The 72,089-nt window shown below is 31.9% G+C and overlaps 1 protein-coding gene and 1 non-coding gene across 3 annotated transcripts; one reads left to right on the plus strand and one right to left on the minus strand.

Annotated features, from left to right (window-relative positions):
* Window positions 1–29,544: 29,544 nt before the first annotated feature.
* On the minus strand, window positions 29,545–39,214 carry CPD (Cytochrome P450 superfamily protein). Of its 2 annotated transcripts, XM_088507651.1 has the most exons (9): window positions 39,055–39,214; window positions 38,494–38,972; window positions 36,607–36,756; window positions 35,702–35,950; window positions 30,827–30,913; window positions 30,647–30,725; window positions 30,099–30,205; window positions 29,890–30,020; window positions 29,545–29,803 (listed from the first exon to the last, which is right to left on the minus strand). In XM_088507651.1, the coding sequence occupies exons 2-9, from the start codon at window positions 38,830–38,832 to the stop codon at window positions 29,695–29,697; spliced, it is 1,251 nt and encodes a 416-aa protein (XP_088363777.1). In that variant the 5' UTR covers window positions 38,833–38,972; window positions 39,055–39,214; the 3' UTR covers window positions 29,545–29,694. The 2 variants fall into 2 exon arrangements, with proteins under 2 accessions (XP_088363777.1, XP_016181517.1); XM_016326031.3 differs by having other exon boundaries at window positions 38,494–39,212.
* A 17,894-nt stretch (window positions 39,215–57,108) lies between these two features.
* On the plus strand, window positions 57,109–57,216 carry LOC148579678 (small nucleolar RNA R71). The gene has a single exon (XR_015896318.1). It is a non-coding gene; the product is annotated as a small nucleolar RNA R71 (small nucleolar RNA).
* Window positions 57,217–72,089: the final 14,873 nt, after the last annotated feature.

Raw genomic sequence — 72,089 nt, forward strand, 5'->3', positions numbered from 1 at the left:
TTGGTGATGCTTTGTTTGGTTGGTTTGATTACTTATAGGTGAAGAAATGATGAAGAAAAGAAAGAGCCATGAAAGCGCAGCACTCAAGAAACCAAGCATAGCGCCCACTAATTGAGCAGAGCATTCACAAATTGAACGCTAGTGACAAGGGTTCGAAGAGCAAAGTGCTCAATTAGCAAGGCAAAGCGCTCAAAGAATGGAGCGCTACGTTAAAACATTTTCACTTTTTCGGGCTTGGCACAAAGAAAAGCAAGGCGCAGCACTCAAGAATGGGGCAGCCAAGGTTCGGAAGAGGGAGACCAAGGAAGCAAGAGGCGCTATGTTGCATCACACAACTGAGCGCTGCTACAAGGAAATTGTTAGCCAAAGTGGTAGCCTCAATGGTAGCCTCAAGGATCGAAGAGGGGGCAAAGCGCGCACCATACATCAAGGGAGCGCTAAGTTGGAATTCTCTAACTGAGCGTTATGAATGAGGCTTGGTTCGAAGGGAGACACACGAAAGGGAGCGCTACGTTTTGAATCTTCACTGAGCGCTCCACTGGAGGTGGCCCTTGACCCATTTTCAATGAAATACCATCTTGGATCCACTTCTTCACCAACTTGAAAAGCCCACTCCAAGTTCTGAAAACCAAAAATAGAAAGTGCATAAATAGGAGTTAATTTGATTTGTAAAGGATCTTTGGCTCATTTTAGTTTTACTTTTAGCAAAATTTTAGTTTTCACTCTTGTTATGAATTTGGGATTTGGGAATTGGATCTAGTTTTCTTTCTGCATTTTCTTTCTTCTGCAACTTTTAATTTCTATTCTTAGAATTAGAATTGAGATTGAAGAGCTTCATTGATTCTAAGTTTGAGAATCATCTTTTACCTCTCTTCTCAATTGTTCTAAGAATTGGATCTGAGTTTAGTTTTCTGTTTTCAATTTCTTTCCTCTACAACTTCTACTTTTCTGTTTTGGGTTTTTGGATTGAGATTGAGGAATTCCATTGAAGTTGGATCTAAGTTTCTTTTGCTGTTTTAAATTTCATTTTCTTCTGCAATTTATTTTCTGTTTGATCTAGAGAGTAATTGAGAGTTAGATCTGCTTTCTAACCTCATTGCTCTTCTTCGATCTTCGATCTTTGATTTCTCTTTAGGATTTCATAATCTACTCAAGTTTCCTTGCTGTTTTGTTTCTTGAAGCTATTTTTCATTTATGTTCTTGCTACTGAGATCCAGATATGAAGTCTTGCATCTCAGAGCTTTCTGATTTACTTTACTTTGCAGTTTCTTGTTCAATTTCAAATTCCAGCACTCAAATCCTTTAATCTTCAAGCAATTTAAGTCTTTCAGCAATTTAGATTTAGTAATTTAGTTTTCTTGCACTCTAAGCTTCAGCCATTTACTTTTCTTGCAATTTAAGTTTCAGTTCATTTACTTTCTTCTAAGTTTCATGCTATTTAATCCTTCTACACCTTTAGATTCAGTCTATTTACCTTCTGCACTCTATTTTTCAGCTCAATTTACATTATGCGCTTCTATTCACTTGCAATTTAGCTTCTGTCACTCAAAATCACTAAATTTCTCAACTGTTTGCTTAACTAAATTCATCACCTAGCTAAAATTTCTCAATCCATCAATCCCTGTGGGATCGACCTCACTCTTGTGAGTAATTACTACTTGATGCGACCCGGTACACTTGCCGGTGAGTTTTTGGTGTGGAATTTGATTTCCACCCATCAAATTTTTGGCGTCGTTGCCGGGGATTGATCCAGATTGACAATGATTAAGGTGATAATCTAGATTAAGCATTTTCTTTTTCTTTTCACTAAGCACATTAACTGTTTGAATTTTTGCTTAAGCTAACACTAACTCACTCTAGTAGTAGAGTGTTTCATTCTGGTTTCTGGTTTTGTGTTTATGTTAGGAGGAAGAAGCGATGAATCCATACCTTTTGATCCTGAAATACTTTGGAGGTTGAGAAGAGAAGCAAGAGATGAAAGGGAATCCCTCTAATCCACCAGAGGGAGTGACCAACAATGGCCAACCCCAAAGGAGAATTTCAGCTTCCTACACATTTCCCAATGTCCATGCAAATAACCAATACTTCTATGCTCATCAAAGGCAACGCCGCTCCCAAGAGAGGTGTCTTGGAGCTTGAAGGTGTTGACACTATCTTGGCACAAAACAAGCAGATGCACCAACAATTTCGGCAACAAATGGAGCTGATGGCCAGAAAAATTGATGGACTGCAAATTGCTGCAGTAAATGCACAAAGCCCTACATTCAACTATGAGCAACAAAGCCCTGAGCAGGTGCAATACATGAATAACACCTCAAGTTCGTTCCAATACAATTTGCGTGGTAATGCACACAACCCATCCTGGAGGACTCATTCTAACTTGAGGTGGGGTGAGCACCAAAATCAAGGACAAAGGGGCTTCGACTATAACAGCCTCAGCAACACAAACAACCAAAGCCATTCATCCAATAATACCAACCAATTCAAAAACTCACAAAGCACATATCACCAACCCCATAACCACCAGAATAACTTTTCCACATCCACATTCTACCCACAAAATACCCCAGCAAATAATTCAAACAACTTCCAGCAATAACCATCTCATCTCACACAACTACAACCATCTCAGAGAATCTCTAGACTAGAGATAATGATGGAGAACTTCATGAAAAATCAAGTCCTGGCATTCAAAAACCAAGAGGCCTCAATTAGAAACTTGAAAAACACATGAGGCAAATGGCTGAGCAAATTTCAGAAATGGGTGAGAAGAGAGAAAATACCTTCCCCAGCACCACCGAAGACAACCCAAGAGACAAAGGAAAAACCACAAAATGGGAGGATTGCAAAGTAATCACAGTAGGAAGTGGGGAGACTATGGGAAAAGAAGCCATCATCCAGGAAGAACACAACAGAGAAGCTCCACAAGAAGAGATAGAGGGGAGAAGTGAAGGGGATCAGAAAATCCCCACTAAAGGCTTCTCACTAGGGGATAAAGTGATGTTAAACACCCAATCAATGAAGGTGTCTCCACAATTATCTGAGTACTATACTGTGAGCCGGATCCTTCCACTTGAACACCTAGAGATCATCAAAGATGAGACCGGAAGGAAGTTCACAGTAAGAGGAGAAAAGCTGAGGCAATATGATTTTCAGCCCCCATGAACAAAAAAATGAAGGATGTCAAGCTAGTGACATTAAAAGAGCACTTGTTGGGAGGCAACCCAACCAGAGGTAGTTCTCTTTTCCTAACTATTTCAATAAAAAGGTTAAGTAAATTCATCTGTATTGTAAGAAGCTAAGTTTGGTGTTACACACCAAAATAATTTAAGGGTGAATGAAAGATGCTAAGTTTGGTGTTCCACCAAAAATCTTAACTAAAACACATTTTAACCCTCTGCATAAATGGTTACTAGCTCCAACCAATCAGGAAACTTACTTAACCATTGTCTGTTTTCTGGTTTTTAGTTCTACTCCCTTTAGCAAAGGCAAAAGGTTTCATATATGGTTGGCTTGTTGCATAAGAAACATTGGTAAGAATATAAGTTTGGTGTTCACACACCAAACTAAGTTCAAAAGCCTACACACAATTTCTGCATACTAATCAATTGCCTAAGGGCTTGAGAAACAATCAACTTCTAAGGATTGTGTAGGAAAACATTCAACCTTGAGAAGTAATCTGCATCATCATCCCAAGGAGGTACAACAGAGAGAAATAATCATGACAGAAGAAAAGCTGAGAGACATTCCCAGGTTGTATAGACACTTAATTCTTTTTGCTGTGTTTTAACTTGGAGATTCCTATATGTCTTGCTGAAGTGTTCAATTAGGTGTAAGTGGAGATGTTTGCTAAGAATGCTAGCCTGCATTTTACTTGTTATCAATCACTTGCTTAAATTTTGTTTTATTCCCCTCTGCATGAATAAAAGAAAAATGTTTGATATAAAAAAAAGTGATTGTCCAATGTTGTAGAAATTAGAATGAAATTCAATGGTGGTACTTGTTTGATTTAATGATTAGCTCAATAACAAAAGCTGCATAATAAAATGTCCTTTGTAGTGTGAATTAAGCCGCTGCTGTAAAGCCTTTTATCAATGAATATCCCTTAAGAATGGATTAAAGTAAGAAAGAAAAAGAAAAAAAAAGTCAAGAATTGGCAAAGAAACAAACAATAAGGCTAGACACCAATAGCTTGGACCTTAGGACATATGCCTGTGGTGCTTTTGTACTAGGATATGCTTAGACAATTAGGTTCTGAGGAGTATTTTAAAACTTTTTCCCTTAGATTAACTAATCTGGGATTGCCAACCGAAAGTCCATTATCAAGAGCAACCTAGTTACAAAGCATTTCTTAATCCAAAGAGATGCTGGGCATCAATGTTCCTAGGAAGAAATTGTGGGCCAAGTGTCTGTGGTGAAGAAGTATTGAGCAAAAATTAAGCCAAAAGGCTGCTGCAATACTTGCCACCAAGCTTCCATTAATAAATAAGCTTTCTAAGCAAAAGAAAGAAAGAAAAAGCTAACAGGGATCAATCAAAAAGCAAGGCACTATAATGGCAACTCTAGTGAACCATCAAAGAGACATTTGATATTAGATAGCTAAGAATAATTGAGCTACATTTGTCCGTATAAAACCCCATGAACCAAGTTCAATTATCTGCTAAATAAGGACATGTATGCTTCTCTGTTTCATTTCATTTCTTCTTATGTTTAGTGCTTGCTTGGGGACAAGCAAGATTTAAGTTTGGTGTTGTGATGACAAGTTATCTTATGCTAGCTTTTCAAGCATTTTTCACTTGTTTCATTAGGTTTTATGCACTTTCTTGCACTATAAGTAAGTGAGTTGGAGTAGATTTACATGGTTATGTTAAATCAATCAACCATCATTTAATTGACACAAAATCATAGGATTCATGATGGAATTAGTTGATTTTATGATTAATGCAGAGATCTTGTAAATTTGGTGATGTTTTGTTTGGTTGGTTTGATTACTTGTAGGTGAAGAAATGATGAAGAAAAGAAAGAGCCATGAAAGCGTAGCACTCAAGGAACCAAGCATAGCGCCCACTAATTGAGCGGATTGTTCATAAATTGAACGCTAGTGACAAGGGTTCAAAGAGTAAAGCGCTCAAGCATAGCGCTCAATGCACCAAACGGAGCACTCAATTAGCAAGGCAAAGCGCTCAATTAGCAAGGAAAGGCACTCAAAGAATGGAGCGCTACGTTAAAACATTTTCACTTTTTCGGGATTGGCACAAAGAAAAGTAAGGCGCAGCACTCAAGAATGGGGCAGCCAAGGTTCGGAAAAGGGAGACCAAGGAAGCAAGAGGCGCTACGTTGCATCACACAACTGAGCGCTGCTACAAGGAAATTGTTAGCCAAAGTGGTAGCCTCAGTGGTAGCCTCAAGGATCGAAGAGGGGGGCAAAGCGCGCACCATACATCAAGGGAGCGCTAAGTTGGAATTCTCTAACTGAGCGCTATGAATGAGGCTTGGTTCGAAGGGAGACACACGAAAGGGAGCGCTACGTTTTGAATCTTCACTGAGCACTCCACTGGAGGTGGCCCTTGACCCATTTTCAATGAAATACCATCTTGAATCCACTTCTTCACCAACTTGAAAAGCCCACTCCAAGTTCTGAAAACCAAAAATAGAAAGTGTATAAATAGGAGTTAATTTGATTTGTAAATGACCTTTTTGCTCATTTTTAGTTTTACTTTTAGCTAAATTTTAGTTTTCACTCTTGTTGTGAATTTAGGGATTTGGGAATTGGATCTACTTTTCTTTCTGCATTTTCTTTCTTCTGCAACTTTTAATTTTCTGTTTTGGATCTTGAATTGAGATTGAAGTGGTCCATTGATTCAAATTCTGAGAATCATTTTCTACTCTTCCTCTCAATTGATCTAAGGATTGGGTTTTAATCTTCTCTGCTATTTTTCAATTTCATTTTCTTCTGTAATTACTTTTCTACTTGATCAAGAGAGCAATTGAGATCTAGATCTACTGTCTAATCTCATTTCTCTTCTTCTGATCTTCTTTAACTTGCAATTCCTTGTTCAATTCTAAATCCCAGCACCCAAATCCTTTTCTCTTCAAGCAATTTACATTTCTCAACAATTTAGATTCAGTAAATTTACATTTCTTGCACTTTAAGTTTCTGTAATTTACTTTTCTTGCAATTTAAGTTTCAGCTCTTTTTCTTTCTTATTCTTTAAGTTACTTACAATTTACCTCTTCTGCACTTTATTCTTCTGCTCAATTTACCTTCTGCACCTTTATTTACTTACAATTTAGCTTTTGTCAATCAAAATCATTCAAATCATCAAATATTCGCTTAACTAAATTTATCACCTAACTAAAATTGCTCAATCCATCAATCCCTGTGTGATCGACCTCACTCTTGTGAGTAATTACTACTTGATGCGATCCGGTACACTTGCCGGTGAGTTTTGTGTGGAAATCTGATTTTCACCCATCAATATTGCATGGTATAGTGAATAAGTTTGGTAAAACATCAAAGAATTTTCAAGAAATCTCTTTTTGGGCATTCCACTGATTAGATTTGAAAATTATTTTTGAACTTGCTTGAAGTATCTTTTTCTGGAACATAGAAAAAAGCTTGAACAAATACCAATGAGATTTGAGCTTTGATTGTGTGGTTGGATATTTTCAATCACAAATTTTGTTCTTGTGAGTATACTCCTTTTATGATTGTAATCTTTGATTTGTTTTAGTCTACATGTCCTATATTTGTTGTTTTTAATGCATTTAGTATGATTGAGGCCATTTTTGAATTTAAACTCACTTAACCCATATGGCCAACCCTTACATCTACCATTGTAAACTACTTCTTTTGAGCCTTTTAATTCCCCTTTGTTCTAATTTTAAGCACATCATTTGCCCAAAGTGAAAAACCAATTATGTCCATGATTGTATCTTTGATTAGCTTGGGTTTGAGTGTATGTGTGTGTTAATCAAGTGTGGGGGAAATTTGTGGAAAATATTGGTAGTTAATTAGCTTTGGGTGTTCATTGAAAATATGGCAAAATGGTAACTACTCATGCATCTATTGGTTAAAACATATGCATCTTTTTTTGTTGATAATAAGAAAAGAAAAGAAAAAAAAGAGAAAAAAAAAGAGAAAAATAGAAAAAGAAAAGAAAGAGAAATGATAATAAGAATGTAAATAAGAGATACATATGTAGTTGAATTGGAAAGAGTATGCATGAGTGAATGTGAGAAAGAGAATAAATGGGTAGTTAGGTTATTTTGTTATGTATATGGGAAGATATAGGATTAGGTGGGATACTTAAGCTAATCAAAGATCCAATCTATTAGCCCACTAAACCATATTAATCCTACCCTTACCTAAGCCCCATTACAACCAACAAAAGTCCTCATGATATTTGCATTCATTCATCAAGTATTAGTTGATTGTTAGATGACTTGCAAATCTTTAAGAAACATGATTAAAGGAGAATTGAGTGATTAAACCCTACACACTGAGCAATTAGAGTGTAAACACATCCGGTGAGGGTTTCAATTGCTCAATTCTATGTTTCCATTGCTTATTTTGTATCTTTTTGCAAGTTGTTGAACTTAATTTTGAAAATTTCAAATCAATCTTTGGACATTGATCATATTGCTATATTTTTCTTGTCTTGGCCCTAGGTTCCTACTTTGGATTGATTGAGATTATTTTTATTTGTTTTTGTCAAACTCAATAGGAATCATAGTGTAGATATATATAGATAGCATTTAGTATAGTTTAAATGCATGTAAGTAGTTGCATTAATAATTATCCCTTCATTCATCTCCTTTGGTTGGTTTAGCATGAGGACATGCTTGGTTTAAGTGTGGGAGAATTGATGAATCCATATTTTATGATATATTTTGGTCTGATTTGAGTGGATTTAATTACATAAACCCACATTTATTCACCTAAATAGCATGCTTTTGAGATTTCTTCCTAAATTGTGCTTGAAAGTGAAAACATGCTCTTTTGTCCTTAATTTAGTCAATTTTATTCACGTTAATCCTATTTGGTGCCTTGATGTATTGGTTAAGTGATTTTCAGGTTTCCAAGGCAAGTATGGGTTGAAGAAGTGAGGCAAAGAGCATGCAAAAGGGAAGAATTCAAGAAATGAAGGATTTGGAAAGCTCCCAACCCTGACCTCTATGTACTAAATTGGTCATAACTTGAGCTACAAAGATCCAAATGAAGCGGTTCCAGCGGCATTGGAAAGCTAACGTCCGGGGCTTCAAAATGATATGTAATTTGCTATGGTGGACATAAGTCTACGTGTGCGTACGCACAGGTACTTTTGCATACGCACAAGTCAGGATTCAGCACGTGTGCGGACGCATACATCTGTGCGTCCGCACAGGTCCCTGCACGTGACCTCATTAATTGCAACTCGTTGGCAGCGATTTTTGGGCCCCCAAAACCCAATCCAACTCATTTTTGAAGCTATTTAAGGCCAAATTGAAGAAGGATGAAGGGGGCAATTAAGTTTAATTTTTATTATGTTTTCTCTTAGTTTCTAGAGAGAGAAGCTCCCCCCTCTCTCTAGAATTAGGGTTTTATTAGTTAATTTTCTTTTAATTTCATATTTTAATTCTTATTCTAGTGTAGTTTCATTTATGTTTCCATGTTCTTCTATCTTGTTCTTCTTCATTTCTCTTGTTATTTCCTTTATTTTGTCATTTTTATGCTTATGGATACTCTTTGTTACTTTAGTTTTAATTAATACAAATTTATGTTTCCATGTCATTTATTGCTTTCTTTAATTGTTATTGTCATTTTCTTGCTTTTGGTATTTTGGATTTTATTTTATTGTAATTTAATATTATTTTATTTTCATGCACACCAAGTGTTTGATAAAATGCTTGGCTTAGTTTTCACTTAGTTTTTCTCCACTCTTGGCTTGAAATTAATGACTTTGGTGATCCTTGAGTCATTGATGTCCATTCTTGTTTGATATATTAGAGTAGTTAGTTGATTTGGTCTCCCTTGACTCTATGTGACCCCTTAGTGTTGACATAGGACTTAGGGATTGAAATTAACTATGTCTATTTGACTTATCTTCGATGTAAGGTTGACTAAGTAGGATTAACTCTTCATAATCATCATATGTTTGTGGTCAATAACTAGGATAGGTAACCTTAGCCTTCAATTACTTGCCAAGAGGTTTCTTGCATTTTAAGTTTTCTTTACTTGCATTTAATTGCTTTGACTTTTATTGCGTTGACTTTTATTTGCTTTGATATTTAATTTCTTGCATGTTTAATTTTCACACTCTTAGTTGAGAAATTGGATGTTTGGGTGAAATTGAGTTGTGGATGTCTATTCCGCACTGTGTGAGAATGGTTAATTGATTTGGTTTACATTGACGCTAGTCTTTCACTAAGTAATTAGTGAGTTGACTAGGACTTATGGATTGAGATCAATTACACCTTTTGACTAATTCTCAAGGAGGATTGACTAGTTTGTATTGCTTCCACGCAATTGCCATGTTTGTGGTCCACAACTAGGATAGGAAGCCTAGATTACCTAATTCTTGCCAAGAGTTGCCATTTGCATTCCTTGCATGTTCATTTACTTTCTTGCTATTTGCATTTCTTGCTCTCTTGCTTTCATTCCCAATTTCCCAATGTCTCAAAGCCAATAATTGTACATTTCATTACAACTCCTAGGAAAGATGACCCGGGAGCTAAATACTCTCGGTTTATATTTGTTTTGATTTGAATTTAACATTTGATTTGGGAATTAATTGTTGGTCTAGACTATACGTTCAACGACGGAATTGTATTTTGTGAAAATCTAGATCAACGATAAATTCTCATCATCACCTATACATCATTTACACTCAATTATCAATTTTAATTTCTAAAATCACATCATTTTCATTCAAACCTCACAACTAACAATTTTAATCAATTACCTAACTTTACCTCCTTCTTAATCTCACTTCACCCAAACAAACATCAATCAATCATCACAATCTAATCCCATAATTCATTTATAATAACTCCAATCTCAATAATATGCCACAACTCACCAAACGGTCAATTATTCACCAAACATTTTTTTTCATTCCAAAAATCATATCCTTTGACATTTAAACTCAAAATCAATAATTTTATCATCCAAATCCAATTTCATATATCGTTCACAATAATTCCAGGCTCAACAATTATACCACAACACAATCAATGCATGCTAGTAACTCATATAAATCAATCAATTTTGTCAAACATACCAAGACTTACCCAATCACGGCCATCCGAGGCAAAACTTTATTTACTATGGGTGTAACTCACCCAATCACGGCCTCCAGCCTAATTTTCATTCAATAATCAACAATAACAAATCAAAATCGTGCATTCAAACTAAACCATCAACCACATCAATTCAACATCATCTTAAGGTCAACTAGCCTAGGGTTTCACATAGCATTACATAGTGATTACTTGAAACCGAAACTCGTACATTCGTTGATGGCAATTCCAACCTCTTGAATTTTTTCCTCCGACCAAATCCAAGCCTTCACCAATCCTCACCAATCAAGATAAAAAATTTATCCGCACAAATTCAAGCTTCAAATTCTAAGCTCTATTAAACATCAACCAAGCCCAACACTCTATTCAATCTAACTACATCAAATTTTTAATTGTTTACACTAGGATTTTCGAACAAAATTGAAAAAAAAGAAGGGAATGAGTTTTCTTACCTTGCTTTACATGTTCATGGGTTAAAACCCCGCTAGAAGTTGAGATGGGTCTTCCCCTAAAGTATCAAAATAACAAACTTCAACACCCATAATCCAAAAATCCAAAATTAACATTTAGAAAAATGGAGAAGGGTTCTCGTGATTACTCACCATAAAAAAAAGTATAGAAACGTAGAGGGAGTTGAGAGTGACGCGTAGCAGCGAACGAGTCGTCGATTGGAGCTCCAATTTGAGAAAAAAGTGGATTTGTGTGATGAAGTGAATAGTGAAAAAATGGGGTTTCTCCCCTTCTCTTCATTCTGGAGCCTCACTCTCCAAAATAGGCAAATTATGTGATTTTTAGGGAATGGTTCACGTGTCTAGGGCTTTAAATGAGGGGCATTTTTGCCCTTTGCCCATTGGCCCCATCTAGGACCAAAATTTTAAAGAAAAGTATTATGGTTTGTATTCTAAATATTTTTCTGGTTATTTCTATATTTTTATTTTTTTCATACGTAGTACCGGATAAATTTAAACCTGTACAGTTAACTATAACGTCGGTACGGATTTTTCCACAAACAATTATATTTTTGCGCTCAAAATAATTTTTTTGTTTCAATTTTTATCTGCAAATTTTCAGATTATAAATTTTAAATTTTTAACCCAAACTGGGTGACTTAAACTTTTTTATCTCACCTTTAATTAATTAATTAACTAGTTTATATTTTTTCGAATCTTACATCGGCAGATAGGTCTATCATATCCCACAGATTTATCATTGAGAAACTATCTAATTTCTCTTTACTCATTCTTACATTATTGACGTCTTCTAGTTCTAGTATTTATATAAGCTTCACTTTCTTGGATATAGAGTTAGTTTAGATTAGATTAAAGGTAGAATTCATAAAGATTTCATTTTTAAATTTCATATTTAGAATTTCAGTCTAATATTTTTTATCATTTTATATTATGTAAATTTAGATAATTTAAAAAGCTAAAACAAAAAAATTTTCATAGCGCATAAAAAACTGATTTAAATTTGTTTCTAAAAAATATATTTTTGAATGTTACATATTTAAAATTTTAATTCATTAAATATTATAAGAAGAATTCAAATAATAAATTAGAACTTTCAATAATTATTTAAAATTAAATTTTGTTATAATTTGAAACTCAAAATAACAACATAATGGACATACACTACAACATTTATTGATCTCTAGATGAGGAAGTATATATAGGTATTCCATATTACTTGTAATTTATTTTTTTGGTTAGAAAATTATTTACTTTCTTACATGTTTTTAAATTTTATTACAAAATTTTAATGTTTATTAGAAATAACCACCATCATAAAGGCCGAAACCAAGGGTGAGGCTGAGGCTGATTCTTTAGTTGAGGTGATTGATTACCACACACGTCAATGGCACACTGCTATACTATGTTCATGATATACGAGAAGGGATGGAGCTAAGACTAGGGCTAAGGTGATTGACAACCACCTACATTTACTGTTAATAATTGATCACGTCGGTAAACAAGTCTAAATATCCCATTGATTCATTATTGAGAAAGTATATGATTTCTCTTCGCTTATTCTTCTTCTTCTTATCTTCTTACTTAGTTTCCTATTCATATATACAATATATATGATTTCTCTTCACTTCCTTCAACAAATATTCATCCTATATTCTCGCTAATCCATGAATAGGCAACTGTCATAAGGGAATGCTAAATCTAATTCCTCTTCCTCATGCTTCCCAACTTATAACTCTCCAACAAATCAGAATCAAAATCATAAGCCAAACTATCACCAGTTATTTTTTCTCAACAATTCTATATCAATACTTCATATCCTCACCCGGAACAAGTGAAATCACTTCACTGCATCTACCCAAGGAGCTCAAATTATCTCATTCAATAATCATCATCATTATTCAATTACATCATCAACTCATCTCATCAAGAACAGCCCTCAATGTCAACCAACACTAGCATGAGGGACCTCTCAGTTGTACAAACACAAGCAATACAGGTAAGTAATACACAATAAGGTACAAGTAGAACAAGTAGCACATAATCAGGTAACATAGCATATATGACACAGCAACCCAAAACAAATAGGCAAACCCAAACAATTCAAACATATGCAAATGATGTATGCCTGCCCTATGGCTGATGATATCATCTGTCGATTATATAGCTAACCCGACACGTCCTGGTAGCTAACCATGGACAGAAACACCCATCGCGAAGCAAGTAGGTTTGAGCTACAACCCCTTGCTACTACCCGCTCAACCCAGAGTTAGTGGAATAACCACTACTGTGGCTACTACCTAAGCGGGTGTTTAAAAGCTCAACCTGGAGTGAGTGGAATCACCACTACTGCCGCTACTACCCAGGCGTCACAATCTCTGATCTGGAGCAAGTGGGACGAACCACAACCCTTGCTACTACCCAGGATCTCAAACATACACTGACCTGGAGCAAGTGGGACAAACCACAACCCTTGCTACTGCCCAGGATCTCAAAACATACATTCATTCAGTTTAGAATCAATCATCATTGTTATCAAATCTCAAACATTAACCTGGAGCAAGCGGGATGAACCACCACCCTTGCTACTACCCAGGAATCACAGATACACATTTATTCATAATCACCCATCATTATTATCAATACTCAGACAATGACCCGGAGCAAGCGGGACGAACCACGAACCCTGCTACTACCCAGGTATCACAAATACATTCATTCAAAACTCCATAATTAAACTCACTTATCATAATCCTCCTTCCGCATCTCATACCCGGAGCAAGTGGACAACGCCACTGCCTACTACCCGGGGTCACACGTCACATCCAATATTTTCCATCATTATTCATTTACCACATTCATTCATTAATCATATATGCATCATCGGCATACTCGCCACATGTTCAAGCCTCCTCAATCAATCATAATCATTTAATCATTAATCATATACATATACATACTCAGCCATATTTCAATGCTTGTCACAGCCATCCGGCTAATAACATACACAGCACTCTCACCATCATCCTCAGCAACTCATACAATCATCATTACTCATCATTCATCGTTGATTCTTACTTTACTTCATTCGCAAGTTACCACATGTCCTAACTTCTTTTCATTACTAGGCATGCTATAAAGATTTAAGACTTAAAGGATGAAAATAGAGGCTTAGATGTCTGAAATTTGGCTTTAAAAACTCAAAAATCAACTTTTGCTGAAAACAGGGTCACGCGTGCGCGTCGTCCAGACGCACGCGTGAAAGTCAGAAAAACAGAGCGACACGTGCGCGTCGCCCATGCACACGCGTGGATGGCAGAAAAGTAAGGTGATGCGTGCGCGTCATCCACGCGTACGCGTGGGTGCGTTTTGTGCTCCTCGTACAAAACCAGCACAATTCTAGCGCAATTCTCTGGATTTTCTACTGGGCATTTGCATCAGTGCAGTGACGCGTACGCGTCGGACAGGCGCACGCGTGGATGAGTAAAATCGAGACTGACGCGTGCGCGTCAGCCACGCGTGCGCGTGGAAGCACGATATTCCAAAATTTTTACTAAGTTAAAAAGCTGCAGAATTACATTTTCAAACCCCAAACTTCCAACACACATAACTTCTTCTACAAAATTCCTTTTTCAACAATTTCTAAACCGTTGGAAAGATCGTTGAATAAACTTCCTTAAAAATTCAATTTTGAAGGATTCCAAACTCCATGGACCGAGTTACGGACCGCCAAAATTGGTAAAAAAAATCAGTTTTTACCCAAAAATAGAAATCATCAATTTTTTTTTCCAATATTCACAAGCCAAATTCATTTTTACTCATCCAAATTACCACAACCCAACCACATTCACATAATTACACTCAACCAAAACAAAACCTAACTCATCTACCCAATTTCCCCCAAAACAATCAAATCCCACACCTCAATTCCTCAAACTTCATTATTCAATAATCAAACCAACTATTCACACATTCAATATCTAAAATCCATCCAATCTCTTATTTCATCACACAATACACACCAACTTACCTTCCTTACCTCTATTCGGCCTCCGGCCCAAGATTTACAGCCTCCATCCCAAATTCACAATTTAAATGCATATTCCACAAACCAATATTCATTATCCAATTCATCAAATCCTCAACACACCAAACATACAAATTCACACAATTCTCAACACAATCATTAATTTACATTACATATCAACTATGCATATTAGTACCAACTATTTACACAATCCAAACTTAATCCTAGGGGCATCTAGCCTAGGAATTTTCATCACACCACACGGTACTTAAATGAAACTTAAACCGTACCTCTTGTAGCCAAATTAATTGAGCTTCTTCTTGGAAGTCTCCACCAACCCTTAGCTCCAAGCCTCACCAAAGCTCCACAAGCAACACCAACCTCCCAATTGTGCAACAAAATCACCAAATACACAAACATAACCAATTTCACATATATACATCAACCTAGGATTCATAAAAATGATAAATCACAAGGGTTGGAGAGTTTCTTACCTTAACTCACTGAAGTTTGTGATGAATAACACCCATGACTCATACTAGAGCACTCCTAAACAACCAAAATCACAAGATTACTCAACACCCATAACCAAACTCGAATTTGAAAGGGAAAACGAAAATTGGGCAGAGAACAGTGAATTACTCACCACAAAACTTAGATAGAATTGTAGAGGACAAGAAGAACGATGCGTTGCCACAAACGGCTCGTCAATCGGAGTTTCAGATCAAAAGTTATGGTGATTTGAAGATTAAAATTGAAGTTGGAACCCTCACCTCTCACCTCTCTCCCATTTCAGTGCCCCAAGTCCCTTTCGTTAGGGTTAATGAGCTGAAATGCTCATAACTAATGTTTATATATGTTGGGCTTTGGGCCCACTTGGACCCGGTTCACTTGGATTAGTCCGTTGGCTCAATTTTGGGCCAAAACCTCTAATATTAGATTTTTAAATCGTATTTTAAATATTTCTATATTCCCAAATTATAAATTCTTATTTCTTAAAATTATTCACTTCTAATTAATTTTCTCAGCCACAGTACCGGACAGATCGCAGCCGGTACTGCCGGCCAAATTTCCACTGCGCGTTTTTACGCAGAAAACTATGTTTTCCGACTCGAAAAAATTCACTGAGTCCAAATATCATATTTAAATTGTCAAATTCCGATTGCTAAATTTTCTAACCATATTCGCTCCTATTGAATTTATTATTTAATTAATTATGGTTTGACCGGATTTTACATTAATGACATACGACTCTACTATATTCATGATATACGGGTGGGGATGAGAATGAGACTGGGGTTGCGGCTGCGGCTGAGGTGGTTGATAACTGCCTATATTGGCGGTTGATAACTGCTCATTTTGGCAAACAAGTCCATCATGTCCCAAGAATACATCATTGAAAAAAGTATATGATTCTTCTTCACTTAGTCTTGCATTATTGACATCTTCTTTACTCATTTTTTTTCTTAGTTTCTTCCTTGGTTTCCAATTCTTTGATACAACATTTATATAATCCTTACTTTCTAAGATACGTTGTCAGTTCGGATTAGATTAAGAGTAAAATTCTGAAAGATTTTATTTTCAAATTTTATATTTAGAATTTCATTCTAGGATTTTTTATCTTTTCATATCATGTAAATTTAGATGGTTTTAACAATTATAAGAAAAGATTTTTATAGGGCATAAAAAATTGATTTAAATTTGTTTCTTAAAAAATTTATTTTTAAATGTTATATATTTAAATTTTAATTTATTAAATATTATAAGAATAATTAAAATAATAAACTAGAACTTTCAATAATTATTCAAAATTAAATTTTTATAATCTAAAACTCAAAATAACGACATAGTGGATATACACTACACTGATTTTTCTCAAGATCAGTAAGTATATATAAGTATGTCATATTGATTTAATTTATTTTTTTGATAAGAAAAATGTTTGCTTTCTTACATGTTTTTAAACTTTGTTAGAAATTGTTAATATATATTAGAAATAACTACTGTTGTAGAGGCTGAGAACAAGGTTGAGGCTAAAGATGAGACTATAGTTAAGGTGATTGATCACTACCCATGTCAATTGTAAACTACTCTACCATATTCATGATATACAGGTGATTGATCACCACCCATGTCAATTGCAAACTACTCTACCATATTCATAATATACAGGTGGAACTGTGGCTGGGCTGGGGCTGAGGTGGTTGATAACCACCTACATTGACGGTTGATAAACTGCTTACGTCGGCAGACAGGTTCATTATATCCCACGGATTCATCATTGAGAAAGTATCTGATTTCTCTTTACTCATTTTTGTATTATTGATGCTTTTTTCACACATTTTTCTTCTTCTTCTTGCTTGGATTTCTAATCTTAGATACAGTACTTATATAAACTTCACTTTTTAAGATACGGGATTAGTTTAGATTAGATTAAGAGTAAAATTCAGAATGATTTCATTTCCAAATTTCATATTTATTAGAATTTTATTCTAAAATTTTTTTATTTTTTTGTATTATGTAAATTTAGATTGTTTTAACAACTAAAATAAAGATTTTTATACGGCATAAAAAGTTAATTTAATTTTTTTTTTAAATATATTTTTGAATATTGTATATTTAAATTTTAATTCATTAAATATTATAAGAATAATTAAAATGATGAATTAGGACTTTTAATAATTAGTCAAAATTAAATTGTTATAATTTGAAACTCAAAATAACGACATACTGAACGTACACTATATTTATTGACCTCTAGATGAATAAGTATATATAGGTATGTCATATTGCTTTAATTTATTTTTTTGGTAAGAAAATTTTTTACTTTCTTACATGTATTTAAAACTTATTAGAAATTTTTAATGTATATTAAAAATGACCAACATTAAAAAGGTTAAAAACGACTGAGGTCGAGACTAAGACAGAAGTTAAGGCTGATACTTTAGCTGAAGTGCTTGATTATCATCTACGTCAATGGCACGCTACTATACCATGTTCATGATATACGGGTGGAAATGAGACTAAGGCTGGAGATAAAGTAGTTGATAACTACTTTTATTGGCAGTTGATAATTACTCATGTCGGCAGATAAGTCCATCATAACCTACGGATTTATCATTGAAAATGTATTTAATTCGTCTTCTCTCATTCTTGAATTATTAACCTCTTTTTCACTCATTCTTCTTCTTATCTTCTTGCTTAATTTCCTATTCTTAGATACAACATTCATACAAATTTTACTTTTTAGGATGCAGTATCAATTTAGATTTGATTAAAGGTAAAATGTAAAAAGATTTCATTTTCAAATTTCATATTTAGAATTTTATTCTAGGTTATTTAAATTTTTTTATTATGGAAACTCAGATAGTTTTAACAACTAAAACAAAAAAATTTATAAAGGCATAAAAAATTAATTTAAAATTATATTTTAATAAAAAAATTATTTTAAATGTTATATATTTAAATTTTAAATCATTAAATATTATAAGAATAATTAAAATGATAAATTAAGACTTTCGATAATTATTCAAAATTAAATTTTGTTATAATTTAAAACTCAAAATAAAGACATAATGGACATACACAACACTTAGTAATCTCTATATGAGTAAGTATATATAAGTATGTCATATGCTTTAATTTATTTTCTTGGTAAAAAAAATGTTTATATTTTTACATATTTTTTAAATTTATTAGAAATTTTTTATTTATATTAGAAACAATCATCATTATAAAGGCTGAGAATAAGACTAGGATCGAAGCTAAGGCCAAAGCTGAAACTGAAACTGAGACTATAGTTAAGGTGGTTGATTACCACCTATGTCAATAGCACACTACTCTACAATGCTCAAGATATACGGACACGGATGGGATTGGGGTTGGGACTGGGGTTGGGGCTGGGACTGGAGTGGTTGATAATCACTTACATTGGCAGTTGATAACTGTTCACGTCGACCAACATGTCCAATATATTCCACAATTTTATCATTGAAAAAGTTTCCATTTCTTCTTGACTCATTCTTGCATTATTGATGTCTTCTTCACTCACTTTTCTTTTTTTTTTTAGTTTCTTCTTTGATTTTCTATTCTTAGATACGGCATTTATATAAGCTTCACTTTTTAAGATATGGTGTCAGTTTGGATTAGATTAAGAGTAAAATCAACAAAGATTTTATTTTTCAATTTTATATTTTCAATTTTATTCTAGGATTTTTATCTTTTTGTATAATGTAAATTTAGATGGATTTAACAACTGAAACAAAAGATTTTTATAGGGTATAAAAAATTAATTTAAATTTATTTCTTAAAAAGTATATTTTTGAATATTATATATTTAAATTTTAATTCATTAAATATTATAAGAATAATTAAAATAAAAAGTTAGGACTTTCAATAATTATTCAAAATTAAATTTTGTTATAATTTAAAACTCAAAATAATGACATAGTAAACATACACTACACTTATTGATCTCTAGATGAGTAAGTATATATAAGTATGTTATATTGCTTTAATTTATTTTCTTAGTAAGAAAATTTCTTGCCTTCTTACATATATATAAAATTTATTAAAAATTTTTAATGTATATTAGAAATAATCAACATTAGAAAGGCTAAAAACGAGACTGAGGCCGAAACCGAGATTAAGACTGAGGTTGAGGTTGATACTTTATCTGAAGTGGTTGATTACCATCCACGTCAATGGAACACTGCTATACCATGTTCATGATATACAGGTGGGGATGGGGATGGGGCTGGAGCTGGAGCTAAGGTGATTGATAACCACCTACATTGACGGTTGATAATTGCTAATATCGGCAGACAAGTCCATCATATTCCACGGATTCTTTGTTGAGAATGTATCTGATTCCTCTTCACTCATTCTTGTATTATTGATGTCTTCTTCACTCATTCTTCTTTTTTTTCTTTTTATCTTCTTTCTTAGTTTTCTATTCTTAAATACAATTTTTATATAAATTTCACTTTCTGAAAAGCGGTGTCAATTTAGACTAAATTAAGGGTAAAATTAAGAAAAAATTCATTTTCAAATTTTCATTTTAGAATTTCATTCTAAGATTTTTTTATCTTTTCGTATTATATAAATTTAGATGGTTTTAATAACTAAAATAAAGAATTTTTATAGGGCATAGAAATTGATTAAATTTGTTCCTTAAAAAATATATGTTTGAATGTTATATATTTAAATTTTAATTTATTAAATATTATAACAATAATTAAAATGATAAATTAAGACTTTTAAAAATTATTTAAAATTAAATTTTGTTATAATTTAAAACTCAAAATTAAGACATAGTGGACATACACTATACTTATTAATCTCTATATGAGTAAGTATATGTAAGTATGTCATATTTTTTTAATTTATTTTTTTGTTAAGAAAAATGCTTACATTCTTACATATTTTTAAAATTTATTTGAAATTTTTTAGGTATACTAAAAATAACCACCATTATAAAGGATGAAAACGAGGCTGAGGCCGAAGACAAGACTAAGACCAAAGTCAAGACTAAGGTTGAGATTGGGACTGAGACTATAGTTGAGGTGGTTGATTACCACCCACGTCAATAGCACACTACTCTACCATGTTCAAGATATATAGATGACGATGGAAATGGGGCTGGGGTTGAGGTGATTAATAACCACCTACATTAGTAGTTGATAATTGTTCACATTGGCAAACAGGTCCATCATATTTCACAAATTTATTATTGAAAAAGTATCTGATTTCTCATTACTCATTTTTGCATTATTGATATCTTCTTCACTCATTCTTTTTCTTCGTATTAGCTTTTTTTTTAGATTTCTATTCTTAGATACAATATTTATATAAGCTTCACTTTCTAGGATATAGAGTCAGTTTATATTAGATTAAGGATAAAATTCAGAAAGATTTTATTTTAAAATTTCATATTTGAAATTTTATTTTAGGATTTTTTTTTATCTTTTTGTATTTTGTAAATTTAGATAGTTTTAATAACTAAAACAAAAGATTTACATAAGGCATAAAAAATTGATATAAATTTATTTTTTAAAAAATATATTTTTAAATGTTAAACCAAAACTCAAATACCTCAAAATTCAAATATAGTGTAAATTACTAAAATTGACAGTGAAAGATTATGAACCTAACAATTTTGACCATCAAAGAATTATAACTAACTTGTAACCATAAAAGATGGAGTTTTGTAGACAAAATTTTTCAAACCTCAAAAATCTATCAAAAATCTGTAAATTACCCATCTACTCTAACTTAATCACTCTTAAATCCTAATCTCACCTCATCTCCATTCTCCAATCATGTTATCTCCCAATCCCTCTTTTATTCCCTCTTCACCATCCCAATCTCCCAATCCTCTTCTGCACTGCTTCACGATCTATGCTAAGTGCTGTGACTCGAGCTTTACCACCAAGCTCATCACTGCTATTTCTGTATCTTTGAGCGTAATGTAAAAAAACCCATATTCATTCGCTATCTCCTTCACCGATCCAATGCGCTCCACTTTGACCAAAATATTCAGGATGTAAAATCTGGTCAAATCGTAATTAATTAAATAATAAATTAAATAGGAACGAATATGGTTAGAAAATGTAACAATCAGAATTTGATCATCTAAATATGATATTTGGACTCAGTGAATTTTTCTGAGTCGAAAAATATAGTTTTCTGAATAAAAATGCGCACTGGAAATTTGATCGGCGGTACCGGCTGTGATCTGTCCACTACTGTGGCTAAGAAAAGTAATTAGAAGTGAATAATTTTAAGAAATAAGAATTTATAATTTGGGAAGATAGAAATATTTAAAATACGATTTAAAACTCTAATCTTAGAGGTTTTGGCCCAAAATTAGGCCAACGGACCAAACCAAGTGAATCGGGCCCAAGTGAGCTCAAGACCCAACATATATAAATATTAGTTATGAGTATTTCAACTCATTTATCCTAAAAATGAGACGGAGGGGCAGATAGAGAGAAGAGAGGAAGGAAACCTAGCCTTCCAAACTTCAAATCACCATAACTTTTCTCCGGAACTCCGATTGACGAGCCGTTTACGACCACGTATCGCTCTTCTTATTCTCTTCGATTCTATCTAGTTATTATGGTGAATATTTCATTCATATCTTCACAGTTTTCAAAATTTTCCACTGTTACGTATTTTTTAGTAGTTAGTGTTAAAATCTTGTGATTTTGGTTATTTAAGGATACTCTAACATGGATTCTAAGTGGGTTCTATCCCTATTTCATATGGGCTAAGGTGAGAAGTGTTCAAACCCTTGTGTTTTATTATTTTCATGAACCCTAGGTTGATTGTAAGTGTGAAATTGGTTATGTTAGAGTATTGGTTGATTTTGGTGCACATTTGGGAGGTTGGTGTTGCCTGTGAAGCTTTGGTGAGGCTTTGAGCTAAGGGTTGGTGGAGACTTCCAAGAAAAAGCTCAACTATTTTGGCTACAAGAGGTACGATTTAAGTTTCATTTAAGTACCGTGTAGTGTGATGAGAATTCCTAGGCTAGATGCCCCTATGATTAAGTTTGAATTGTGTAAATAGTTGGTACTAAAATATATAGTTGATATGCAATGTAAATTAATGATTGGGTTGAGAATTGTGTGATTGTATGTTTGGTGTGTTGAGAAATTGATAAATTAGATCATGAATATTAGTTTGTGGAATATGCATTTAAATTGTGAATTTGGGCCAGAGGCCGTGAAACTTGGGCCGAAGGCCAGAAAGAGGTAAGGAAGGTAAGTGATGTGTGTATTGTGTGATGTCATATGAGATTGAAGGGAATTGTGATTGTTGTTATTTAGTTACAAGGGATTATATGGATTATGTGGTTATGGGTTTTGAGGGAGGAATTGATATCTTTGTTGATAATGTACGTGAGTTGTATATGATAACATAGATTTATATGTATTGGGGGTTGATGGAATTGGTATTGTTGGAACTTAAGATGTGGAATGAAACATATGATATGGTATTTTGTTTGAAATTGAGTTATTTGATTGAGATTGGTCAAAATGGTAGATTGGTGGGTTGTGAATTTAATGAGAATGTTGAAAATATGAGTTGAGGAGGCTTGAGGTTGATTTTGTAAGTTTTGGTTGGTTTTGAAAAGGTTTGAAATTGGTTTGTGTTGATAATTTGGTTTTGTTAGTTTTTATGAAAGTTGTGATTTTGGCCTACTTTGTTGGAGCATAACTCGGTCCCCGAATCCTCGATTTGTATCAAACTTGTTTAGAAATAAAATTGGATCTGAGATATTTTTGCTGTTCGAAGAACAGGTGGAAAATGATTTGAAACGAAAAAGTTATGCACATCGAAAGTTTGGGGTTTGAAAATGTGATCCTACAGCTTTTTAAACTTAGTAAAATTTTTGGTAAAACGTACTCCAACGCACACGCATGGTCGACGCACACGCGTCACTCACGATTTTTACTCTCTCACACGTGTGCCTGGCCGACGCGTACGCATCGCTGTATTCATGCAGGTGCGTGGTACAAATTTCAGAGAGTTGTGATAGTAGCGTGCTAGTTTTGTGCGAGGAGCACAAAACGCATCTACGCATACGCGTGGCTGACGTGCACGCGTCACCCTACCTCTCTACTTCCCACGCGTGCGCATGGACGACGCTCACGTGTCACTCTACTTTTCCGCCTTTCACGCGTGCGCGTGGGCGACGTGTACGCGTGACCCCGTTTTCAGCAAAAAATTGATTTTTGAGCTTTTAAATCCGAATTTCAGACTTCTAAACCTCTATTTTAATCCTTTAAGTCTTAAATCTTTATAGCATGCCTAGTAATAAAAAGAAGTTAGGACATGTGGTAACTTGTGGATGAAGTAAAGTAAGAATCAATGATGAATGATGAGTAATGATGATTGTATGAGTTGCTGAGAATGATGGTGAGAGTGCTGTATATGTTATGAGCCGGATGGCTGTGACAAGCATTGAAATATGGCTGAGTATGTACATGTATATGATTAATGATTAAATAATTATGATTGATTGAGGAAGCTTGAACATGTGGCGACTATGCTGGAGATGCATATATGATTAATGAATGTGGTAAATAAACAATGATGAAAAATGTTGAATGTGACGTGTGACCCCGGGTAGTAGGCAGTGGCGTTGTCCACTTGCTCCGGGTATGAGATGGGGAAGGAGGATTTCGATAAATGAGTTTAATTATGGAGTCTTGAATGAATGTATGTTTGAGATGCTTGGGTAGTAGCAAGGGTTGTGGTACGTCCCACTTGCTCCAAGTCAGAGATTGTGATGCCTGGGTAGTAGCGGCAGTAGTGGTGATTCCACTTGCTCCAGGTTAAGCTTTTAAATACCTGCCTGGGTAGATGCAGTGGCATTGATCCACTTGCTCCAGGATGTGGTGAGATATATCTGCCTGGGTTGATGCAGTGACATTGATCCACTTGCTCTGGCAAGTGGTGAGATATACCTGCCTGAGTAGATACAGTGGCATCGATTCCACTTGCTCCGAGTTTGGTTTGCAACTCCTGGGATAGATGCAGTGGTTAGCCCCCACTTGCTCCCAATCGAGGTTGAATTGAGATTTGTAAAATTATCTGAGTTTTGAATTTCCTTGGGTAGATATAGTGGGTCGGCTTCACTTGCTCCAAGTTGAGATCCGAGATTCTGTTGACGCTATGTCGTAAGTGTGGCCGGACACTGTAAAATTTCCTGATGAGCTCGTCCCCGTGGATAAACACCAGTGTGGGTGTTGTGTGATTATGATTATGATTGTGAATAACTCGAGTTGAGGATACACGACAGAGGGACAATCCAATGGTTAGCTACCAGGACTTGTCAGGTTGGCTTTATAACCGACAGATGAGACTCATCAGCCATAGAGCAGTCATACATCATTTGCATATGTTTGAATTGTTTGGGTTTGCCTATTTATTTTGGATTGCTGTATCATATATCCTATGTTACCTGATTATGTGCAACTTGTTCTACTTATACTTTAATTGTGTATTACTTACCTGTATTGCTTGTGTTTGTACAACTGAGAGGTCCCTTATGCTGGTATCGGTAGACGATGAGGGCTGTTCTTGATGAGATGAGTTGATGATGTAATTGAATAATAATGATGATTATTGAATGAGGTAATTGAGCTCCCTGGGTAGACGCAGTAAAGTGATTTCACTTGCTCCAGGTAAAGAATGAGATAATTTGAGTTTTCTGGGTAGACGCAGTGAAGTGATTTCACTTTCTCCAAGTAGAGAATGAGATAATTTGAGCTCCCTGAGTAGACGCAGTGAAGTGATTTCACTTGCTCCAGGTGAGGATATAAGGTAACGATATAGAATTGTTGAAATAGAATGGCTGGGGATGGTTTCGTTTATAATTCTGATTGTGAATCGTCAGAGAGTTAGAAAGTTGGAAAGCATGAGGAATATGAATCAGATTTAGCATTTCCTTATGACAGTTACCTATTTATGCATTAGCGAGAACATAGGATGAATATTTGGTGAAAGAAAGTTTAGGATGCTTAGTGCATTTTTATTACAATGCATTGTATTTATTTGGCACTTTTACCGTACTGGGAACCCATGGGTCGGAGGTTCTCATTCCGTATATATCTCTTATTTTTCAGATACAGGTCCAGGTGCTCAGAAGTGAGCTGTGGTTCATCTGAGAGATGGCAAAGATCTTTATATTTTCTACTTTATATTTGCTTAGAATCTCTCCACCTCTATTTTGAAAAGCTTTATTATGTATTGAACTCTTCTGAACTTGCCTATAGAGGCACTTATGTTTCTTTTGGGAGAGATTAGGAGATACTGTACCCTAGCCGGCCTAAACTTCGCGGGTCGCGACTAGTGGCTATTTACTTATATTATATATCTATATATTGTCCTTCTCTTACTCTCCTTTATTCCTTTAGCTGTATATCGCTTTTGACTTCACGCTTTATCTTTTAGTTGTCGATACTTGAGTGATACGACTTCGCGATTTTATTTTTACTCCTTTTCAAGCTTCTCGTTTAATACTCCTTTTAATTTTACTTATAAACTATGTATTGAAAAAATTCACCTTGAGAGTGGTACCACCTTATTATCATTGACTTATGACACGAGCATAAGGATTTGAATATTAGAGTGTTACACAGGAAGTTGCGCACATGGGATTGGAAGCTTGATGACATGGTGGTTTCATCGACAAACTGCTTCTTTCGTTTGGCGTTCACGGTTGGATTGGTGATGAAGTCGAACACTTGTGGATCAGAGAAGATCTCGCCAATTTTTTCGATGTCGATTGTGGTGTTTCCGAGGGTGTTGTTGTATTTGGTGACGACGGTGGAAACCTTGTGGGTGTCGAGGGCTCTAACGGAGCTGTGGGGGCAAGTGAGTTTGAGGGAGATGGAGGGAAAGGTGGTGGTGGAGACAGAAAGATTTAGAATGGGTTTTAGGTGGGTGAGAAAAGATCTTGGAGTTTGAATTGAAGGGAGTGAGGTTGTGGTGGTGTGAAGTGATGCCATTATCGTTGGAGATGAGGTGGGATTAGAGTTTGAGAGTGATTAGGTTAGAGTAAAGGAGAATTTAGGGATTTTTTTTATAGATTTTTAGGGTTTGGGTAGTTTTGTTTATAAAACCCTATCTTTCATGGTTATAAGTTAGTTTTAATTCTTTAATGGTCAAATTTGTTAACATTATAATCTTTTATGGTCAATTTTAATACATTACTCTTCAAATATAATATTATGGATATGTGATGAGACAGTTAAAAATAGTAGGATGGACCAATATAATGAAGATATTAAAGGTAATATGCATGAGGTTAATATGAATAATGTACTTAAACACAATCTTAAAGTCTAAAACCAAGGTGTGAACTTAGAAGGAGGAGATCTTTTTTGGAATTTTTCCTTAGGATCAAAATTTAAACACAATATCTATAATAACAATAAGAAACAAAAACAGTTTTTCAAAAAAAATAAAAATAAAAATCCACAACCTTCACAAAATTAACCAACCGACTATTATCAAAACCTGCAGTATTGCACTGCAAAGAAACAAGATAATAGCTTATACCTAATTGAAGGTTAACTCCTATGTCCTTTAGACACAAGATAACTAGATTTTTACAAATTTTCATAAAATAAACCAAAATTTGGTCCAAATTTAATATAAATATATTTCAATGATACCACATCAAATTAGACAATAACATCTTAAACAATATACCACCCAATTTCCATAGCTAATCCATCAAACAATACAAAATAATTTCAAGATGTAATTCCTTCTACTTAATCAGTCTTCCATTGACCCATTAAAATAATGGTATAAATACCCAAAATTTTTATACTATCATCAACTCAATATGCAAAACTTTTTCTTAGCACTTAATGGCTGATAAAATCTTAAACATTGATAAGTTTTACATATGTAGTAGTATTTGGATAAGTTGTTTGGATTTTCATATAAAAATTGAATTTCACTTATAATTTTTCATATGCTCACATATACCCTCACCTATACAATAATTGAATAAAAAAATATTGTAGCCTTGAACTTTGAATTTTGATTTTAATTTTGATGTTTGCTTTATGAAATCTAAATGTTCAAAATGATTTAAATATACTCATTTAGATTCAATTAAATATAGTGCCTGAAGAGCTTACTCTTAAGTCAAAAAGTTCAGAGGTTGAACTCAAGTGAACATTACAGCAATTGAAGAAAGTCACATCAATAATTGTAGTTGAGGCTGAAAAGTGTAAATCTGCAAAAGAGGTTATGTAGTCATTAACTATTCAAGTTATATTATATTAATAGTTTTTTTTTTCTATTTTATATTCTATTATAGCAATATTAATTCAAACTAAGATGTCCCTAATATTAAGTAGAGAAAGAAGAACAGAATCATGTAGTAGAATTAACATAAATATGAAATTTTTAAAGTTTCATTTGAAAATCATAATAAAGCTGAAATTTTGCTGGCGGTATCCTATAATTTGTTCCACAATTTTTTTAAATGGATAGTGAAAAAAAAATTAACCCAGTTTTAGAAGGAAAAAGACCCAAAAATTGATAATTAAAACTCACCACCTTGAAGAGTGAAGAACATAATCAAACTTGAGAGAAAGGAGAGAAAGAAGATAATAATAAGTAGAAGAATAATAATAAGCAGAAGAGAAGAACTAATTTAAGCAATTGAACAAAAAAATAATAGAAACATAATAAAGTGAAAACAGACCTCTATAGTAATTGCTACAAGATCATCTTCTACCTTAGTTTGTAAATTATTCTAAAATTACAGAAGTTAGAACATCAAAAAAAAACTCATGCTGTATTACTTAAAAATCTCATTTAGTTTTATTGATGCAAAATTGAAGATAACAGAAAAACATGTTAAGACCTTTTGACGAAGGACAATTAGAATAATGGCAACAATAGTGCGATTTTGGATTTTCTACATCAACGGCTTTATACTAGATAAAGACGCCTCTACATAACAACAACACCAACAACAATTTTACAAACATATACATCAGATTAAATAGTAAGGAACCCATACAACTTATCATTGCAAACCATTACGAATCTGTCATTGGAAAAAAAAAGGAAAAATGAAGGAGAAGTTTTTTAGATGAGAGTGTGTCTCTTGAGAGCGATCTGGGGATGCTATATGTTCCTATGAAGACACAATTTAAATAAACAAAAATAATATTAAAAAATAAAAAATAAAAAAAATATGAACAGAAATATTAAAATCTTATACTTTCATTTTTTCAGAAAATTTGTTGGAAAATCTGTTATAAAATGGCCATAAATTCACATAGTTGTAGCATGCACAACTGCCATCGCATCCTCTACTTTATCCACCATCACTATGTCGATTACCACCACAAATTCTATCACGTCCATTGGGACTACCACTGTTTTAGACTCCTCCACCACTATAACTTCCGTCGCCATTTCATCCATTGTCGTAATTTTTATCACCACTGTTGTCGTCTCTGTGATGATTTTCTGAAAGTTAGAAACATCAGGTACAGTGATATCAACTGTCATGGTACATATATAAATTCTATAATCTTCATTTTCAAGTAGATTAGGAACAGAAAGAATCGAAAAAGAAAAAAAAAGATAGAAAAATAGAATTAGAGAATAGAAAAAATAAATGAAAACGAAATTATATATATATATATATATATATATATTGTTGTTTTACAATTTAATTTTTAAATTTGAGATTTTATGTTTTTGGTACTTGTTAGGTAAAGAGAAAAATAAATATTAAAGCAAAGAATGAATGAAGTAGTAATTGATAATGACGGACAATTAATTGATGAGAAGAATTATCAGAAGTCAAGGAAAATATAAAGCAAAGTTCACTTGAGGAAAATAAATAATTGAATGGAAGACTTTAAATGGTTTAACATAAGGAGCACAATACACAATCTAACTCTCAAGTTTACATTTTAAATTTTGAAGCATACTTTATTATTTTTAGTCATCAATTAGTTATTAATGGTTAAAAATATCATATAAAATATGATATTAAATTAATAATAATTATACTAAAAAACATATACTAAAAAAATTGAGTAAACAACTAATGATGGTAACAAATAATAAATTTTAAAATCTTTTTAATATTTCTCTTAATATTAGATTAGCTTGCTTTGTGCAGTGGACTAACAAGTACATGAAGGATTTTAAATAATGATTTATTGTTGTTATACTTTACTAGATATGAAAGAATCATCTAAGGTTATATCTTAAAAAGCCAACATGCAAGTAGACATAATTATAATAATTTTATTATTGTTCTTATTTATTACATAATAATGAACATTAACAGCTTAAACTGATCTCTACAATCTAAGATTCTTGTTCTTTCTTTCTTCTTCTACATGGTGCTCTTTCATGGGGCTATATACAAGGACTTGACTCCTCCCTACGCTTCACTATGATGGGATACCTCTTCTGCGTCCTAGTCGTAGGGAAGAACACCAACTTATCTTCCTCAGCCGGGACCCAACTGCCATTATAACATAACATCTTATTAATAATGTGAATTACATCTTTAGAGCAGCAAAGAGAGACAAAAATAACTAATTATTATACCTGAAGATGGTGATGAAGCGGTGAAGGAAGACCGAAAGAACAACCCTGGCAAGCTCATAGCCAGGGCACAGCCTTGGCCCTCCTCCAAATGGTGTGTATACATTTACAGGGATCGTTGCCTCTGAGTTATTCTGTCAAATATTTCCGATCAAAATTATTTGAACAAATAAAATATTAGAAATCAAACAACAAAAGGTGTATATATGCACCTGCCATCTCCAAGGATTGAAGCTGCGTGCATCTTTGAAATGGTTTGGGTTAAGATGTACAGCACGAAATGATGCAAATACCTTCCATCCCTTTGGAATTGTGTAACCTATTATTGCAAGCCAAGCATTCAAAGCTATGGTGGAAATTCAACGACGAATGTATGTTATATCTACCACTTTGTATATAATTTTGTTTACCTTTTACTTTTGGTATTAAACGTTTGTATCTTACACTATAAAAAATTGTGTCAAGAAAAAAAAAATGCAAGTATCATTTCTTGAAATGTGAAGTCTAATATAGTTCTTTTCATTTTGGTCTTTATTGACCATTTTTTGGTATATCTGTATTTGAATATGAATTGAAATATACTGATTAAAAAAACAGAGAATTGAAAAAATAAGAGAAAAGTGTTAGTAACTTTAACTCGTAAATTTTTTCAAAAGAATATACCAAAAAATTGACAATATAAGATACAAGAAAGACAGAGGAGGGAACATAATATAACTGGTGAAAGTAGTGCATGAAATTTCTTTTTCAAGTAATTTACCATTTATATTTATGTCTGTGGTTGCTCTCCGGAATATTCCACCAATTATGTTCGCCATCCTTAAGGTCTCATTCACGACCTACATTGCATGAAGCCATGAATCGCATCCACAAAGTTAAAATTCAGATATCAAAAACAACATAAATATATTGATACAAACTCTTTCTGTTAATTACTTACGCATTGAGTAAAGATCATTGACTTGTAATCTGACCATTCAAGTGGTGCACCTGTTTTACTCTTTGATCTGATTTGGTCATGCTCTTCCTGTCAAATTGTACAATTAAGTCTCAGATATCAATAGAGGAACACTCAATTCAATCCTCCATTAGTCTAATTCTTATTCCATGTGTTAGTGCAGTTTAATATATATATATAGTTTGTCGTAGCTTAAAAAGGGTATAGGTACTTATAAAATATTAATAATTTTATATTAACAAAAAACAATTGAGCACAAAAATACTGAAAAAGAAAAAAAAAGTAAAAAGAAGAGAATGTGGTAAAGAAGATGATTAAAAAAAAAAGTTGATGTAATATTTGGATACACAAACAGATTTTCCTTATTTTAATATCAAGATCTAATCATAAGTACCAATATTCTCTATATTTTTAATTAACTGTCTATTTTTAAAATTTTATTTTTTCTCATAAATAATGATTCATTTAACACATCAACGTTAATTTAATTTCTTTTTGTAGTCATTCCTTTTAACAAACACAAAAATATTATGTATACACAAAAACTTAATTATTAAATTAAATATCATATATATTTTGTTGAATATATTTTTAATATATATTTTGTATTGATATATATTTTATATAAATAATTTAATAATTAATTTTTTGTGTGCATTTATAATAATTGAAACAAATATATGAAAAAGAATAACGATATAAAATAATTGGAAAGAATAATTATTAGATTAGGACTACTGAAGAAAAATTATGTTATATACCCATAAAAAAAGTGTACGAAGGAATGATTAATTTAAAGGTTTAGTTAATATGTAATTTTTTTTATTAGTTAATATATGTCTTTGGAACACATAATAAAATTATCATGTATTTATGATGTTTTTATTAAAATAAATTATTTAAAAATAGAGTTTAGCTATGATAAATTTATTATTAATATTATTTAATAATATAAAATAAATATATTAAATATTTAAATTTTTTATATTTTTAATAAAAAATTTAATTTAAATTTTTAGTATATACCTTTAAAACACAACATAGATCTCTTAAAATTATCGATTACTAGTAACTTTAATTCGTGCTATTGGGACACCAATTTAATTCTGTATTAGTAATAGTCATGTATTTATAACATGGTCAAATTTTTAGGACCGTGTGATCATAAATAGTCATTAAAATCAGGGTCACACGATTCCCTAAGGTGAAGCAGAACAAGTTCTCTCTGCCACATACAAAAGTACCTTCTGTGGAGAATTGGAGATTACGCAGAGGATGTGGCAAGGGGTATTTCCGTCATCCAGACACCGAAGAAACGTAGCATTACGGTCAAAAGAATTAAGAGATGAATGCATAATGCATTGCAAGGCAAGCGTGCGTTTCGCATGTAATAATTTTGTCCATTGGTTTGGTTTGACCGCTGTCTCTCCTTTCATTATGTTCTTTTCCCTTCTCTTTTCTTTTCTTTTCTTTGTTTTGCTTTGCACTTTTCTACAATTTTTTTGTATTTCTGTTTTACTAATAATTACTAAAATTTTGAGTTAACTTGCCGTAGTGGTATAAACAAAACAAAATTAATGTAATGAAGATCACTATTATATGTAGTGAAAAAATATTCTATAAGTAATAAAAAGAATAATAACTAAATTAGTCATTACATATTTAATAAATTGATAATATAAAATAATTTATGAATTCAATTACATTTATCTTTTTAGATGACTATTTATGCGATTTATATAGTTATTTTTATCCATATCACAGTTATATAATTAAATAAACATGTAAAATATTATTTTATACTTGAGATAAAATTTAATTTATAACTACAAATTTACAATAATTTTACAATACAATCAAATTTTTATAAAAAAAATTCTCATGTTAGTTACTATTATATTTTATATTTTTATTCTATTCTAATTATTAATATAAATTGATTAAATTATAATATTCATAAAATTTAATTATAATTGATGAACAAAAAATTATATAGGGAAGTCATCAATGGTGAAGTTACCAAGATCACGTAGCCAATGCATGATGAATTTCAGGCTTTCAATCGTATTGACTGAGGCGAAAGTTTTAACGGGATAAGATGTTATTAATCGAATCTAACCATAAATGTTCACAAAACAACAAAGTAGATTTATAGCACTGACAAGGTTTTCTTTTTTTTTTTTTCCCCTTAAAATGTTTCAATATAATTTTTGCCTGATTATATTACAACTTTAAATACCCTCCTTGAAAACTTAAATTATGAGAGTTTTGCTAATTTGTGCGAGATACGTTAAGTATACCAAAAAAATATTTTATAAAAGTTATTATAAAAATTAATTTTTTTAATCATTGAAAATTATTAAAAAAAATATTATTATATTTTTAAAATCTGCAAGTTAGTTAAATATTTAAATTATATAGGATATTAACGATACATATATAAAAAAAGAATGTCGTATGTATTACTTCAAACCTTTCCATTTTCAACTCAATTTTTTATTAGTTTATTATTTTATTTTGTGCAATACATGAAAATTTTATTGGAATTTATCTATTAATTAAACTCAAAAAAATTGAAAGCATCCTAGGTGAGGTAGGGTAGAATGATGGAGAGGATTAGATAACGAAAATGAGGTCCAAAGAGAGCAACGCCACATTGTGATGAAGGAAGGTGGTTATGGAGACGGACATGGTTATATAATGCATAGGGTGGTGGGGTTTCTCACATGTACAACCATATACATGCATGCAGACTCATAAAATAAAATAAAAATTTATATCTATCAAACAATTAAAAATAGGCTTTATATTTCATATTAGATAAACTCTTAGTGTGTGTTTAGATTACAGTTTGCAAACGGGAGTTTGCATAAAATTGATTTTGTAAACTTGATTTTGATCAAAAGTAGGTTTGTGTTAAAGTGATTTATGTTTGGTAATTTTTGTATCAAAATAGATTATAGTAAAATAAATATTGTTTGGCTTATACCATTTAAAATCACTTTTAGATAAAAAATTACTAAAATAGACATCAACTTAAATTTTTTATATTATCCTATTATTTTAATTTAGATATTTAAATAGATTTTATTAGTTAATTTTATAATAAAATTAATATTTACTTACTAAAATAAAAATAACATAAAAATAGACAAAATATATTTTTAAATAAAAATAAAAAATATAAATTTTAGATATATATATATATATAAGAATATTTAATCAAATATGTTACATTTTTTTGTATTAAATGTTACTTTAGTATTTTTTTACATCATACTCTTATTTTAGTACTCTTAATAATCTTATTCTTAATATTAATTTGAAATCCAACGTTTATGATTTTATTATTATATATGATTAATTTTTTATTTAATTTATCTTTTTTTAATAAAATTCTAATCTATATTATAAAAACTTACACTAAAACATAGTATAAGAGAATTACAATTATAAAAGATAGTACTGAAAATAATAAAAAAAATAAATATTTACTTTATATAGTGATTGAAACAAATTTAAAAGTTCTTAATGATCTTTTTATATAATATATTTTTAGTACTTTTTTTTAGTATGTTATAATCTTTTAATATTATTATTATTTACAGTTAATTTTTTTATTTAATTTACTTTACCTAATAGAATTAATAAATCATATTATAAAAAGATAATAACAAACATAATACACAAAAATCACGATTATAAAAGTGTATAATGTCAAACAAACAGTTAAAAAAAATAAAAATAATAAATAATAGAAAAATAGAGCTCATATAAATAGAAATAACAAAAATTTTATAAATAATACAATAACATATACAAAAGGTAAAGTTGGTAGAAGGTAAATAAAAGGTTAGTATCTATGGCTAAAAGCCCGTTAAGAAAACGCAAAAGCTAAAAATAATTACTTCTTGTAAACGCTGGTTTTGGCAGCAGAATCACTTCTGCATTCATGAGAAAAAAATTTGCCAAACCAAAAGTTGAAACTTTCAAAAAATTTAAACGTGCTTCTTCCCTTCTAACGGGTTTCCAAACACACCCTTAGAAGGTTAAGTTAAACAAAGTTTATTAGTTACCAGCATAAAAACAAAAAAACAAGAGTAGTGCAGCGTGTGCTCATCATCATTATTATCAATATATCATTATGTATTAGTTTGTTAGTTTTGACTTTGTGCGATCAATCTTGATTGAACATGAAAAAAGATTTTAATGTAATATATAAAAAAATCATTAATTTAAATAAAAATAAAGTATTATTTTAGTCACCAATGTTTGAAATAAATTGATCTTTAACGTTTTAATGGTTTTATTTTTATTCCAAAACATTTAAAATGGTATTAATATTATCCCAACATCAAATATCTCACAAACAATTAATAAAATTGATATACTCTTAATAATGTTTTGTTAAAACTACATTTGTTCAACTTCTTTTTCCTCTTTTCACCCTTTCAACAAACTTAAATTTCATTTTTTTACTCTTTTTTTCCATTATTAATTCTCTAAGAAGTTTAAAAAGAAAGAAAAAAGTATAGAAAAATAGAATTTAAATTTGTTGAGAAGGTGAGAACTGGAAAAAAGAAGTTGAACAAACGAAGTTTTAATAAAAACATCATTAATAATCTATCAATTTCGTTAAATATTAGTGAAAAATTTGATAAATGAATAATATTGATATCATTTTAAATGTTTTAGAATAAAAATAAAACAATTAAAATGTTAAACACTAAAATAAAATTTATTCTAAATATTAAGGACCAAAATAATATTTTTTTTTCTTTAAATAATTATTCAAAGAAGTGAATAAAAAAATTAATTATCTTTATATCTTCTATAGCAAGTAAATATATTGCATACCTTAAGCTGAGCCAAGGCAAGTGGAGTCTCAGTGAGGAACTTGACAGCAAGAGTCATGATGGTAGAGGTGGTTTCGTAGCCGGCGACGAGCAAAGCCAACATAAAATCGACTATTTCCTCATCGGAAAATTGCTCGCCGGAGGCCAACAGTGCCCCAAGCATGTCCTTCTTTCTGTTCCCATCACTTTCACTCCCTTTTCTTCTCTCCCTCACTACCAACGTTAGTGCCTCCGCCACTTTCGTTCTTGCCTGCCAATTCATTTTCAATATTAGTATTAATATTTCAGTTATATATAACAAGCTTGGGATAATAGTCGAGAATAATTAGATAATTTCAGCTATATATATAACAAGTTCAGTATTTATTATTCTTTCCATATTTAATAAGTAGTTCTAACATTGTTAAATATATCTAATTTAATTTTAATATTTAAATATGTTTGACTAAGAAATCAAAATAACATAACTATAATGAAATGGATGAAGAATTTATTCTAATTAGGAGGACCAGAGTCATATATAATGTTACATATATTTGTCTCTAACAATCATGAAATATATTAAAAAATTTAAATTAAATACTTTTTAACGAATAAAAATATTTTATATTATGTAATAAAATATTAAAAATAAAAAAATTATTACGATAAATATATATTTTATATTATTATTTATTTGAATTAACCAAATAATTATTATTAGTTTATATATAATTATACTATATGTTGATCAGTATTTGGATAACGTGGATTATATACTATCTTATTTGATTAGGTTTAATAATTGCTAATGCATGTTTTCCCCATGGCAAAATAATAAGTAACAATAAGAGTATTAATAATTAGAGAAAAAAATAGAAAAGAAAAGAAGAGGTGATTAGAAAAATGAGTTTAAGGTGCATGCACCTTGATGGCCCTACGGTAGGTAGGGGAGAAGAGAGGGAATGGAAGAGTGAAGAATCCTTCAATCACAAGAACGTACTCTTTCCTTAGATTCTCAGTCCATTCATCTGGATCAAAGCTCATTAGTTGTTTCACTGTCAACTCAAATGTTATCTGCAACCAACACAACATGCTATTAAAGATATAAATATTTATTATCTTTTATTAGTTTAAATTTTTAAAATAAATAATTTTATAATATAATATGAATTTTATGTCTTGAAGATTTAAAATTTGATTTTTAGTGAATCTAAAAGTTAAAAATAAAATAAACAAATAAAAGAGAAAAAATTATACAAAAATTAAATAAATCTAAAAAAAACTCTAGTTTGAAAAAGTGTTAGAAATTTAATTATTTATATTATCTCTTTTTATTAACAAATAGTTTCATAACACATGCAATCATGAATTTTATTATTATTATTATTATTATTATTATTATTATTATTATTATTATTAGTAGTAGTAGTAGTAGTAGTAGTAGTGTTAACTAAATCATTTTTACTAATATAATCATAATTAAATATTTGTATAAATACTTTTTTTATATTAACACTTGTTCCCCATTCAAATTAAATTCATATATACAATATGTCATAGTCAACATCATTACATAATACATATTTGGCTATTTGGGAATATAAAAGATCAGTAGTAGGGTTAGAGAAAGAAAGGAAAAACAAAAGGAAATGGTGAAATGTTTTCACATGCATGTACAAACATATTCATATATGTGCATGCTTACTCTACATGATGACGACCTAATGTTTATATTCAGAATTATTATTATTATTATTATTATTATTATTATTATTATTATTATTATTATTAGCTGAAAGAACCTTTTCGGTTAAGTTAACGTGATGTGGGGATTCATCTTATATGAAATGAAATATTGAAATGGAAGAATTTGGACACATTGCACTGAGCCATGGAATCTGACTCACCATTCCCTATTATTTTCCATCAGGTACATCACAATCACATGCTATCTATAACAAGCTAAGCTTTCAACTAAATACTCATCGATCAACCCAAGCTTGAGAAAAATAAAGTTAAAATTAGATGTGAAAAAAAAAATGTTACTTGGGGGGCTATAGTTGGACACTTTGAGAAAAGGAGGTATTTAACTTTGAACCAAAATAAGCAAATAAACAAACAAGATCCAAACGATAACATTATTATTATGATTATTATGAGGTGGTGCAGAAAGAAGGTGCTGGTCCACCATCTCTACCACATGATATGTGATGATGATGCTCTCAGAAACCTGACTCGTTCGATCTGTCACCGAGTTGACTCAGTAAAATTTTGTTTTAGAGGAATATTTTTTTTTTATAATTTCCACTTTTAATAATAAAAGTGATGAAAAATAATTGATAAGAAATATAAAAAAAATAACACTATAAGATGTAAAAAAAAATAAAAAAAAAAAGATACAAACATCAAATTTATGTATAGTAGTTATACAGAAAAAAATATTTTTTCACATAATAAAAAATCAAAATTTAATAAATATAATATTTAATGTAAGAAAAAACATTTGTTACAAGAATATATATATATAACAAAACACCCAACAACCATCAATCATAATAATAGCACATGAAACTCTTATTTAAGGTAGTCTACCGAATTTAGCACGCGGTTACGTAAAAGAAATTCATACAAATAGTTCTTTGAACCTTTTTTTTTATTTAAAATTCATAGAAAAATAATTCAAATAATATATATTTAACTCGCTTTCAAGTTTCAATACCTAATATAATTATAACAAAAAAAATCAAACATGAACATTAAACTCAAGAGAATCAATGTATGCGATCCCTAACTAATAACTAAGTAACTAACCTTCTTGGCCTCTTCCATGAGAAGAACCCGGTCGGACCAAGAATCCAAGTTGAGCCGTATGAGCCGGTCCACATCAACCAAAAGATGATCCTTTATGATCGAAGAATTCGCGAAACTCATCGTTAGTGAGTGCATCTTCTTGTGAAGATTCCCCTTCATCAGCAACAACGAGTGCTTTCCCAAAAGGTTCGATATCGAACCGGGGTAACTGCACTCAAAGAGCTTCCCTTCGTTCGCAAGAACGAACCGGTTCATTTCCGGTTCCGCCAAAAACACGGTCGGTTCTCCGAACACGTGAGTCGTGAAGACTGGACCGTACCGGTTCATTCTTCGATCCATGAAGGGTTCTGGGTTGTCGCTCTTGTATGCTGATATGAGCTGTAGAGTCTCGCCGATGAAGGGGAGGCCAAGGCTCCCCGGAGGGAGACGGAGACGGCGGTAGCGCCACCGCCGGAGGAGGATGAGGAAGGCGGCGATGGCTGCACAAGAGAAGAGTAGTGATGTGAAAGAAGACATGGAAAAATGTAAAAGGCTAAGGTTATTATTGGTATTAATAATAACTTAGTAGTGTAGATATGTATGTATATGTATGTGTGTGTATATATAGAGAGTTCTAGACAGAAAGAGGGGGAGAGAGAGAGAGGGGCATTAATGGAGGGAGAAGGAGCACACGAGGGGGTTGAGTGGAAAGAGAGCAGGAAAATGATGTGTGTATGTGTGTGGGGAAGAAATTAAAGAAGGGATATTTTACACCCTTTGCACTTCTTTTTTCTTTAATTATTTTTTTTCCCTTTTAATCTATCGGGATAAGAGTAGTTTAGGTGGTGGGGAAGTATATGAAAGTCTTTTCCACTTTTCTTTTTCGGTTTTTAAAATGAGTTTAATTTTAACCGTTTAAATTACTTTATTTACAAAATTTAGTCAATATCTATTTTGAATTAATAATCAAGTTCCTCTCAAAAAATTACTCCTTTAAATTATTCTTTAAAAAATTTTATTAATTAAATTTATTTTTTAATAATTTTAAATTACTCACTCTAGTTTCTTTTTTATTATTTTTAGAATTGACTTCGTTAATAGTTACTATCCCAATCCATTAACCGAGACATTAAAAAATTTATATTATCAAGATATTAAAATTATATTTTTTCATTTTTAAAATTTTAATTGGAATTCAATTGTTATATCTGAACATTAAAGAACATTTAAAGAATATGGGAATTATATTGCCAAAATACACCAAATTTAAGGATATGTATTGAAGATATGCGATTTTTTTTTCGTCACATAGAATTTTGTTTTACTGTCTTCTTAATCAAATGACCAAAGATTCATTGAAAAAAGGGGAAAATATCAAGAAATAAAAATTTGTCCATTATTTTCATTTGCTTTTTAATTAATTATTCAAATGTTTACAAAAAATTAAGAGAGATTAAATGCACAAATTATTTGTCTCTTATAAAGATATATATTTATTAGAAAAGTAAAAAAGAATAGTAAAAAATATTTATATATATTTAAATTGTTTGAGATAATATAATATATAAAAATATTTATAAGTATCAAGAGAATTAAAATCATTAAAATTTAATATTTTATATTATTTTAATAAATTTTAATTGATCCTGATATATTTTAATAATAATATTAGATAGATATAATTTTTAAAAATTTTTAATGTCATTTATTTCTTTTGATAATTATTTTTCATATAACATTTTGATTGAATATGAAATTAAATATAATTTGAAAATAATACTGAATTAATTTATAAATAGTAAAATAATTTTCAATAATTAACATTAGAAAAGAAGGGCGAAAGCTAGTGCACTCTAGGCAAAGTAGGGAGTGCAGCACTCTTTAAAGTTAACCTGCTATCAAAAGTAATTAGGTAAATTATTTTTTTTTTGTCATGGACTGAACAAACAAACCGGCACTAACAAAAAAAACTAATTCGCTCGTTTAACACTATCTTTACACCAGAAGAGTACTCAGAAAAATTTGATCGATTTCCTCCGTTATTATGTTATTGTTGATGTGATGTCTTCAAGCATTTTCACGGTTTTGTTTGCTAGCAGGTCCTTCCACTATTGTTCTGTCTAGCCACATATTTTGACGCTCTTGAATCCACCCCATTCCACATCTACCATAAATGGACCTTCAAAGCCCGAAAAATTGCTGCCATAGAAAAGGAAGACGCTGTCTGTCGCCGCTGCTGGTTGGCTAACTCCAAACGTAAAACTGATTCTGTAGAAGAATCGGTCTCCATGAAGGCGCCATAATTCTCAGATGACAACGCAATCAAAGCACAAAATACATGACAGTTACAATAAGTCCATTATCTTTTATTTCAAATTATCCTCAACGTGTACGTAATAGAATGAAAAATTAAAATACAATTATATTTAAACAATTATTTGTATTATTTTTATTAATTTATTCAAAAAATAATTAAATTTTGAAGCTAATTGGTATAAAATATTACATATATAAAACTAAAAAAAATTTTTATTTGTATAAGAATGAGCCTAATAAATAATTATTTTATTTAATATATAATTAAGAGTATTTCTTTCTTTGCCAACGAGTTATAGTTCAAATGACATAGTCTCTATATTCACCTAAGAGTTGGTAAAAAAAAGAATACTTTTTTTATTAACTTTTTTAAATATTAATTATTTATTTTACATACAATATAGAAATAAATGAATATAATATTTATTGAGTAGACGCAGTTACGTAAAAAAAATTTATTGTCATAGTATTTGAACCAAAGAAAAAAAAATTATTTTAACAAAAACTAATAATATATTTTTAATAATATTCTTAATACAAAATAATAAATTTTAAATATTTTTTTAAATAATATATATTAACTAAAATAATATAATTATCCCAAATAATATATTATAAATATAGTAAAATAACACATTTCAATAAAAAAATTGTTAATAAAAACTTATATGAATTTTTGTTTCGCACAAAATAAAATTATTATATGTTTGTTTGCTTTTTACGTTGTATATATATTTTTTTAATTAAATTAGTATAATACAAAATCTTTTATCATTCTGTTCATATTTAATGTTTTAATTTTGTTTCTTACAAAATAAAATTATATATATATAACACAAAATTTTTTATCATTGTGTTATATATATATATATATATATATATATATATATAACACAAATTTTTTAGCATTGTGTTTATATTTAATATTATAATTTTATTTCACACAAAACAAATTTTATTTAAATTTTAATATTATATACATAATATATATTTAATATTATTTTTTTATGTATTATTTATTTTAATTCTAAAATCCAATAATTTTTTTTACAGGCATGTTGTTTTTAATATTTATATACTATTTTTTTATTTTGAACTTCAGCCCAATACCTGAGACTTATAAAAAAAAATCTAAAACTTATAAAAAATGATTAACCTGATTAACAGGTTACCTTTTTAAATCCAGACCATTCAAATAAAATATAATAAATGAAGAGTTCAGATTTACGAATTCACAAGGTGTGCAGCACTCCATACTTAGCAAGGAGCGTTTAAGGATGAGCCGAAAAGAAGAGAAGGATGGATGGACAGAAAACAAGAAAGACCACCGTAGATAATATCGCTTTGAAATAATTATACTACTATTTACCGATGCGTGATTCTTGAAGGTACGTAGCAACGATTTTGGTTCTTTTAACTTTGATTTTCGAATTTCTGAATTTGAGATCCATTACACAACTAGGATAAAGGATCATAAGATAGGATAGGATTTAAATTTTATGTAACTCTATCTACAGGTGGGTTCAAACTATCACCTTGGATTTTATTTTTATTCTAAACCTTTCCATTCGATACTATTCTATATGGATAATACTACACATTTAAAATTTTTTATTAATTAAATTTAAATAAATTAATTTAACATTAATAAAAATTAATTATAAATAATATTTTAAATTTTATTATTTAATTTAATTAAACTTAATTCATAAAAAAATTTAAATATATAACGTTACTCATTCTATATATGAATTGCCATTCGTAATAATATTTAATTAAAAAAAGTTAAAAAATTAATAAAATTTATTAATTTTTATTAGTAATTAATTATTAAAATTTTAAAAGTGTGAACTAAAATTATACTATTAGCTAGATCACTAAACTAAAAATTGTGTTAATGATTAAAAATAATAATAATAAATAATAAATTTTAATAACTTTGTGTATTAATAAATATTATATACTAACAAAAAATTACTCATTAAATGAATTATTATATTTTTTGTATAAATTAATTACATGTATTATTTCACATATATATATATATATATATATAATTTTTAAAGATGTACATAACATGATACAGTTGATATTTGATACTTTGCGTTTTGCGTATTTTAGATGGATCAAAGAGTGCAATTAAAATCTTCAGTGCCCGTCAAGAAACATTATATTTATGACAACTCCTTCAACATTTGATTGAATTAAACTTTAAAGTGGCATGTGAATTTTCACCCTTATTTTAAATTAATTTTTAAATTTTTAATTGTCTTAATTCGATTTTCAAATTTTACTCTATAAATTATGTTATTTTTTAAAATATTTTTTGTTAATAGTATGTTATTGTGACATATTTATATAGATCATCAGTGTCACATTTTAAAATATAATTCTATTATGTGTAATAAAATAATAATGTGTCAATTAATGACATATGATATGTCAACATTGACATAGTGTCACATATCACTGGCATGTCATCCTTATAAACAATTTAAATTGGTTTCTGAATTTTATAAAACGATTTAATTTAATCTCTAAAATTAAAGATTATGAATCAAATTAGTTATCGGATCAATTTTTCTTTTTTTTTTTCATAAATTCAAAATTTTTAATATCTTAAATAGATTAATCTTTTTTTATTTTCACATATTTCTTAAAAATTTAATTTTAGTGCATTGTTAGTATAAAGTAATTTTATACATGTATTCAATCATATAACGTCATATTATTAAAAATAATTAAGTTTCAAAATTAAACTAGCTCACTGCTTAAACACAAAAGTTTTCATAAATTATTTTAAATTTTAAATTTTGATAAATAGAACTTCAATTCTTTATAATAATTTAATATTAATAAAGTTGACAATATATAAGTATGTTATATATTTCAATAAAAGAATTATATAAGTAACTAAAATACACATTTTTTTAAAATTTTGGTCCAAAATATGTATATTTTATAAAAAAAAATTAAAACTTATTTAAGTTTATTTAACTTATGAAGGTCCATTATCTCTAATTAATTAATAAAGATATCATATTGCCACAAAAATCAAGTCATTCATTTAATATATAAAAAAAATTATTATTTATAAAAAAATAATATTTATTATATTTTTATTGTATTTTTAAATTATTCAAAAATGTAGTTTATGCTTGATTTAATTAGTGATATGTATTATACTGATGATTAAAGTAGTATTACTTTTAAAATAACTAGTCAATAATTTTGACAGAATTTTTTAATATTTTATAATATATAAATAAATTATGTTGTTATTTGAAAGAACCTAATAATTTGAGTGGTGGATTTTTAGAATTTTCTATATTCCAAATTTGAAAAAATGTCTATCACAATTTTACTCAATTTAATCGGTCAGATTCAAATAAAAAGCAGTAAAAGAACACTCAAGGACGAAGTGCTAGCTTATAAGAAAAAATCCACCGGTAAAAGATATATATATATCTAAATTACCAAATTAAATATATTAATTTAAACTATACTAAAATATTTTTAAAATATATTAAATCTAAAATAATAATGTATGTTACCTGTATCATCAACATTGATAAAGATGCAAAGGCAACTGTAAAGGCAAAAATACTGTGTTTGGTTAAATGTTACATCTAATAAATATATTTTTTATTTTCTTGAATTGCATCTTTTTTATTTGGTTTTTTTTTTCATCAACATTCAGCATTTTTCAACATATTTTTTTAAAAATAATATTAGACTTGCTTCAATATTTAATTAAAAATGTCATTGAAATTTTATGATAGACTAATTTATTTTTTACTAACCATATATTTTTCATATTTTTTTCTTTCTTTAAAAAGAGCTCTTTCATAAAATCTCAAATACAAAAAAGATTAGCTTTAAATTATAAGACTAGTTCATTCAACAACAATAATCTATAAGGCTACATTTGTTTACAAAGACGGAACATTGAGAAAGGGACACTGAGACATAAAATTGTATATAACATATGAAATATAGATAGAGATATTGTGATAAGAGATACTGAATTAGTGTATTTTGTGTCCATTATGACAGAAAAGACATAGAGATACTAATAAAGAACACAACTTATTTTTTATTTTTTTTCTTTCATTATTATTGTTAATTTTTTATAATTATATTTTTTATTATTATATTTTTCTTCTCAAATTTTTTTAATAAAAAAAATGAGAATAAATTGAATTTTTATAATTTATTCTTTTTTATCATCAAATAGAATATAAGAACACTAAATTTTGTGTCTTTTTTGTTTATATTTTATTCTCAGTATCTTATCTTATTCTGTTCTCAAAAACAAATGCAGAATAAGTGAACACTTTCTTTATGTATGTATATTTCATATAAGTCATAATTATATCTCTTTAAAATTGATTTTGATATTATTAAAATTATATTTAAAAAAAATGAGTAAGTTTTATCTTAATTTTATTTATATACTTATATTTATACATCATTTTATATACATGTTTGAATTACTATAATACAAAAAAAAAATCTCCTAATCACCTTCTCATCATACATGTCAATTTAGACAACATATAATGTCATATTTTTTTTTATATTTTTTATAATTACATATATTTAAATTTTTTGTTTTTTAAATCATATAATAATATTTATTATTTAAATACATTTTGATTAACATATTATATTTATAGAATAATATTTACATTTTAAAAAAAACTATATTTAATAATATTTATCTTTTGCATAAGCAATATAAAAATAATATAAATTATATTCTTTTTAATAATTTTATATTCTAATGTAATTTTGGTCAATATAATCCAAAATAATTTATTTTTTCGAAAGACAAAAAATATTTAAACACAAATTACATTGACACCAATCCTATTTTAATCAAAATTAATTTTATAAAAACACATTTGTATTGGCATCCGTTTGCAAATATTAATAAAAAACACACTTAAAGTCCATACGTGTCATGTTCATTCTTTTAAGGAAATCTTTTACCATGCTTGATTGCTTACCCTCCTTAAACACACGTAACACGTTCATCTCTTTTTTTCTCACTCATCCTTGCTTAATTATTTTTTAAACTTTCTCTCAAGTTTTACAAAGCTAATTAAGAACACCAAGCACCTTAAACTTCACGTTTGATTTGTAAAGAACTCAAGGCTCCGAGCAAAATTCCGCTATGATTAATTAACTCTTCATCACACCTTCTTTATAACCATTGCAATTTCATCAAGATAAGCTAAATGAATCCTTTCCTTCCTCTCTTCATAAATTCGGCTAAATGGCCGTAGAGGTGCTAATCCATTTGTCTGATTTTCTTAATCTAGGAATTATATTTTAAGTTCATAGATAAGCAAAAATCTCAAATTTTTAAATTCCAAAGTGAGAAAATCTCATTCTTTATCTCTTTTAGGATTTTGGCTACAAGGCCAAACTATGATTAGAATATTTTTTTTATTGGTGGGATTGATGATATTGGATTCTCAAAGTTTATTAGAAAGTTTGAAATTGAAGTAAGGGTTTGATAGAATCAAGTTTCCTAAATATTGTCATAAATCCTAATGTTTTAATGATCGTTGAATTGATTGTCTGAATGTGAAATTGTGAAATTGATAATGCTTGAATGATTCTTGAAATATGTACGTGAATTGTTGATCGATGCTCCTAAACAGGTTCAAAAGTTTTAGGGATTGTGTTTATAGGGAGGTATGCGTGTTTGTTCATAGGATGAAAATTTACTTCATATTTAGTTTAAGTATTTCATCAAAATAAACATAAAATATTATAAATTATATTAATAAAATTTATAACTATTTAATTTAAAAAATTAACAATAACAACTCAAGTAAGTAATTAATATAAAGCATTAAATTCATTAATAAAAAATTAAGAATTTAACATATGAACATAAATTTAAATAAAATAGTAGATTAAAAAATTTGAACAAAAAATAAACTTAAATAAGATCAAAACTTAAAATTAAAAAAAAAATTCATAAGAAAATTTTAAATTTAAAAAAAAATTAGAACTTCTCTCTCTAAAATTCAAGAACTAAAATTCTAAAAAAAAAAAATGAGTGTTTTAAAGTGTGTGTATGATTCCTTTAAATCTTAACTTCATTTATGAGAGTATAAATTGTAATGGGTAAAAAATAAGAGAAAAACTCAAATCAGCCCCTGACAATTACCTCGAAAGACAACGAGGCCCCTGACAAAAAAAAAACTCCAATTCGGCCCCTGACAAAAAAAATAAACCCAACCCGGCCCCTGACAATTACTTCGAAAGGACAACGAGGCCCCTGTGCCACAAAAAAATAAATGTTATTTTTTTTGGCACAGGGGCTAATCTGTCCCAAAAAAAATTTATCAGGGGCCGGATTGGGTGTTTTTTTTTCTTGGGGGCCTCGTTGTCCTTTCGAGATAATTGTTAGGGGCCGGATGGGGTATTCACTCAAAAAATAACCTCAAAGCATAATTGCACGTATCCTTTTTAATAAATCACGTGAATAGAAATGTGCGTACGTAGTAAAATATATATGCAGTTCACAAAGAGTAAAATAGGTTATCTATGTACAGTATAAATGTACACAGTATAGATAGAATTATGTAAATAGTTGATCTATTTTTTTTATTTTTTTATAAAATATTTATTTTTGCAACCATCCTTAACTCCTAAATTTTAAACAACTTACATAAACATATTAAGATAAGACATCAAATAGAATAAAAAGTAAAATTAATATGTCAATTTTAAAGGTCTAAAAAATATATTTTAATCAATTAAACTCAATTTAAAAAATTCACAAAAAATATACATTTATAAAAATAAAATATAAGTTAAATTCATAAATTATATTTTTTTACTTAAAATTTATAATATAACATAGATTTTATCACACTTTGAGTCTTACCTCAAAATTGATCATATAATTCTGGCTGATATTTAATTATATAGTGTAACAAATTTGATTACAAATTAAATATAATAATGTTATAAATATCAATTAAGAAAATAAGTCAATTTAAACCATAAAACTCTTTCACCTAATAAACTAGTTTTTGTTGTAAAATAATTCAAAGATATAATAGATATAAAATAAATATTTATAAATAGAATACACTAGTATTAATATTTACCAATATAATTATCTCACTATAATAGAAGTAATTAATATATTCACTAATATTATAAAGAGTGAAAGAGAAATATTCAGAATAGTTGTAATATAGAGAAGAAGAAGAATTGTTTTTATTGCTTGTGTGTATATTTCATTTGCATCGTTCATGTTTTTATAGGCAAAAAAATTCTACTTTTCAAACTTCATTAATTGTGCTTTGTCATGAGAACTTGCTCTTTTCAGCATAGAAAAATTGAGCGTCCATAAATGGGTATTCATCCTTATCTATCCTTGTTGTAACACTCCCTCTTGGCTGGATGCTCATTTAGGAATATGCCTCATTAAAACTTTACTAAAGAAAAATTCAATGAAAAAAATTTTAGTGAAAAAAAAAGAGTACAAAATCATTTGTGATGGAGACTGCCTCATTAAAAACCTTGTCAAGAAAAACTCAATGGAAAAAAACCTGACCAAGGAAAAAAGAGTACAGCCTCTCCCTCTTGTCGACATCAGTTGATGTCTCGAAATTGGCGCATCCCAATTTTATGTACCAATCTTTCAAAGAAGGATTTTAGGAGTGACTTTATAAACAAATCTGCCAGATTGTCACTTGAGCGGATCTGTTGGATATCAATTGTTCCTTGATTTTGAAGATCATGAGTGAAGAAAAATTTGGGAGAAATATGCTTTGTTCTATCACCTTTGATGTATCCGCCTTTAAGTTGAGCAATGCATGCTGTATTATCTTCAAACAGGACAGTTGGAGCTATCTTATGATCAATCAGTCCACATGATGACAGAATATATTGGATCAAACTCCTGAGCCAAAAACACTCGCGACTTGCTTCATGAATCGCTAGTATTTCAGAATGATTAGAGGATGTTGCTGCAATTGTCTATTTCGTGGACCTCCATGATATAGCTGTACCACCATATGTGAATAGGTATCTGATGCGTGAGCATCTTGTCTATCTTTTCCTAGTGAATTTGCATCTAAATTGTTGAATTTAATTAAGAATTAATTATATTTTAGCCACTATGGATGCTATTTTGAGTTTTGTACAATACTGTTTATTTTAGGTAGCATTTGGCGGAATTTGATGGAGTTTCTGCAGAGAAAGAGAAGAAGCCAAGGAGATGACCAGCGAATACCAACGCGGACGCATGGCTCACGCGACCGCGCGGAATAGAGGAAATCACAATGACGCGATCGCGTGCATGACGCGATCGCGTGGACTGGAATCTGCACAAATGACGCGAACGCGTGGACGACGCGGACGCGTCACATGCGCCACGTGTAGAAAAAGTAGAAAAACGCTGGGGGCGATGTCTGGGCTGTTTTGACACAGTTCTTAGCTCATAAATCACAGATTAGAAGCTACAGAATGGACAAATCAAGTGGTCCCACCCATCAGCTGAAGACTTGTTAATTAATTCGAATTTAAATTCAAATCTTATTTTAGGAAAAGATATTATTTTAATTTTAATTTTAGAAATTTGATTTTTAAATTATTAGGATTAGTTATAAAAGGAATCCCAATAGGGTGGTTCCAGAACAACATTCCACAACATTATTCCATACAAATTTACATTTCATATTCCATGAGCAACTAATCCTCCACTGTTAAGGTTAGGAGCTCTGTCTATTGTATGGATTGATAATATTATTTCTCTATTTTAATTCATGTTTTGATTTATATTTCAATAATTGTTTTCGTTCTTTATTTTATGAATTTGGGTGGAACGGAAGTATGACCCATGTTCTATTTGAGTTCTTGTATAACTTGGAAAAGCTCTTTACTTGAACAATAGCTTGAAAACATATTATCCTGAATTTCTAATTGTTTGTATTTAACGGGATACGTGACATATAATCCCCTTATTTTTGGATAATTAGGATTCTTGTGGCATATAAACTAGAATTTGATCATCACCCTCTAATTGGAATTAATTGACCAAGGAATTGGCTGTTGATAAATTTTAGAGGAGACTAGGAAGGTTTAAGGAATTAGGGTCTAGTCAAAATTAGTTTGCCATGAATTAAATCTTGCACGATTAAAATAGTTAATAAGAAAAGTCAATCCAAAAAATAGATAACTCTGAACCCTTAACTATCTTCTCCATATTTTTCCAAAGTATTTACTTGCCTTTCTTCAATATTTTTGATATTGTTTAATGTCTTTTATATTGCATCTCAACACTATTTTCTGTTTGTCTAACTAATCCTATCAAACGCTATTGTTGTTTAATCCATCAATCCTCGTGGGATCGACCCTTACTCACGTAAGGTATTACTTGGTACGACCCGGTGCACTTGCCGGTTAGTAAGTGTGGTTGTAAAATACCGCACTAGTATCCTGTTTGAGATCTCCCTTTATGTGGATCAGACAAGTAGCCAGCATCTGCATAGCCAACTAGTTGTGACTTGGATCCATAAGGATAAAACAATCCCATATCGACCGTTCCATGAAGATATCGACAGATTTGCTTGATTCCACTCCAATGTCTTCTGGTTAGAGAGGAACTATACCTTGCTAGTAAATTCATAGCAGATGATATATCGGATTGTGTATTATTAGCAAGATACATTAGCAGATTGGTGGACGAAATTGTGATTACACTTTGATTATGTAAAATTCATTGCTCTTTCTTTCCCTGACAATGGCGCCAAAAACATGATGCCAATACCATGGTTCACAACTTCGCACAACTAACCAACAAGTGCACTGGGTCGTCCAAGTAATACCTTACGTGAGTAAGGGTCGAATCCCACGGAGATTGTTGGTATGAAGCAAGCTATGGTCACCTTGTAAATCTCAGTCAGGCGGATATAAAATAGTTATGTAGTTTTCGAAATGTAGTAATAAAAGAAGGATAGAAATACTCATGTAAATCGTTGGTGAGAATTTCAGATAAGCGTATGGAGATGCATTCGTTCCTCTGAACCTCTGCTTTCCTGCTGTCTTCATCCAATCAGTCTTACTCCTTTCTATGGCTGGCTTTATGCAAGGGCATCACCGTTGTCAGTGGCTACATCCCCTCCTCTTGTGAAAATGGTCCAAGATGCCCTGTCACGGCACGGCTAATCATCTGAGGTTCCCGATCATGCTGGAATAGGATTCACCCTCCTTTTGCGTCTGTCACTACGCCCAACAGTCGCGAGTTTGAAGCTCGTCACAGTCATTCAATCATTGAATCCTACTCGAAATACCACAGACAAGGTTTAGACTTTCCGGATTCTCTTGAATGCCGCCATCATTTTAGCTTACACCCCGAAGATTCTGATTAAGAGATCTAAGAGATACTCATTCAATCTAATGTAGAACGGAAGTGGTTGTCAGGCACGCGTTCATAGGGAATGATGATGATTGTCACGTTCATCACATTCAGGTTGAAGTGCGAATGAATATCTTAGAAGCGAAATAAGATGAATTGAATAGAAAAACAGTAGTACTTTGCATTAATCTTTGAGGAACAGCAGAGCTCCACACCTTAATCTATGGAGTGCAGAAACTCTACCGTTGAAAATACATAAGTGAAAGGTCCAGGCATGGCCGAATGGCCAGCCCCTCTGATCTAAGAACCAGACGTCCAAAGATGATTCCAAAGATTCAAAGATGTCTAGTACAATAGTAAAAAGTCCTATTTATAATAAACTAGCTACTAGGGTTTACAGAAGTAAGTAATTGATGCATAAATCCACTTCCGGGGCCTACTTGGTGTGTGCTTGGGCTGAGCTTGAGTGTTATACGTGTAGAAGTCATTCCTGGAGTTGAACGCCAGTTTTGGTGCCAGTTTGGGCGTTGAACTCCACTTTGCAACTTGTTTCTGGCGCTGGACGCCAGAATTGGGCAGAGAGCTGCCTTTGAACGCCAGTTTGCGTCATCTAAACTTGGGAAAAGTATGGACTATTATACATTGCTGGAAAGCCCTAGATGTCTACTTTCCAACGCAATTAGAAGCGCGCCATTTTGAGTTCTGTAGCTCCAGAAAATCCATTTTGAGTGCAGAGAGGTCAGAATCCAACAGCATCAGCAGTCCTTCTTCAACCTCTGAATCTGATTTTTGCTCAAGTCCCTCAATTTCAGCCAGAAAATAGATGAAATCACAGAAAAATACACAAACTCATAGTAAAGTCTAGAAATGTAAATTTAACATAAAAACTAATGAAAACATCCCTAAAAGTAACTAGATCCTACTAAAAACATACTAAAAATAATGCCAAAAAGCGTATAAATTATCCGCTCATCACAACACCAAACTTAAATTGTTGCTTGTCCCCAAGCAACTGAATATCAAATAGGATAAAAAAGAAGAGAATATACTATAAATTCCAAACTATCAATGAAACATAGCTTCAATCAGATGAGCGGGACATGTAGGTTTTTGCCTCTTGAATAGTTTTGGCATCTCACACTATCCATTGAAGTTCAGAATGGTTGGCTTCTATAGGAACTCAGAGTTCAGATAGTGTTATTGACTCTCCTAGTTCAGTATGATGATTCTTGAACACAGCTTCTTTATGAGTCTTGGCCGTGGCCCTAAGCACTTTGTTTTCCAGTATTACCACCAGATACATAAATGCCACAGACACATAATTGGGTGAACCTTCTCAGATTGTGACTCAGCTTTGCTAAAGTCCCCAATTAGAGGTGTCCAGGGTTCTTAAGCACACTCTTTTTTTTTGCTTTGGACCTTGACTTTAACCGCTCAATCTCAAGTTTTCACTTGACACCTACACGCCACAAGCACATGGTTAGGGACAGCTTGGTTTAGCCGCTTAGACCAGGATTTTATTCCTGTAGGCCCTCCTATCCACTGATGCTCAAAGCCTTGGGATCCTCTTTATTTGCCCTTGCCTTTTGGTTTTAAGGTTTATTGGCTTTTTGCTCTTGCCTCTTGGTTTTAAGAGCTTTTGGCTTTTTCTGCTTGCTTTGTCTCTTTCTTTCTATTTTTTTTCGCCCCTTTTTTTTTCTGCAAGCTTTGTTCTTTGTTGCTTTTTCTTGCTTCAAGAATCATTTTTATGATTTTTCAGATTATCAAATAACATGTCTCCTTGTCATCATTCTTTCAAGAGCCAACATATTTAACATTCTTAAACAACAACTTCAAAAGATATATGCACTGTTCAAGCAATCATTCAGAAAACAAGAAGCATTGTCACCACATCAATATAATTAAACTAAGTTCAAGGATAAATTCGAAACTCATGTACTTCTTGTTCTTTTGAATTAAAACAGTTTTTATTTAAGAGAGGTGATGGATTCATAGGACATTCATAACTTTAAGACATAGTTACTAACTACTAATGATCATGTGATGAAGACACAAACATAGATAAGCACTTAACATAGAAAACGAAAAACAGAGAAAGTAAGAACAAGGAATGAGTCCACCTTAGTGATGGTGACGTTTCCTTCTTGAGGAACCAATGATGTCCTTGAGCTCTTCTATGTCTCTTCCTTGTCTTTGTTGCTCCTCCTTCATTGCTTTTTGATCTTCTCTTATTTCATGAAGGATGATGGAGTGCTCTTGATGTTCCACCCTTAGTTGTCCCATATTGGAACTCAATTCTCCTAGGGAGGTGCTGATTTGCTCCCAATAGTTTTGTGGAGGAAAATGCATTTGAGGCATCTCCGGGATCTCATGGTGATGAGCTTCATACGCCTCTTGAGCTCCATGAATGGGCTCTCTTGCTTGCTCCATCTTTTTCTTAGTGATGGGCTTCTCTTCCTTAATAGGAATGTCTCCTTCTATGAAAGCTCCAGCTGAGTAACATAGATGGCAAATAAGAAGAGGAAAAGCTAGCCTTGCTATGGGGGATGACTTTTCGGCTATTTTGTAGAGTTCATTAGAGATGACTTCATGAACTTTTATTTCCTCTCCAATCATGATGCTATGAATCATGATGGCCCGATCCACAGTAACTTCAGATCGGTTGCTAGTGGGGATGATGGAGCATTGGATGAATTCCAACCATCCTCTAGCCACAGGCTTGAGGTCCAATCTTCTTAGTTGAACCGGCTTGCCTTTGGAGTCAATCTTCCATTGAGCTCCTTCCACACATATGTCCATGAGGACTTGGTCCAACCTTTGATTAAAGTTGACCCTTCTAGTGTAGGGGCGTTCATCTCCTTGCATCATAGGCAAGTTAAATGCCAACCTCACATTTTCCGGACTAAAATCCAAGTATTTCCCCCGAACCATTGTAACATAGTTCTTTGGATCCGGGTTCTTACTTTGATCATGGTTCTTGGTGATCCATGCATTGGCATAGAACTCTTGAACCATTAGGATGCCGACTTGTTGGATGGGATTTGTTAGAACTTCCCAACCTCTTCTTTGAATTTCATGTCGGATCTCCGGATACTCATTTCTTTTGAGTTTGAAAGGGACCTCAGGGATCACCTTCTTCTTGGCCACAACATCATAGAAGTGGTCTTGATGGACTTTGGAGATGAGCCTTTCCATCTCCCATGACTCGGAGGTTGAAGCTTTTGTCTTCTCTTTTCCTTTTCTAGAAGATTCTCCGGTCTTAGGTGCCATCAATGGTAATGGAAAAACAAAAAGCTTATGCTTTTACCACACCAAACTTAGAAGTTTGCTCGCCCTCGAGCAAGAGAAGAAATAATAGATGAAGAAGAAGAAGAAATGGAGGAGAGGGAGAGGGGGTTGTGTTTCGGCCAAGAAGAGAATAGAGGGTTGTGTTGTATGAAAATGAGGAAGAATGGAGAGTTATATATAGGGATGGGAGGGGGGGTAAAGGTTCGGCCATTTAGGGTGGGTTTGGGTGGGAAATTGATTTTGAATTTTGAAGGTAGGTGGAGTTTATGAGGTAGGTTTATGGGGAAGAGTGGATGGATGTGAGTGGGGAAGAGGTGATGGGGAAGAGAGATTGAGGTGATTGGTGAAGGGTTTTGGGGAAGAGTGTTTATGGGATTTTGTGAAAGAGGGGTGAGAAGAAGTGAGAGGAGGTAGGTGGGGATCCTGTGGGATCCACAGATCCTGAGATGATCCTGTGGGGTCCACAGATCCTGAGGTGTTCAAGGATTTACAACCTTGCACCAAATTAGGCATGTAAAATGCCCTTGCACACAACTCTGGGCGTTCAGCGCCAGGTTGGTGTCCATTTTGGGCGTTCAACGCCCATTTGTTGCCCATTTCTGGCGTTGAACGCCAGAACCATGCTTGTTCTGGGCGTTCAGCGCCAGCTCTTCTCCAGGGTGCATTTCTGGCGTTCAGCGCCAGAACCATGCTCTGTTCTGGCGTTGAACGCCCAAAACATGCTTCTTACTGGCGTTTAAACGCCAGTAAGGTCTTCCTCCAAGGTGTGATTTTTCTTCTGCTGTTTTTTATTCCGTTTTCAATTTTTATATTTATTTTGTGACTCCACATGATCATGAACCTATAAAGACATATAACTAAGAAAAAAAGTAGTTAGATAAATAAAAATTGGGTTGCCTCCCAACAAGCGCTTCTTTAATGTCAATAGCTTGACAGTGGGCTCTCATGGAGCCTTACAGATGTTCAGAGCATTGTTGAGACTCTCCAACACCAAACTTAGAGTTTGGATATAGGAGTTCAACACCAAACTTAGAGTTTGGTTGTGGCCTCCCAACACCAAACTTAGAGTTTGACTGTGGGGGCTTTGTTTGACTCTGCTTTGAGAGAAGCTTTTTCTACTTCCTCTCCATGGATGCAGAGAGAGATCCTTGAGTTGTAAACACAAGGTTGTCCTTATTCAATTGAAGGATCAATTCTCCTCTGTCCACATCAATCACAGCTCTTGCTGTGGCTAGGAAAGGTCTTCCTAGGATGATGGATTCATCCTCTTCCTTTCCAGTATCTAAGACTATGAAATCAGCAGGGATGTAAAGGCCTTCAACCTTTACTAACACGTCCTCTACTTGTCCATAAGCCTGTTTTCTTGAATTATCTGCTATCTCTAATGAGATTTTAGCAGCTTGCACCCCATAGATTCCCAGTTTCTCTATTACAGAGAGAGGCATGAGGTTTATCCCTGAACCAAGATCACACAAAACCTTAAAGATAACGGTGCCTATGGTACAAGGTATTATGAACTTTCCAGGATCCTGTCTCTTCTGAGGCAATGTCAGTTGATCCTGATCACTTAGTTCATTGGTGAACAAGGGAGGTTCATCTTCCCAAGTCTCAATACCAAATAATTTGGCATTCAGCTTCATGATTGCACCAAGGAACTTGGCAGTTTGCTCTTCAGTAACATCCTCATTCTCTTCAGAAGAGGAATACTCATCAGAGTTCATGAATGGCATAAGGAGGTTCAATGGAATCTCTATGGTCTCTAGATGAGTCTCAGATTCCTTAGGTTCCTCAGAGGGAAGCTCCTTATTGATCACTGGACGTCCCAGGGGGTCTTCCCCCTTGGGATTCACGTCCTCTCCTTCCCTTATAGGTTCGGCCATGGTGCTTATGTCAATGGCCTTGCACTCTCCTTTTGGATTCTCTCCTGTATTGCTTGGGAGAGTACTAGGAGGGATTTCAGTGATCCTTTTACTCAACTGGCCCACTTGTGCTTCCAAATTTCTAATGGAAGACCTTGTTTCATTCATGAAACTCACAGTGGCCTTAGATAGATCAGAGACTAAATTTGCTAAGCTAGATGGATTCTGCTCAGAATTCTCTGTCTGTTGCTGAGTGGATGATGGAAAAGGCTTGCTATTGCTAAACCTGTTTCTTCCACCATTATTAAAGCCTTGTTGAGGCCTTTGATCCTTCCATGAGAGATTTGGATGATTTCTCCATGATGGGTTATAAGTGTTTCCATAAGGTTCACCTAAGTAATTCACCTCTGCTATTGCAGGATTTTCAGGATCATAAGCTTCTTCTACATAAGAAGCCTCTTGAGTACTGTTGGATGCAGCTTGCATTCCATTCAGACTCTGAGAAATCATATTGACTTGCTGAGTCAATATTTTGTTCTGAGCCAATATGGCATTCAGAGTATCAACTTCAAGAACTCCCTTCTTCATAGGCGTCCCATTACTCACAGGATTCCTCTCAGAAGTGTACATGAACTGGTTATTGGCAACCATGTCAATGAGTTCTTGAGCTTCTGCAGGCATTTTCTTTAGGTGAATGGATCCACCTGCAGAAGTATCCAATGACATCTTTGATAGCTCAGATAAACCATCATAGAAGATATCCAGGATGGTCCATTCTGAAAGCATGTCAGAAGGACACTTTTTGGTCAGCTGCTTGTATCTTTCCCAAGCTTCATAGAGGGATTCACCTTCTTTCTGTCTGAAGGTTTGAACATCAGCTCTAAGCTTGCTCAGCTTTTGAGGAGGAAATAACTTGGCAAAGAAAGCCGTGACCAGCTTATCCCAAGAGTTCAGGCTGTCTTTGGGTTGAGAGTCCAACCATATTCTAGCTCTGTCTCTTACAGCAAAAGGGAAAAGCATAAGCCTGTAGACTTCAGGATCTACTCCATTAGTCTTAACAGTATCACAGATCTGCAAGAATTCAGTTAAGAACTGAAAAGGATCTTCAGATGGAAGTCCATGAAACTTGCAGTTCTGCTGCATCAGAGAAACTAGCTGAGGTTTCAGCTCAAAGTTGTTTGCTCCAATGGCATGAATGGAGATGCTTCTTTCATGTAAATTGGAATTTGGTGCAGTAAAGTCACCAAGCATTCTCCTTGCATTATTGTTGTTGGGTTCGGCTGCCATCTCCTTTACTTGTTCGAAATTTTCAATAAGGTTGTCTCTGGATTGTTGTAATTTAGCTTCTCTTAGTTTCCTCTTCAGAGTCCTTTCAGGTTCTGGATCAGCTTCAACAAGAATGCCTTTTTCTTTGTTCCTGCTCATAAGAAAGAGAAGAGAACAAGAAAAGAAGAGGAATCCTCTATGTCACAGTAAAGAGGTTCCTTATTGTTAGTAGATGAATAAATAATTAGAAGGAGATGAGGGAGAAGGATTTTCGAAAATTATTTTTGAAAAAGAGTTAGTGATTTTCGAAAATAGTTTTTGAAAAAGGTTAGTAATTTTCGAAAATTTTAAAATAAAAAATTAAAATAATTAGTTAATTAAAAAGAACTTTTTGAAAAAGAGAGAGATATTTTCGAAAATTAGAGAGAGAGAGAGAGAGAGTTAGTTAGGTGGTTTTGAAAAAGGATAAGAAACAAACAAAAAGTTAGTTAGTTAGTTGAAACAAATTTGAAAATCAATTTTGAAAAGATAAGAAGATAAGAAGTTAGAAAAGATATTTTGAAATCAAATTTTGAAAAAGATGAGATAAGAAGATATTTTTGAAAAGATATGATTGAAATTAGTTTTTTGAAAAAGATTTGATTTTTAAAATCTCAATTAATGACTTGATTCACAAGAAATCACAAGATATGATTCTAGAACTTAAAGTTTGAATCTTTCTTAACAAGTAAGTAACAAACTTGAAATTTTTGAATCAAAACATTAATTGATGATGTTATTTTCGAAAATATGATGTAAAATTAAGAAAAAGATTTTTGAAAAATATTTTTGAAATTTTCGAAAATAACTAAAAAATTGAAAAAAGATTTGATTTTTGAAAAAGATTTTGAAAAAGATAAAATTTTTTTAATTGAAAATTTGATTTGACTCATAAAAACGACTAGATTTTAAAATTTTTTGAAAAAGTCAAATCTAATTTTCGAAATTTTAAGAGAGAAAAAGGGGAAGATATTTTTTTTATTTTTTGAATATTTATGATGAGAGAGAAAAACAAGAAAAATGATGCAATGTATGAAAGTTATGGATCAAAACAATGAATGTATGCAAGAATTTATGGATCAAAACAATGAATGTATGCAAGAATGCTATGAATGTCAAGATGAACACCAAGAACACTATGAAGATCATGATGAATATCAAGAACACATTTTTGAAAAAATTTTAATGCAAAGAAAACATGCAAGACACCAAACTTAGAATTCTTTAATGCTTAGACACTAAGAATTCAGGAATGCATATGAAAAACAAGAAAAGACACAAAACATGCAAATACAAAGATCAAACAAGAAGACTTACCAAGAACAACTTAAAGATCATGAAGAACACTATGAATGCATGAATTTTCGAAAAATGCAAAATGAACATGCAATTGACACCAAACTTATAACATGATACATGACTCAAACAAGAAACACAAAAATATTTTTGATTTTTATGATTTTATGATTTTTTTTGTATTTTCTTTAATTTTTTCGAAAATCATTTTGAAAAAGAAAAATAAGGATTCCAAAATTTTTAATATGAATTCCAGGAATCTTATGCTCTTTAGACTAAAGCTCCAATCTGAGGGTTAGGCATGGCTTAATAGCCAGCCAAGCTCTAGCATGTAAATTACATCCATTGAGGTGATTAATTGAAGACCAATCCCAAAGCAGTTTGGGTATGGCTTTACAGCCAGATAGGATTCAACATGTTTCATGAAACACTAGAATTCATTCTTAAAAATTCTGAAGAAAAATATATTTTTGAAAACATTTTTATTTTAAAATTTTTTTTTTCGAAAACAAAGGAGAAATTTTTTTTTTGAAAGGTTTTTGAAAATTTTTTTTTGAAAAGAAAACAAAAAGAAAATTACCTAATCTGAGCAACAAGATAAACTGTCAGTTGTCCAAACTCGAACAATCCCCGGCAACGGCGCCAAAAACTTGGTGGACGAAATTGTGATTACACTTTGATTATGTAAAATTCATTGCTCTTTCTTTCCCTGGCAATGGCGCCAAAAACATGATGCCAATACCATGGTTCACAACTTCGCACAACTAACCAGCAAGTGCACTGGGTCGTCCAAGTAATACCTTACGTGAGTAAGGGTCGAATCCCACGGAGATTGTTGGTATGAAGCAAGCTATGGTCACCTTATAAATCTCAGTCAGGCGGATATAAAATAGTTATGTAGTTTTCGAAATGTAGTAATAAAAGAAGGATAGAAATACTCATGTAAATCGTTGGTGAGAATTTCAGATAAGCGTATGGAGATGCATTCGTTCCTCTGAACCTCTGCTTTCCTGCTGTCTTCATCCAATCAGTCTTACTCCTTTCTATGGCTGGCTTTATGCAAGGGCATCACCGTTGTCAGTGGCTACATCCCCTCCTCTTGTGAAAATGGTCTAAGATGCCCTGTCACGGCACGGCTAATCATCTGAGGTTCCCGATCATGCTGGAATAGGATTCACCCTCCTTTTGCGTCTGTCACTATGCCCAGCACTCGCGAGTTTGAAGCTCGTCACAGTCATTCAATCATTGAATCCTACTCGGAATACCACAGACAAGGTTTAGACTTTCCGGATTCTCTTGAATGCCGCCATCATTCTAGCTTACACCACGAAGATTCTGATTAAGAGATCTAAGAGATACTCATTCAATCTAATGTAGAACGGAAGTGGTTGTCAGGCACGCGTTCATAGGGAATGATGATGATTGTCACGTTCATCACATTCAGGTTGAAGTGCGAATGAATATCTTAGAAGAGAAATAAGATGAATTGAATAGAAAAACAGTAGTACTTTGCATTAATCTTTGAGGAACAGCAAAGCTCCACACCTTAATCTATGGAGTGCAGAAACTCTACCGTTGAAAATACATAAGTGAAAGGTCCAGGCATGGCCGAATGGCCAGCCCCTCTGATCTAAGAACCAGGCGTCCAAAGATGATTCCAAAGATTCAAAGATGTCTAGTACAATAGTAAAAAGTCCTATTTATAATAAACTAGCTACTAGGGTTTACAGAAGTAAGTAATTGATGCATAAATCCACTTTTGGGGCCCACTTGGTGTGTGCTTGGGCTGAGCTTGAGTGTTATACGTGTAGAGGTCATTCCTGGAGTTGAACGCCAGTTTTGGTGCCAGTTTGGGCGTTGAACTCCACTTTGCAACTTGTTTCTGGCGCTGGACGCCAGAATTGGGCAGAGAGCTGGCGTTGAACGCCAGTTTGCGTCATCTAAACTTAGGCAAAGTATGGACTATTATACATTGCTGAAAAGCCCTGGATGTTTACTTTCCAACGCAATTGGAAGCACGCTATTTTGAGTTCTGTAGCTCCAGAAAATCCATTTTGAGTGCAGAAAGGTCAGAATCCAACAGCATCAGCAGTTCTTCTTCAACCTCTGAATCTGATTTTTGCTCAAGTCCCTCAATTTCAGCCAGAAAATACCTGAAATCACAGAAAAACACACAAACTCATAGTAAAGTCCAGAAATATGAATTTAACATAAAAACTAATGAAAACATCCCTAAAAGTAACTAGATCCTACTAAAAACATACTAAAAACAATGCCAAAAAGCGTATAAATTATCCGCTCATCACAGATACATTAGCGCTCCAATGGCACTAAGATATGGTACTTCAGGACCAAGGATATCTTCATTCTCTTCTTTAGGATGGAATTGAACCTTCTCCACATCCAAAGATCTTACAATCATTGGGATACTCAAGAGATGTGACTTATCCATATAAAATCTTTTCAAGATCTTTTCTGTGTATGTTGCTTGATGAATAAAGATCCATTTTTGTATGCTCGATCTGCAGGCCGAGACAAAATTTAGTCTTTCCAAGATCTTTCATCTCAAACTCTTATTTTAGAGTTTTTATAATTGTTGGAATCTCTTCAGGAGTTCCAATGATATTTAAATCATCAACGTACACAGCAATTATAATGAATCCAGATGCAGATTTCTTTATGAAAACACATGGACAGATATCATCATTCTTGAATCCATTTTTGGCCAGATACTCAGTAAAACGATTATACCATATTCGTCTAGATTGCTTTAGACCATATAAAGATCTTTGCAATTTGACTGAGTATAACTCTTGCGAATATTCATTGGATGATTTAGATATCTTTAGTCCTTCAGAGACTTTCATATAGATATCCCGATCTAATGAGCCGTATAAATAGGCTGTTACCACATCCATTAAATGCATATGCAGTTAATGATATGCAGATAAACTGACCAAATAAGGCAATGTTATCGCATCCACTACAGGGGAATACGTTTCTTCATAATCTATACCGGGCCTTTGTGAAAAACCTTGTGCCACAAGTCGGGCTTTGTTGCACACAACTTTATTTTTTTCATTTCATTTTCTCATAAATACCCACCTGTATCCAACAGGTTTTACATATTCTGGTGTATGGACTACAGGTCCAAAGACTTCACGTTTTGCAAGTGAGTCTAATTCAGCCTTCATGGCTTCTTTCCATTTTGGCCAATCATTCCTTTGTCGACATTCTTCGACTGATCTTGGCTTAAGATCCTTACTTTCATGCATAATATTTAATGCCACATTATATGCAAATATTTTATTGACAATCGTCTTATTTTGGTCTCATTTCTCTCCTGTAAAGACATAATTTATCGAGATATCGTCATTTTTACAATTTTCAGGTACCTGAACGTCTTCTGGCGTTAAAACTATATCAGAATTTTGGACAACTGCAGGTATCTTTACTATGTCTTTTTTCAATAGAAATCGTATTTATCTCTTTTCTTTTTCAAGGATTTTTGTCTTTGGAACCGACAGTCCTGCCACGCTTCTGGCATGAATTTGCTTCAGTGGCTACTTGTCCTACTGGGACATCAATTCGAATTGGGGCATTTTCTGCTGGTATATAAGATTTGGTTATCCTCTTTGTATCAGAAAATGCATCAGGCAATTCATTTGCTATTCTTTACAAATGTATAATCTTTTGAACTTCTAGTTCACATTGCCCTGATCGAGGATCTAAATGCATCAAGGATGATGCATTCCAATTAAGTTCCTTTTCAGGAAGCTTATTCTCTCCCCCTAATGTTGGAAATTTTGATTCATCAAAATGACAATCCACAAACCGGGTTTTAAATACATCTCCAGTTTGTATCTCAAGATACCTCACTATAGAGGGAGAATCATATCCAACATATATCCCTAATTTTTGTTGGGTCCCATTTTGGTGCGATTAGGTGGTGCAATGGGAACATATATCGCACACCCAAATATTCTTAAATGGGAAATATTTGGCTGCTGGCCAAAAGCTAATTACATAGGAGAGAACTGATAGTAACTCGTTGGCCTCAAACGAATAAGTGCTGCGGCATGTAAAATAGCATGCCTCTAAATCGAGGTTGGAAGATTTGTTCTCATAAGAAAGGGTCTAGCAATTAATTGGAGGTGTTTAATAAGTGATTCTGCTAACCCATTTTGTGTGTGAACATAAGTTACTGGATGTTCAACACTTATTCCATTAACCATACAATAAGCATAAAAAACTTGGGAAGTAAATTCACCAGCATTATCAAGACGAATTGCTTTGATTGGATTTTCTGGAAATTATGCTTTTAGTCGAATAATTTGAGCCAGTAATCTCGCAAACGCCAGGTTGCGAGAAGACAATAAGCACACATGTGACCATCTCGAAGATGCGTCTATTAGGACCATAAAATATCTAAAAGATCCACTTGGTGGATGAATAGGTCCATATATATCGTCTTGAATCCTTTCTAGGAATTCAGGGGACTCAAATCCAATCTTTACTGGTGATGGCCTTAAAATTAACTTTCCTTGAGAACATACAGCACAACAAAATTCACTAGATTTAAGAATCTTCTGGTTCTTTAGTAAATGTCCATGGGAGTTTTCAATAATTCTCCGCATCATGGTTGTTCTCGAATAACCCAATCGGTCGTGCCAAGTTATGAATTCATTTGGACTAGTAAACTTCTGGTTTACAGTGGCATGTGATTCAATTGCACTAATCTTGGTATAATATAACCATATGAAAGTAAGGGTAATTTTTCTAATATAACTTTCTTATTTGAATCATGAGTTATGATACATAAATACTCACGATTTTCCTCATTCATTGTCTCAACATGATATCCATTTCGGCGAATATCTTTGAAACTCAATAAGTTCCTCAGAGACTTAGTAGACAATAGTGCATTATTTATTATGAATTTTGTTCCTCCGGGAAACAAAATTATAGCTCTTCCGGAGCCTTCTATCACATTACCTGAGCCAATAATAGTATTAACATATTCTTCTTTTGGCACAAGATGGGTAAAATATATATATCACTTTTGAGAATGGTGTGCAAACTTGCACTATCTGCAAGGCTTACATATTCATTATATATCCTTGTCATTTTCTTCAAAGACAAATAATAATAATAAAATGAGTAGTATGCACAGTTAAATTGAATATTTGATCGGAATTATTTTTTTAAGAACACTGTACATAAAAATAATGTCATATACTAAAATTTTATTTTAAAACTTGACACATTTAATGATTTCAAAATTCATTAATATTTCATTATTTATATACATCACATTTAAAACTTAAATACATAGACAATAAAACTTAACAATAAGTTCTTTACATTATTTATTTACATGGATACTTAACAATCTCACATATTAAACTATTCCATTATTGATCAAATGATCAATATTTCCTTCAGGATCCTCAAAGAAATACATCATAATGAGTGGTGAAATTTTCAGCATCATTTGAAACAAAATTCGTTTCCTTCCATTTGTCGTCTTTTTTCAAAGATGCTTGATAAAGATCGACTAGGTGCCTTGGGATACGACAGGTATGCGACCAATGGCCCTTTCCACCACAACGGAAACACTTATCCTCTATTGATTTATTTTGCCCAATATTTCTTTCTTTATCCCATTTCTGGTGAGATCCTCTCTTTTGAACATAATTCCTTTTCCTTCCATAAATTTTCTTGTTACTAAAGCCTTGCCATTTACCTCTTCTGGGGTAATGATTTGGCGCATTTACTTCAGGAAATGGGGCGGCGCCAGTAAGGCGCGCTTCGTGATTCTTTAAGAGCAACTCATTGTTGCGTTCAGCAACAAGAAGGCAAGAAATTAACTCAAAATATTTTTTAAATCCTTTTTCTCGATACTGCTGCTGCAGGAGCACATTCGAGGGATGGAAGGTTGAGAAAGTTTTCTCCAACATATCATTATCAGATATCTTTTTCCCACATAATTTCATTCGTGATGTGATTCGAAACATTACAGAACTATATTCATTTATGGATTTAAAATCTTGTAGATGCAAATGCGTCCATTCATATCGGGCTTGAGGAAGTATCACCGTCTTTTGATGATTATACCTTTCTTCAAGGTCTTTCCAAAGATCTGCAGGATCTTTTAATGTGAGATATTCATTTTTCAATCTTTCGTCAAGATGACAACGAAGAAAAATAATGGCTTTGGTTTTATCCTTCTGTGATGCATTATTTTCAGCTTTAATGGTATCTCCAAGATTCATTGAATCAAGATGGATTTCAGCATCTAATATCCATGATAAATAATTGTTTCCAGATATATCAAGAGCATTGAATTCAAGATGAGAGAGCTTCGACATAATGAAAATTTGTTATCTGAGTCTTCCTAAAAATTTGATTAGAGTTTGTGTTGATAACGTGTTGTAAAATAACCAAAAGATATAATAGATATAAAATAAATAATTATAAATAGAATACACTGATATTAATATTTACCAATATAATTATCTCACTATAATAGAAGTAATTAATATATTTACTAATATTATAAAGAGTGAAAGAGAAATATTCAGAATAGTTGTAATATAGAGAAGAAGAAGAATTATTTTTATTGTTTGTGTGTATATTTTATTTGCCTCGTTCATGCTTTTATAGACAAATAAATTCTACTTTTCAAACTTTATTAATTGTGCTTTGTCATGAGAACTTACTCCTTTTAACATAGAAAAACTGAGCCACCCATAAATGGACATCCATCCTTATCTATCCTTGTTGTAACAGTTTTTTTAATTTGACTTTTTTTTTTCTTGTGAGCTAAAAAATTAATCTCCTTGACTTTTATAATACTTAACCTGAGTTGAGAATACGTAGAAAACAATAAAAAAAACCTTCTAATTTGCTGAAAGCAAAAATTTGATTGTAGAGCAAGTTTATTTTGACTAGAGTTTTAATACCAAGTAAATTGAATTTGCTTCTCCCATTGCTGGAATTGCACATAAAGGTAGAAAATCGTATGCACATTCCCACCGCACCGACGCACTTGATTGGCATGGTTCTCAAATATGTATGAGAATATTCTCCTTGGAATGTTGGTCATTTGAATCTGAATTAAAGAACACATTAAAGAACATTATTGGCACAATCCACTATCTGACTATCATCACTATTCATGGTTATATTATTCACATACTCTTGTTCTTATTGCTCATTTCATTTAAAATATTTATTCAAAATAAAAATAAAGTTTAAAATAGTTCATTTATATTTTGAATATTAAGATGACATCAATTGGAAGAAGACAAAGGAGGCACAGGAGGAAGAGCAGGTAGGTATTGCATTTGCAAAATGGAGAGCATGACGTGGAGCATGTATCCACATGTATAGTATAAAGTCTCGTATTATCTAAAATTGAAAATTTGATAGACTTTATAAGTGTAAAATAATTCTTTTTTTTTTTAATATTAGCTGACATTTGTTCTCATGAAAAAAAGAAACTTATTATGTAACTACAAAAGATGAGTTCTGTGTAACAGAAATATCCTAAACTTAGTAATGCACTTACTTGGTTAATATCTGAACTTACATAGCAAGAGTTCTTAGAAAAACTAGATAAAAAATCTATTGGAAGACCAACTATTAAGAGAGACAAGAGGAATAATTGTAACTCCAGATAATTAGTAAATAATTAACTAATAAATTAATTATTAATCAACAAAATTAGAGAATTAAATTTTATAGTTTAATGAAGTAGAAATAATTAAAATATAAGTTTTGACACTAATTTTAAAGATTTTGACCTAAAACTGGACCAACAGACTGAACTGATTAGACCGGGTCTAAACGGGCCCAAAACCCAACCCACAAAATACCATACGAACTTATGAAGCCTTCTCCTTCATTTTCCAGCGAAGAGATGCACTGAATGAGAGAAGCTTCGACAAAAATACTGAAACCCTCGTTTCAATTTTGATTTCACATAACTTTCAATTTAGAGCTCCGATTGACGAGCCGTCAGTGACTACGTGTTCGTCTCGAAATTCTCTTCAATTCTATCTGAACAAAGTGGTAAGAAATTACCATTTTTGCCCCAGTTCTCCTTCTCCTCAATTTCAAAATTTTAGGGTTTGGGTATTGAGAAATTGAATGATTTTGATGGTTTAGGTGAACTCTAGCAGCGGATAATCACTGGGTTTTGTCCAATATATCCGTGGATAAGGTAAGAAACTATTAAATCCTTGTAAATCATTGAATTAGTGAACTCTATGATGATTATAGTGATATTGTGTGAAATAGATTATGTTCTGGTTGATTTGGAGTTCAATTGGGCGGTTTGGAATGAAATCCGAGTAGTTAGGTTTGAAGAATTGATGTTTGGAGGCTTGGAGCTTGTGAAAGGAGAGGGTTTTGAGGTGTTCTAAGCTTAGAGAGGAATCGGCTAAGGTATAGTTTTGGTTTCTCATAGTTAATGTTTAATGTCACGCGAAAACTTAGGCTAGATGACCTTAAGGTAGGAATGAACTGAATGAATTATTGATAGATTGGGTATATGGTGTGTGATGTGTGATTCAATTTCGTAAACGGTTTGATATTGGAGTTGGTTGGTTTTGGAAAAAGATTTAATATTAGAATTGATTTGATTTTGAAATAATTTGATATTAGGAATGATTTGAATAATTGAGACGTGTTTGATTTGGTGGTTGGAACCCTTAAGGAGTGGCAAAAGTCCAAGTTTTAGAGGAGATGCTGCTAAAATTTTTATGAAAATATGAGGCTTCATTTGAAGTGGTTACTTAGAAAGGTTTGAATTTTTAAGGATTTTATAATTTGATTTTGAGTTATTAAGAAAAGGATTACGTTTTGAGTTTGAATTAATTAGAAAGAATTAATTATGTTTGAGTTGGGATTTTTGGTAGACGGAATGAGAGGTATGAAGATTATGATTAAATTTGAATAAATATACTAAATGAGACATGGTTGAGGATAATTGATGATAAGTATGTCTGTGTTTTCTCTTTGGTTGTAAGGGTGACAGGGCACATAATCTCTCTAATGGTGACAGGACACATAATCCCTCTAATGGTGACAGGGCAGGTATTTCCTCTAATGGTATTGATGCGCAATAGAGAGACAGTGTCCGGGTTAGCTACCGGACATGTTGGGTTTGGCTTTATAACCGACAGATGAGACTCATCGGCCATAGGGCAGACATACATCACATCATATGCATATGCGTGTTTTGTTTGAGTATGCATTAATTGATTATTATGCTTACCTGCTATATTTGCTACTTGCTGTATCTATATCCTACTTGTGTTTGCTTTGTCTGTATTGTTTGTCTGTGCACCGGAGTTTTGGAGGATTGGAGGAAGGCAGAAGTTAGGGTTTAAGTTAGAAAGGAATTAGAAAGAAGAACCTTAGATAATCTACCCTGTTTATGGTTTTCCATTTATAAACTTTAAGTTTTAAACCTGAGTGTCGGAGTTCTAGGATCGCATCTGGCTTTCTCGGGACCTTATACATTATCTATGTGGGCACCTTTACCATACTGAGAACCTCCGGTTCTCATTCCATATATATTTTGTTATTTTTCAGATGCAGGTGGAGAGACACCTCGTTGAGCGTCTGGAGACCCTCTTTACAAGCGAAGAACTATCTTTTGGACTGTCATATTTTGTTTTAGGCTATGTATATATGTTTATAAAATCTCCACATGTATATTTTGTATTTTGTCCCTCCTAGAGATTGACTTGGAGATACAGGTGTTTATTTTGTAGTTTGAGTTTTTGGGTTGTATATAAATATATAATTATATACTCTAGCCGGCCTTAGCTTCACAGGTCGAATCTAGAGCTTGATATCTGTGTTTTGGAACTTTGGTATGTACATTACGTTTTCCAGCTCTCATTGATCTTGTCCATTCTGTTTACGCTTATACGCACGAGTGTGATACGATTTTCTATTTTCGCTTTTGATTAGCTTATTCTTCAAGGCTCCTTGTTATAAAATTATTTTCAACTATATTTATTTAAGTATTTTCTTTTAGAGGTTGTAATACCTCGTCACCTCTACTTTACGACTCAAGCGTAAGGCTCTGTGTGGTAGGGTGTTACAATGATGGCCCTTCTTGTAACCTGGACTCTCACAGAACGAAGAGAAAGTATGGAACTATTGTCTGCAAATACTGTCTCTAGGTATATTAAATCAATGTTAAATTTAGTTAGTAAACTGCCTTATATCTGAAACTTATGCAAAAATAATGAACTTATTTTGTTTGTAAACTGGTCAAAATAAGAGGAGTTGTAACAAGAGGAAGGAAGCAATGGCTGGAGGGAGTGCTGCACTTCAAGAGCAAGTAGCTACAAGAGATGACAAAGATGATATAATGGCTAAAATGATTGGAAGGAGACCTTAGAAGCTGCAGATGCTGAAGCAGTAGCCATTAGTGAGTGAAATGGTTCAGTAACACCACATGCTGTAATGGTAAGTGCCTAATCATTTAGTGCATATTTTTGTTCTTATGGTTTAACTGTCATACATTTAACGCTCTATTTATTGTTTCTAAATTCATAAACCTCAACCAAATTCCCCAAATTCTCAACCATAACCTCCACCAAAAAGTCCAACAAAAGGAGAAATGTCAAGAGATCTTCTCAAGTCCACCTTTCAATGTAACGCCTCTGCCATTTATCAAGCCTCCATCTACAACCCTTTCTACAAACAACTCTGAAACTAGATTCACAGTCACACCTCAAATAATGTAAGGTGCTAGTGCTGGGATTAGTACCCGTTTATACAGTTTATGCCTACACCCGGTATAATAGCAACTGTTATAGGCAGAGAAACAAATGTTAAAAGTAGAGAAACAAGTGTTAGAGGTAGAGACAGATTGGTAGTTTCTGAAAGAACAGATGTAGCTAGGTTATCAACCTCCAGTGGGCCAAGTAATGCTATATCAAGTGGGAGCAGTAACTCAACCCCAATTCTGTAGATGTTTACGTGAAGAAAATTATGTTGCAGATTGATGTCTTATTTTAGTTGCATTAGATTTTTGTTTTTTGTTTTTTTTTTTTAGTATTTTCATGTAATCAAGAGAGATACTATACCCTTATACTTGGCTTTTAGTGTTTTGATTTAATAGACAGAGGTGCTAAAGGATTATGTTTCTTTATGAAAATACAATGTTTATGGTTTACATTTTGATTTTACCATTGAGGGTGCTATTCTTGTTTAGCCCTGGAGTTAGTATTATTGAATTAGAATGATATGATTAAGGAATGTAAAACATGATTTGCTACATAAAAAATGCTTATTTAGACTGTCAGCCCAATTCTTACAAGAACTAGTTTGTTATATATGGAAATCATTTATAGTTCAATCTGTCAAATGATGAGTCATTCATGACTATTCATGTCAAACATTTATAAATCACATTATTTAAAATTGTATTATTTTAAACCTCTTGTCATTCGAAGAACAAGAAACCAGTTTCATAGACAACAATGATCTCAAAATACACCCTTCCTATATTTTGATCACTAAATACAAATTACAAGCTACACAAAACATCACACCTATGGCCATGGTTGTAACCAACAATCTGCTCCTCTTAATTTCAGCCCTAACTTTTTCCATCTTCCTTGCCATCATTGATAAAACTTCATGATTCTCCCCTCCGACTGCAGTGATTGTCAACCCATCTTTATGTCTCGCATGAGAACGCTCCGTATTTCTTTTAACTAACGATCTTGTCAGACCCTCCCAATCTTCTTCGATCTCATCCACCCACACAAAGTATTTGCATTCTATTATATGGAACATCCATATATATATATATGGAGTTAGAGGATTTTCCTCTGTCAAAGGTTCATATCTCTATTTCAGAATCAAAACAAAATAAATTACTGTCAATTTCTAGGACAAGATTCAAATTGGAGAAGAAAGGGATGTTAGTGTTTGAATATCTGTATTACCTGGCTTTGAAACACTCACATGTCAACATAACAATACATATAGATAAGTTTGGAGGGGTTTTGGTCACTGCCGCCACCACTTCGCTGTTCGTACTGCCACCACGCTAGAAAAGTTTTCTGCGCCACCACTATCTCCAGGTAACTCACCAATTAGTTTTGGGTAGTTAAATCCTAAACCCTAATTTATCTAAATTTAATTTTTTATGTATTAGAAAATTTACAATTAGGATATTTGTATTAGAGATTTAACTGTTTTTCAGATTTAGTTCATGTATTAGTTTAGATTTAGGATTTTTTTTTAATTCTGTTTTGATTTAGGAATTTTTTAATTCTGTTTTGATAATTCTATGTTTGAAATTTTGTTTATGATTTAGATTTTGAATTTTGTTTTGATGATTCTGTATTTATTATTTCGATTTCTGTTTATTGTTCTGCAAGTGTAAGATTCCCAATTGCATTTTTCTAGTTTCTATTTTGGTGTTATTTGAGTTAATTTTTTCTGAGTTAATTATTGATTGTTGTTAATTATCTGAGTTAATATTAACTTGTTTATTTTTTGAATTAATTATTGACTTATTATTTATTGTTGTTCATTTTCTAAGTTTATTATTATTTGACTTAATTATTTTCTGAATTAATTAGTCGATTGTCGTTAATTTTTTGAGTTAATCTTAACTTGTTTATTTTTTGAGTTAATTATTGGCTTATATTATTGTTAATTTTCTAAATTTATTATTATCTAAGTTAATTATTTTCTGAGATAATTAGTTGATGGTTAAATAATTGTCTGAGTTAATCTTAATTTGTTTATTTTCTATGTTAATTATTGACTTATTGTTTATTGTTGTTAATTTTTTAAGTTTATTATTATCTGAGTTAATTATTTTCTGAGTTAATTAGTTGATTGTTGTTAATTATCTAAGTTAATCTTAACTTATTTATTTTTTTGAGTTAGTTATTGACTTATTATTTATTGTTGTCAATTTTTTTTAAGTTTATTATTATCTGAGTTAATTATTTTTTGAGTTAATTAGTTTATTGTTGTTAATTGTCAAAGTTAATCTTAACTTGGTTATTTTCTAATTTAATTATTGAATTATTATTTATTATTATTAATTTTTTAAGTTTATTATTATCTGAGTTAATTATTTTCTGAGTTAATTAGTTGATTATTATTAA

The sequence above is a fragment of the Arachis ipaensis genome, chromosome B10 (genome assembly GCF_059453495.1).
Source record: "Arachis ipaensis isolate K30076 ecotype BB chromosome B10, ASM5945349v1, whole genome shotgun sequence".
In the NCBI taxonomy this organism is placed as follows: Eukaryota; Viridiplantae; Streptophyta; class Magnoliopsida; order Fabales; family Fabaceae; genus Arachis; species Arachis ipaensis.

What these genes read in the sequence shown, in the direction of transcription:
- CPD (XM_016326031.3), bottom strand. Translation starts at nt 39,009, where the DNA reads ATGTCTTCTTTCACATCACTACTCTTCTCTTGTGCAGCCATCGCCGCC. An exon ending in TCATGGAAGAGGCCAAGAAG is followed by an intron (nt 36,757 to 38,493) that starts GTTAGTTACTTA and finishes TGTTGGTTGCAG; the next exon opens with ATAACATTTGAGTTGACAGT. An exon ending in CCTACCGTAGGGCCATCAAG is followed by an intron (nt 35,951 to 36,606) that starts GTGCATGCACCT and finishes ATGAATTGGCAG; the next exon opens with GCAAGAACGAAAGTGGCGGA.